The sequence below is a fragment of the Hibiscus syriacus genome, unplaced genomic scaffold (assembly GCF_006381635.1).
Source record: "Hibiscus syriacus cultivar Baekdansim isolate YM2019G1 unplaced genomic scaffold, ASM638163v2 tig00110450_pilon, whole genome shotgun sequence".
NCBI classification, from domain to species: Eukaryota; Viridiplantae; Streptophyta; class Magnoliopsida; order Malvales; family Malvaceae; genus Hibiscus; species Hibiscus syriacus.
In genome coordinates, this window is record NW_024062743.1 from 1,904 (window position 1) to 73,992 (window position 72,089).

A 72,089-nucleotide genomic window follows, 5' to 3' on the forward strand; every position below is an offset into this window, starting at 1 on the left:
AAGTCCATGTAACCTTACAACTTCTCGGAAGATAAGTTGGCAACAAATAGCATCATCAGTCTTGTGACATGGTATAAGTGAGCCATTTGGAGAATCGATCAACCACCACAAATATGAATCATTTCCACTCTTTGTTTTTGGTAAACCTAAACAAAGTCCATTGAATATCTATCCATGGCATGGTATGGCAAAGGCATGTATAATCCATGAGGCATGACTCTTGATTTTGCCCTTTTACATACTAAACACCTTTCACATACCTTTTCAACATACCTTTTCATCTTTGGCCAAAAGAGGTGTTCTTTCAGAATGCTAAGAGTCTTTTCAACTCCAAAGTGTCCCATGAGTCCTCCTTCATGTGCTTCTTTGGTTAACACTTTTCTTATGGAACCTTGTGGAATACATAATCGTCCTTCTTTGAAAAGATATCCATCATGCTGATAATACTTATCATGAGCACCTGTTTCACATAACTTATACCTTTCTCCAAAGTCCAAATCAGTAGCATAATGTTCCTTAATGAATGAAAACCAAGAAGTTGGAATCCAAAGTGTTAAGTAAGACATACCTGCGTGAAAGAGCATCTGCCACGACATTATCCTTTCCTCTCTATAGTGGATGACATAGGGAAAACGACTCAAGAAATTCAACCCATTTGGCATGTCTCTGTTGAGTTTGTGTTGTCCTTGATATGCTTTAATGCTTCATGGTCAGTGTGTATCACGAATTCCTTTGGCAATAAATAGTGCTGCCAAGTTTCCAATGCTCGAATGAGTGCATACATCTCTTTGTCATATGTTGGATAGTTCAGAGTTGCACCCATTTAGTTTTTCACTAAAATAGGCAATGGTTTTCCTTCTTGACTTAAAACAGCACCAATTCCAATTCCGGAAGCATCACATTCAACTTCAAATGTTTTCTCAAAGTTTGGCAAGGCTAGTAATGGGGGCCTTTGTCAAACAATCTGTGAGTTCGTTGAAAGATTTGTCTTGTTCATTGCCCCAAGAGAAGTTTGAATTCTTCTTAATAATCCCTGTTAAGGGTGCAACAATGGAACTAAAGTTTGGTACAACCTTCTGTAAAAACTGGCTAATCCATGGAAACTTCGAGCTTGACTGACATTAACCGGTTTTGGCCATTCTTGTATTGCCTTAATCTCTCTGGATCCACTGATAATCCCTGTGAACTTACAATAAAGCCTAAGAAAGTAACTTGATTAGTACAAAATCACACTTCTTGAGATTAGCATATAAATGCTCTTCTCTCAAAGTGCTAAGAATAGATCGTAGTGTTCAACATGATCTTCAATAACTTACTGTATATCAGATATCATCAAAGTAAACAACACAAAACTTACCAATATAAGGCCGAAGGACATGATTCATTAAACGCATAAATGTACTAGGGGCATTAGTCAAGCCAAAAGGCATGACTAACATTCATACAAACCTTGTTTGGTCTTGAACGCAGATTTCCACTCATCACCTTCCTTCATTCTTATCTGTGGTAGCCACTTTTCAAATCAATTTTGGAGAAGATATTGGCCCCGCTAAGTTCATCAAGCATATCATCCAACCGAGGTATAGGGTGCCTATATTTGATAGTGATTTGATTCACTACTCTACAATCCACGCACATTCTCCAAGTTCCATCTTTCTTTGGTACCAACAAAACGGGGACAGCACATGGACTTAAGCTTTCTCGAATGTAACCTTTGTTTAGGAGTTCTTTGACTTGTCTTTGCAATTCCTTTGTTTCTTCAGGATTGCTCCTATATGCTGGTCTATTAGGAATGGTAGCTCCAGGAATGAAATCAATTTGATGTTCAATTCCTCTAATCGGTGGCAATCCATCGGGAATTTCCTCAGGAAACATATCCTCAAATTCCTGCAAAAGATTAGAAATAGAAGAAGGCAAACCTTTAGAGGGTTAGTAAGAGAAAACTTTCCTTATACATAAGTATAAGTAGAGCTTTCTTATAAATGTTTCTGAATATCTCCTCTGTTGGCATAGATATTCATCTTTGGAGTATGGATTTCTTTGGCCTTCTTTTCTTTCTCCCATTCTTCTATGCGTGATTTGAGGGTCACTTGACATTCCTGAACTTGGCTTGGTAACAAAGGTGCAAATATGATTTTCTTTCCCTGATGTTGGAATGAGTACTTGTTAGAGAATCCGTCATGGGTGGCTTTCTTATCATATTGCCAAGGACGTCCTAGTATAAGGTGACTTGCACTCATGGGCACCACGTCACAAAGGACTTCATCATTGTATCTTCCAATTGAGAAAGGTACAATCACTTGCTTGGTTACCTTGGCTTCTCCCACATCGTTGAGCCATTGGAGTTTGTAAGGATGAGGATGTTTGGAAGTCTTGAGACCCAACTTTTCCACCATGTGAGTACTTGCTACATTGGTACAACTTCCTCCATCAATGATCACCATACAAATTTTATCTCCCACTTGACATTTGGTATGGAAGATGTTTTCTCTTTGTTCATCATCTTGACTTTGAATGTTCAAAGTCCTTTTGACTACAAAAATGTTGGATGGAAGAGACATGTTAGCAAAAGGAAAATATTGAAATGTGTGTAGGACCTTACCAGAATATTCTCTCACAAAGCCTCACGAGTCACTCCAAGAAAACTTGATGTCACTCAATCCGCTCGTGTTTGCACTCTATGACTTTAATGGCTTTTACTTGTCCTCTTCTGATCTCACACACGCTCCAGCCTTTTTCCCTCAATTCTCTTGTCTCAAGTTCTAATGAACTTTTACTCAAGACTATATCGAGTAATTTCACTTGTTTGGCGTCGGCTGCAAATGGTTAGTAGGAATGGAAAGCAAATATAATTGAAAAGGTGGCTTAGAAATTAGAAAGAAGAGAATGAAAGGGTTACTTACACAAGTCACTTCACAACCTTCTATCATCACAATCAATTTTAAAGGCTTACTTGAAAATGCTTGGTGATGAGAATTGTTGATGAGTGCTTCCAACTTTTCTTTCTTTTCTTTGCTTTTTCTTCTTTTTGAGTGCTTTGACTTTTGAGTCCTTCAATTTTCTTTGCTGATTTTTTTTTTCTTTTTCTTTGACTTTGCACTTCACTTTTGCACTTCTTTTTGTTGTTGTTGCACGTTGCTTCTTCCACCAAAGCTCTGATTACCGCTTGATGTAAGGTACTTGTACCTTTTCAAATGATTGTGGATCTAGGAAGGAAGCAAACAACCTGCAAAGTGAATGGCTCAAATAGAATGGTTAAGGGTGGTAGACGTATGGGTGAATTGGTAGGCTATTTAAATAATGAGTAATGGAAGCGGAAGATAGTTAATAAGGCTATGGTTATGGTGATGAAATAAAAGGATGGTTGTGAGGATAGTATCTTGAAGAGATCTCAAAGAAGAACCAATGCTATATAGAGCAGAGATCCAATCTTTATATTGTTTCTTCAAGGGATAGTGTTAAGTACTTTGACCCACTAGTTATATGAACTAGGAACCAGAAGTATCAAGATGAAAGGAAGGGGTTGATGCCACAAGTATAAAATACTTGATAAGTCGATAAAAAGTCACCAGGACTTAAGAAGAGAATAATCTCACTTTAATTGAATAAAAAGGTGTAGTTACAAATGATGGAATTTTTCCTATTTATAGGAAATGGAGAGACATGGCCGAATAAATACAAGATGATTCGGCCAGCCTATGTATCTCCCTATAAAGACATAATTTTAATGTTAAAAGAGAGGATGGTTCGGCCCTAGATGGAGGGAAATGATCCTTGGCCGAATAGTTCTTGTGTCTCCTCAAGTTGGCGCCAATTTGAATGGGAGATGATGCTTGGCCGAATAGGGAGAGGGCTCTTCATCTTGGCGCCTAAATGAGTTCACATACAAGGCACATGGGGCTGGTCATATGCACGGCACATGGGTGTTCTAGGAAGCCTTGTGGTGCACCCATGTGCATTGGATGATGGCTGGTCATGTGCTTCTTCTTAGGCGTGCATGTGTCTCCTCCAAGCTAGCTTGAGTGTTGAGCTAGCTAGCAAGCATGGGCTGTTTGTGAATGATCTTCCTAGCCGAGTCCTTTGAGCTCCATAACAGCATGTTCAGCTACATTCAGCTACCTTTGTCATCACTTTTAGCAACTCAGCTTCAAATAGTCCAACTAGCTAAGTTTAGCTAGCCTGAAGCTTCTCCAGCTGAATCGAGCTTCCCTTAGCATTCCATGAGCTGCCTTGTACTTTGTGAGTTGTTTGTGCGCTATATATGACGTCCAAATCATTCACTAAGCTACCTCAACGTGCATCACACTCCATTGTACCTATATGTGCAAGGAAACAAGGTAAGTTCATGATATTGAGCTAAAACGAGCTAAATACCTTGCTGTCATGTTTGTTTATGGTAATGTGAGCTAAATATGATGGTCATGAGCTAAGTACATCATCTCCTAATATGTGTAAGATAATGTATAAAGCCTAAGAGTTAATATGAATGCAAATAAACTAATGAAATGCATTACAAGTATGCTGCCTTGATGTATATATAATCATGCTTAATATAAATAAAACTATCCTAACATGCTTAACATATTAAAATTAACAATGTGTAAGATGTGTTCATACTAAGTTATTCTTTAGCTATTAAAACATTATATAACATATAAGAGAGTGTTAAGTTATCAAATGAATCAAAAGCTTCAAGACACTTAGTTAAGAGAACTTCCCTGAATTGTTTGGCCCTTGACCTAGTAATGGGCCCGTGTGGCATGACCTCCAGATCTGGTGTAGACGTGACTATATCATTGGGCTTGAAAATGTTGAAGCATCCAAATCCCTATAAATTACAATGGCTAAACGAACGAGGAGAACTTAATGTCAACAAACAGGTGATGGTTCCTTTCTCATTTAGTAAGTACAAGGATGAGGTTATGTGCGATGTTCCTAGGCATGCTAGCCATTTGCTCATTGGAAGACCATGGCAATATGACCGAAGGACCATCCATGATTATTTTACCAATCAGTATTCGTTCAACCATGGAGGAAAGAAGATTATCCTAACACCCTTAACGCTTAAACAAGTCCAAATTGATCAAATCAAGATGAAACAAAGTGTTGAGGCTATGAGGAAAGGAAAATCAAAGTCAAGCCATGAGGAAACTAGTCCAAAAACAAGTGCTTATATATCTAAGTGCTTGTTACAAAGATGTTTATTGATGAAACGCAAGGACGATGAAGATTTTTCTAAACTTAACAATGCAGGAGTTTACTTTGACTTGCAGGATGATCCAAGCGACACAATCCATCAATTTGGGGAATTAAAGGACGTGACCTTTCAAGAGCCAAGAGGTGCGACTGTTGTAAAGCAAAGAGTGGTAATTCTTCATCCAAAGGATGTAACCCTTCAAGAATCAAGAGTTATGCCTAATACAAGGCAAAGGGAGGGGATTATTCAACCAAATGGCGTGACTTATGAAGATATCACCATTCCAAAAGTCATCACCTTTCATGAATCCATTCATACATCTATGGAAGAACAAAGGGACATGATTTTTGGATTGCAAAAGGGCACAAACGTTCAAGACCAAATGTCTTCAATAGACATGAACTTTTAACATTCATTTAACAGCAAGTATTTCTTAACCTTAATTATGTTAGATCACATTTTTACTAATGAAAGTTTTCTTTCTTTTTAGATCAAGAACTTCCAAGGAATTCTTTCAAAGGATATGAACCTTTTTATAAAGGTACTTATCGAGTGGAAGAACTCAAGGAAAAGAAGATCTTTCAATTTAAGGACAAATCAATTAAAATAAGGGGATGATGATGTGATCCAATTCAGCATCATGATTACAATGTCTATTTCAACCTTACAAGGAAAGAAACTTTATAACTTTGCTTATTTCATATGTTATACTATAGTTATTATCATATATATATATATTATATATATAGTTATTATGATAATAACTTATTCATTAATATGTGAGATATAAGTTATTATTATACACTATAGTCACATTCTTATAATATACACATTATATAAGTTTATATACTTAGTTTATTTCCTTATGTTATGCATGTAGGCTTATTCGGCCAACACTTGAGAGCTACATTAGAGCTAAATGGAGCATGTAACAACAAGGAAACTCACATAGGGATGTTTAGGAGAGCATAACGACTCATTGGTGAAAAGTTGTCTGGAGGCCCGTGAGCTCATAGCTGGATTGAACTGAAGATTTGAGCTACAAGATGACCTTATTTTAGCTGGGGAGCTGCACCGTCATCATCACCACTTAGGACACTTCAAATATGTCCTATGTCAAAATTTGTGAAATCGTACATTTTAGCGAATAGTTGCCACCTCAGGAGGTACCTTTTCACAAGGAGCTTCCCAAACGTTCACCATGTTACAAGTCATCTAAGTCCAGCTCATTTCCAACTCATTCACACTTGAAGTAGCTCAAACATGAAGGATTACCTTTTCCAAACATTGTAACCTTTCATGATCGATGCTGCCCATGAAGATGCCTTTTCATCTAAGAGAACGTTGGTCAATAAATTACAACCATTAGAGGCTTATATCACCAAGAGACATGATATAGAGCTTCATACATATTCAGCCACAACACATTCCATGCACATGAAAGCCTTTGGCGCCAACATGAGGAGACACATCACCATTCGACCTAAGAGAAAAACAATAGTGCCAATATGAACAAGCATGCCCATTCGGCCAAGGAAGATGTCTTCCCATCCTTAACCGAACCATCAAACCCCTTCATGAAGGGTTAGTCGAACCATCACAAGCCCAAAGGACTCATCCATTCATTTTAAACATTATGTACTTCCATCTAGAGTCATGTATCAACCGAATAGCTATGTAACCATTCAGCCAAGCCCTCTCATTTCCTATAAATAGAGAGGCTTGCCATCATTTGTACTTATCTCATCTCATATATTAAAATTACTCTTGTGAGTTAATTTCTCTTCAAAGTTCGTTGTGAACTTTATCGATTAAGCAAATATAGTTCATATACTTGTGGCGTCATACCTTCCATCATGATTCTAAAATTCCTAGATTAATATCTAGTGGGTTTAAGACACTATTACCACCCCTCAAGCAAGTTTGTGAAGATCGGGATTGTGCTCCTTAGCATTGTTTAATATTTGGCGAGTTTGAGATATAATATCACCACCATTGTCATTTCATCATCAACCATTATCAACATCCTTCATCAAGACCATACCAACTTCATTCTTTCGCAACAATCTCTTTTCTATCTTTATTTCATTTCTTTCTATTTCTATTATTTTTTATTACCCATTTCTTAAGTCCACCATTAATATTATTTCTTTCTTATTTTTATTGCAGTCTAAGCTTATAATTCAAGGGTATTAGTACTTGTCAATCCTAGATCGGGACACAATAAGGCTATCTACACTCTTCACTAAAGCGTGTAGATCAACCTAAATCAAGTGGTATCAGAGCATAGTTGGATTGACAACAAAAGTGTCATTGGAGTGAAAAGCAAACGAAAAAGACTCCTTAAACAAAATTAGAGTACAAAAAGAAAAGAAAATACAAAAAGAAGAAAAATTCAAAAAAAAAAGAAAAGAAAAAAAAAGAAGAAAAAGTCAAAAATAGAAAGCAAGCCAAGGAATGTGCTCTACCATTACAAGAACATCAAAGAGGCCATCTACACTAAGAGAAGATACCCTTATTGTTTCTTGAGAAAGGATTCAGTAAGTGTTGTTTCTTGAATTGTAAGTCACCTCTTTCTTTTCTATCCTTTCATTTTCCTTGTCTTCAACCATTTCCTTCTTTTAATACCCTAATTTTTTTCTTCTACCTTTTCATTTCTTCTATTCTTTCTACCCTAACCTTATTTGCAGCCGATGCACACAAGGAAATAATTGACTTGTTCTAATATTGAGTAAGTTCCTTAAAGGACTTAGCAAGAGAAATTGAGTGGAAAAAGGCGAATTGAGAGAGTGAGATTAGAAGGGGAATTATTAAAAGCCGAAATTATATTCCCGAGAGTAAACACGAGTGTTGAGTGGAGTGATCTTATCATTTTTTGGAGTGAACTTGAGAGGTTTTGTGAGTGTGTTGGTAAGGTTTATTTTTTTATCTACTAACCAAGTCTCAAAGTCCTAAAGGAAATACAGGTCAACCAAACTTGCAAATGCAAGCACTAATTGGAGAAATGTTGAGAATGTTTCGAACAAAATTTGATTTTATTCATGAAAAACTAGACAAAATACAAGATCAACCATAAACTCATAACAATGATACTCCTCGGAGGTAACAATCTCTTCCAGAAGATGATGTCCTAAACAATTATAATGAAGAAGAACCAGCATTGATATAAGGACCTAGGCGTGCCTATGTTGATGATAATATGAGCAACATCAAAATCAAAATTCATCAATTCCAAGGGAAAACTGATCTTGAACCCTATCTTGAATGGGAAAGCAAACTGGAACATGTTTTCAGTTGCCACAACTATTTCGAACTCAAGAAAGTAAGATTGGCAGCCATGGAGTTTGTCGATTATGCTTTGATATGGTGGGATCAACTTACTATTACCAGAATGAGGAATTGAGATAGACCAATCACAACATGGCTTGAAATGAAAGGTATCATGCGTAAACGTTTCATTCCTACTCATTATCACTGGGACATGTTTCAGAAATTGCAAAACCTTAAACAAGGCCAACGAAGTGTGGAGGATTACTATAAGGAAATGGAAGTAGCAATGATTCGAGTCAATATTAAGGAGGATCGTAAAGCAACCATGGCTAGATTTCTTGCCGGACTTAATCCCGAGATTGCCAACACACTAGAGTTGTACCATTACATAGAACTTGATGAAATGGTGCAAATGGATATGAAAATAGAGAGGCAATTACGAAGAAGATCTATATAGCGCACTACCATGCCTACACCATCAAGATGGAGTCCCAACAATTTGAAGAAGTCTACTCCTACTCCTACAAAGGAAAAGGCCGAATCATCAAGTACTCCCCAAATCAACAAGGATATTCGAGGAAAAGAGACCACTGATCGATCAAGAGACATTCGATGCTTCAATTGTCTTGGGAGGGGACACATTTCTACACAATGTCCTAACCGAAACACCATGTTACTACATGGAAATGGTGAAATTGAGTCTAACCATAGGGAGAAAGAAACAACACCAACTGATGTCGAGGAAGAAGCACAAATTGGTGCTCCAGTGGAAGGTGAAGCCCTAGTGGTCAAGAGAAGCCTAACTGCTCAAGTGGTAGAGGACAATGCACAACGAGAAAACATCTTTCATACCCGCTGCCATGTGAATGAAAAGGTGTGTTTCATGATCATAGACGGTGGAAGTTGTACCAATATGGCAAGTACCATCATGGTGGAGAAATTGGGCTTGAAAACGTTGAAGCATCCAAATCCCTATAAATTACAATGGCTAAATGAACGAGGAGAACTTAATGTCAACAAACAGGTGATGGTTCCTTTCTCAATTAGTAAGTACAAGGACGAGGTTATGTGCGATGTTCCTATGCATGCTAGCCATTTGCTCATTGGAAGACCATGGCAATATGACCGAAGGACCATCCATGATTATTTTACCAATCAGTATTCGTTCAACCATGGAGGAAAGAAGATTATCCTAACACCCTTAACGCCTAAACAAGTCCAAATTGATCAAATCAAGACGAAACAAAGTGTTGAGGCTATGAGGAAAGGAAAATCGAAGTCAAGCCATGAGGAAACTAGTCCAAAAACAAGTGCTTATATATCTAAGTGCTTGTTACAAAGATGTTTATTGACAAAACGCAAGGACGATGAATATTTTTCTAACCTTAACAATGCAGGAGTTTATTTTGACTTGCAGGATGATCCAAACGACACAATCCATCAGTTTGGGGAATTAAAGGACGTGACCTTTCAAGAGCCAAGAGGTGCGACTATTGTAAAGAAAAGAGTGGTAATTCTTCATCCAAAGGATGTAACCCTTCAAGAATCAAGAGTTATTCCTAATAAAAGGCAAAGGGAGGGGATTATTCAACCAAATGGCGTGACTTATAAAGATATCACCATTCTAAAAGTCATCACCTTTCATGAATCCATTCATACATCTATGAAAAGAACAAAGGGACATGATTTTTGGATTGCAAAAGGGCACAAACGTTCAAGACCAAATGTCTTCAATAGACATGAACTTTGAACATTCATTTAACAGCAAGTATTTCTTAACCTTAATTATGTTAGATCACATTTTTACTAATGAAAGTTTTCTTTCTTTTCAGATCAAGAACTTCCAAGGAATTCTTTCAAAGGATATGAACCTTTTTATAAAGGTACTTATCGAGTGGAAGAACTCAAGGAAAAGAAGATCTTTCAATTTAAGGACAAATCGATTAAAATAAGGGGATGATGATGTGATCCAATTCAGCATCAGGATTATAATGTCTATTTCAACCTTACAAGGAAAGAAACTTTCTAACTTTGCTTATTTCATATGTTATACTATAGTTATTATCATATATATATATATATATATTATATATATAGTTATTATGATAATAACTTATTCATTAATATGTTAGATATAAGTTATTATTATCTACTATAGTCACATTATTATAATATACACATTATATAAGTTTATATACTTAGTTTATTTCCTTATGTTATGCATGTAGGCATATTCGGCCAACACTTGGGAGCTAGATTAGAGCTAAATAGAGCATGTAACAACAAGGAAACTCACATAGGGATGTTTAGGAGAGCATAACGACTCATTGGTGAAAAGTTGTATGGAGGCCCATGAGCTCATAGCTAGATTGAACTGAAGATTTGAGCTACAAGATGACCTTATTATAACTGGGTAGCTGCACCATCATCATCACCACTTAGGACACTTCAAATATGTCCTATGTCAAAATTTGTGAAATCGTACATTTTAGCGAATAGTTGCCACCTCAGGAGGTACCTTTTCACAAGGAGCTTCCCAAACGTTCACCATGTTAAAAGTCATCTAAGTCTAGCTCATTTCCAACTCATTCACACTTGAAGTAGCTCAAACATGAAGGATTACCTTTTCCAAACATTGTGACCTTTCATGAATGATGCTGCCCATGAAGATGCCTTTTCATCTAAGAGAACGTTGGTCAATAAATTACAACCATTAGAGGCTTAAATCACCAAGAGACATGATATAGAGCTTCATACCTATTTGGCCATAACACATTCCACGAACATGAGAGCTTTTGGCGCCAACATGAGGAGGCACATCACCATTCGACCTAAGAGAAAAAAAATAGCGCCAAGATGAACAAGCATGCCCATTCGACCAAGGAAGATGTCTTCCCAACCTTATCCGAACCATCAAGCCCCTTCATGAAGGGTTAGCCGAACCATCACAAGCCCAAAGGACTCATCCATTTATTTTAAACATTATGTACTTCCATCTAGAGTCATGTATCAACCGAATAGCTATGTAACCATTCAGCCAAGCCCTCTCATTTCCTATAAATAGAGAGGCTTGCCATCATTTGTACTTATCTCATCTCATATATTAAAATTACTCTTGTGAGTTAATTTCTCTTCAAAGTTCGTTGTGAACTTTATCGATTAAGCAAATATAATTCATATACTTGTGGCGTCATACCTTCCATCATGATTCCAAAATTCCTAGATTAATATCTAGTGGGTTTAAGACACTATTACCACCCCTCAAGCAAGTTTGTGAATATCGGGATTGTGCTCCTTAGCATTATTTCATCTTTGGCGAGTTTGAGATATAATATCACCACCATTGTCATTTCATCATCAACCATTATCAACATCCTTCATCAAGACCATACCAACTTCATTCTTTCGCAACCATCTCTTTTCTATCTTTATTTCATTTCTTTCTATTTCCATTATTTTTTATTATCCATTTCTTAAGTCCACCATTAATATTATTTCTTTCTTATTTTTATTGCAGTCCAAGCTTATAATTCAAGGGCATCAGTACTTGTCAATCCTAGATCGGGACACAATAAGGCTATCTACACTCTTCACCAAAGCGTGTAGATCAACCTACATCAATTGGTATCAGAGCATAGTTGGATTGACAACAAAAGTGTCATTAGAGTGAAAAGCAAAAGAAAAGGCTCCTTAAACAAATTAGAGTACATAAGAAAAGAAAATACAAAAAGAAGAAAAATTCAGAAAAAAAGAAAAGAAAAAAAGAAGAAAAAGTCAAAAATAGAAAGCAAGCCAAGGAATTTGCTCTATCATTACAAGAACATCAAAGAGGCCATCTACACTAAGAGAAGATACCCTTATTGTTTCTTGAGAAAGGATTCAGTAAGTGTTGTTTCTTGAATTGTAAGTCACCTCTTTCTTTTCTATCCTTTTATTTTCCTTGTCTTCAACCATTTCCTTCTTTTAATACCCTAAATTTTTTCTTCTACCTTTTCATTTCTTCTATTCTTTCTACCCTAACCTTATTTGCAGCCGATGCATACAAGGAAAGAATTGACTTGTTCTAATCTTGAGTGTAAGTTCCTCAAAGGACTAAGCAAGAGAAATTGAGTGGAAAAAGGCTAATTGAGAGAGTGAGATTATAAGGGGAATTATTAAAAGCCGAAATTATATTCCCAAGAGTAAACACGAGTGTTGAGTGGAGTGATCTTATCATTTTTTTTAGAGTGAACTTGAGAGGTTTTGTGAGTGTGTTGGTAAGGTTTATTTTTTATCTACTAACCATGTCTCAAAGTCCTAAAGGAAATACAGGTCAACCAAACTTGCAAATGCAAGCACTAATTGGAGAAATAATGAGAATGTTTCGAACAAAATTTGATTTTCTTCAAGAAAAACTAGGCAAAATACAAGATCAACCACAAACTCATAACAATGATACTCCTTGGAGGTAACAACCTCTTCCAGAAGATGATGTCCTAAACAATTATGATGAAGAAGAACCAGCATTGATACAAGGACCCAGGCGTGCCTATGTTGATGATAATATGAGCAACATCAAAATCAAAATTCCTCAATTCCAAGGGAAAACTGATCTTGAACCCTATCTTGAATGGGAAAGTAAACTGGAACATGTTTTCAGTTGCCACAACTATTTCAAACTCAAGAAAGTAAGATTGGCAGCCATGGAGTTTGTCGATTATGCTTTGATATGGTGGGATCAACTTACTATTACCAGAATGAGGAATGGAGATAGACTAATCACAACATGGCTTGAAATGAAAGGTATCATGCGTAAACGTTTCATTCCTACTCATTATCACCGGGACATGTTTCAGTAATTGCAAAACCTTAAACAAGGCCAACGAAGTGTGGAGGATTACTATAAGGAAATGGAAGTAGCAATGATCCGAGTCAATATTGAGGAGGATCGTAAAGAAACCATGGTTAGATTTCTTGCCAGACTCAATCCCGAGATCACCAACACACTAGAGTTGTACCATTACATAGAACTTGATGAAATGGTGCAAATGGATAAGAAAATAGAGAGGCAATTACGGAGAAGATCTATATAGCGCACCACCATGCCTACACCATCAAGATGGAGTCCCAACAATTTGAAGAAGTCTACTCCTACTCCTACCAAGGAAAAGGTCGAATCATCAAGTACTCCCCAACTCAACAAGGATATTCGAGGAAAAGAGACCTCTGAACGATCAAGAGACATTCGATGCTTCAATTGTCTTGGGAGGGGACACGTCTCTACACAATGTCCTAACTGAAACACCATGTTACTACATGGAAATGGTGAAATTGAGTCTAACCATGAGGAGGAAGAAACAACACCAACTGAAGTCAAGGAAGAAGCACAAATTGGTGCTCCAGTGGAAGGTGAAGCCCTAGTGGTCAAGAGAAGCCTAAGTGCTCAAGTGGTAGAGGACAATGCACAACGAGAAAACATATTTCATACCCGCTGCCATGTGAATGAAAAGGTGAGTTTCATGATCATAGACGATGGAAGTTGTACCAATATGGAAAGTACCATCATGGTGGAGAAATTGGGCTTGAAAACATTGAAGCATCCAAATCCCTATAAATTACAATGGCTAAATGAACGAGGAGAACTTAATGTCAACAAACAGGTGATGGTTCCTTTCTCAATTAGTAAGTACAAGGACGAGGTTATGTGCGATGTTCCTATGCATGCTATCCATTTGCTCATTGGAAGACCATGGCAATATGACCGAAGGACCATCCATGATTATTTTACCAATCAGTATTCGTTCAACCATGGAGGAAAGAAGATTATCCAACACCCTTAACACCTAAACAAGTCCAAATTGATCAAATCAAGATGAAACAAAGTGTTAAGGCTATGAGGAAAGGAAAATCGAAGTCAAGCCATGAGGAAACTAGTCCAAAAAACAAGTGCTTATATATCTAAGTGCTTGTTACAAAGATGTTTATTGATGAAACGCAAGGACGGTGAAGATTTTTCTAACCTTAACAATGCAGGAGTTTACTTTGACTTACAGGATGATCCAAGCGACACAATCCATCAATTTGGGGAATTAAGGGACGTGACCTTTCAAGAGCCAAGAGGTGCGACTATTGTAAAGCAAAGAGTGGTAATTCTTCATCCAAAGGATGTAACCCTTCAAGAATCAAGAGTTATGTCTAATAAAAGGCAAAGGGAGGGGATTATTCAACCAAATGGCGTGACTTATGAAGATATCACCATTCCAAAAGTCATCACCTTTCATGAATCCATTCATACATCTATGGAAGAACAAAGGGACATGATTTTTGGATTGCAAAAGGGCACAAACGTTCAAGACCAAATGTCTTCAATAGACATGAACTTTGAACATTCATTTAACAGCAAGTATTTCTTAACCTTAATTATGTTAGATCACATTTTTTCTAATGAAAGTTTTCTTTCTTTTCAGATCAAGAACTTCCAAGGAATTCTTTCAAAGGATATGAACCTTTTTATAAAGGTACTTATCGAGTGGAAGAACTCAAGGAAAAGAAGATCTTTCAATTTAAGAACAAATCGATTAAAATAAGGGGAGGATGATGTGATCTAATTCAACATCATGATTACAATGTCTATTTCAAACTTACAAGGAAAGAAACTTTCTAACTTTGCTTATTTCATATGTTATACTATAGTTATTATCATCATATATATATATATATATATAGTTATTATGTTAATAACTTTTTCATTAATATGTGAGATATAAGTTAATATTATATACTATAGTCACATTCTTCTAATATACACATTATATAAGTTTATATACTTAGTTTATTTCCTTATGTTATGTATGTAGGCATATTCGGCCAACACTTGGGAGCTACATTAGAGCTAAATGGGAGCATGTAACAACAAGGAAACTCACATAGGGATGTTTATGAGAGCATAACGACTCATTGGTGAAAAGTTATCCGGAGGCCCGTGAGCTCATAGCTGGATTGAATTGAAGATTTGAGCTATACGATGACCTCATTTTAGCTGGGGAGCTGCACCATCATCATCACCACTTAGGACACTTCAAATATGTAAGTAAGTTAAAATACATTTTCGAAGTCATACATTTTCGCGCCATAGTTCAGGACCTCAGGAGGTACCTTTTCACAAGGAGCTGCCCAAATGTTCACCATGTTACAAGTTATCTAAGGCAAGCTCATTTCCAGCTCATTCACACTCGAAGTAGCTCAAACATGAAGGGTTACCTTTTCCAAACATTGTGACCTTTTATGAATGATGCTACCCATGAAGATGCCTTTTCATCTAAGTGCACATTGGTAAAGCAATTATAACCATTAGAGGTTTAAATCACCACAACACATGCCATGCACATGAGAGCTTTTGGCGCCAACATGAGGAGGCACATCACCATTTGGCCAAAGAGAAAAAAATGGAGCCAAGATGCATAAGCATGCCCATTCGGCCAAGGAAGATGTCTTCCCATCCTTAGTCGAACCATCAAACCCCTTAGTGAAGGGTTAGTTGAACCATCTCAAGCCCAAAGAACTCATCAATTCATTTTAAACATTATGTACTTCCATCTAGAGTCATGTATCAACCGAATAGCTATGTAACCATTCGAACAAGCCCTCTCATTTTCTATAAATAGAGAGGCTTGCCATCATTTGTACTTATTTCATCTCATATATTAAAATTACTCTTGTGAGTTAATTTCTCTTCAAAGTTCTTTGTGAACTTTATCGATTAAGCAAGTATAATTCATATACTTGTGGCGTCATACCTTCCATCATGATTCCAAAATTCCTAGATTGATATATATAGTGGGTTAAAGACACTATCACCACCCCTCAAGCAAGTTTATGAAGATCGGGATTGTGCTCCTTAGCATTGTTTCATCTTTGGCGAGTTTGAGATACAACATCATCACTACCACTGCCATTTCATCATCAACATCCTTCATCAAGACCATACCAACTTCATTCTTCCGTAACCATCTCTTTTCTATCTTTATTTCATTTCTTTCTATTTCTATTATTTTATTATTACCCATTTCTTAAGTCCACCATTAATATTATTTCTTGCTTATTTTTATTGCATCCCAAGCTTATAATTCAAGGGCATCAGTACTCGTCAATCCTAGATCGAGACACAATAAGACTATCTACTCTCTTCCCCAAAGCGTGTAGATCAGCATACATCACTTATCTTCATTCTCTATAAACTTAAGTAAGCGGTGTTATATTAGGACTTGAACCCTCTAGTTATGGAAACTAGGAACTCAAAGTATCAAAGGAATGACGCCAAAAATTAGAAAAGTTTGCTTAATCGATAAAGTTCTTAAAGAACTTACAAGAGATAATTCTCACAAGGAATTTTTTATATTCATTGGGTGTGTCTACAAATAAAATAAGCCTTCCTATTTATAGATTTAGGAAGGGCTTGCAGAATAATTATATGCCTATTTGGCTAAGTACATAACTTTAAATGAATATGCATGATGCTTGGATGAATAGAGATGTCCCTTGGCCTTGTGTTGGTTCGGCTACTTCGTCATGTAAGAGCATGACTATCCAGCTTGAATTTAAAGTGCATCTACCTTGGCCGAAAGGTTATATGCTTCTTCACTTTGGCTCCAAGCCTTGTGCATGTGCTAGGTGTGTGCTAAGAGTGTGGCTGAATGATTGTTAGGGCTGCCTCATGTCTCCTTGTAATTTAGGCTCCATTTAGCTACAACAAGCTCACCAACATGCACCTAGGTGTCATGGCACCCAATGGGTAGCAACTTGTCATGAAAGGTCACGTTGTGTGTAAGGTAACCTTTCATCATTTGATCTACTTCCCACGTGTATGAGCTGAAGATGAGCTGGTCATAGGTGAGTTACATTTAGATGAGTCATTGGACAACTCTTTGTGTAAATGCACCTCTTGGAATGGCAACTATTCACAAAAAGGCACGATTTCACAAAAATTGATTTAGGCCACATTTGAAGTACTCTATGTGGTGGTGATGGTGCAAGTCCCCAGCTTAAATGAGTTGTCTAGCTAGCTCAAAAGTTCAGCTCAAGTCAGCTATGAGCTCGGAGTGTAATTGACAACTTTGTACTAAAATGATCTTGAGTTGTCCTAGAGTTGTTCTAGTCATGTTTCCATAGCTCATGGACTCTAATACTAGCTTAAGTTAGCTCCCATCATGTGGCTACCTATGTACCTGCAAAAGAAAACATAATATAAGCTAAGTATTTAAAGTAAATAACTTATAATATAAAGATGTGGTACATAGATTATATTATATATTAATATGAAACATAATATATAATCTATTACTTGGGGATGCATTTTTAAAAGATTCAAAGGTTTTAATGCATTTAGATGTAAGAGCTTCCCTGAATAATTTAGCTCTTGATCGAGTGATTGGTCCTTGTAGCATCACTTCTATGTCCCTTGAAGTAGGCATTTGATGTAATCCTACCGACCACCAAGTTCAAACAAAACATGCTCACAACTTTGAAGTTCTTCCAATGATTCTAAGGGAGTTCTTCCATATTTTATTATTTATTTACTCATTTATGCTCTATATGTGTTATTAACACGCTTTTACATTCTAAACTATGCTTGAATATTCATATACTGTCCTATGAAATTCATGCATGTAACATCTTTAATTAGCTGATTTCATGTATATGTTACACATTCCTTCCTTACGTTATCATATCAAACACATTTTTATTTTAGCCATGGAATCATGTGTTACATTATAATGTTACTTATTACTTATTCATTACCTTGAAGTATATATGATGTGACACACCAACACCATCTTCAAAGGATATGGAAGTAATGCCACATGGACCAATAACTCGATCAAGAGCCAAACTACTCAGGGAAGCTCTTACTACCAAATGCATTAAAACCTTTGAATCATTTAAGAATACATCCCCAAACAATAGATTATATAATATATTTTATGTTGACATATAATATAATCTATGAACCACATATTTATACATTTATACATTATATTACTTAGCTTATAAAAGTTTTCTTTTGTAGGTACATGTTCGCCCACATATTAGGAGCTGATTTAAAGTTAGCATGGGAGTCAATGAGCTAGGAAAACTTCCATAAGATGACTCGGGAGATCATGAAGAACAAATGATGAAAAGTTATCAGCTGACCTCCGAGCTCATAGCTCACTTGAGCTAGCTAGAGACTTCTTTTCTGCTGGAGAGTTACACCATCATCTTCACCACATAGAGCACTACATATATGGTCTAGGTCGAATTTTGTGAATTCGTACCTTTTCGCGAAAAGTTTCCAATCCGAGAAGTGCCCTTTCACAAGGAGCTGTCCTAAGACTCATTGACATGTATTGCATCTATGGCCAGCTCATCTTCAGCTCAAACACATGGGAAGTAGCTCAAATGATGAAAGGTTGCCTTCCACAAATGTGACATTTCATAAATAGTTGCTGCCCCATTGATGCCATGCCACCTAGATGCAAGTTTGATGCCAAGTCATGCCTAAGTTGCTGCTCAAATTCACGCTAAGAAGAAGCCACACCATAAGCCCCTATGCCACCCATATGAGTGCCTCATGAACAGCCCACACATGTGCCATGCATGTGGATGAAATGGGCGCCAAAATGAAGAGGCTTCTAACCATTCGGCCAAAGCAACATCTTGTTTCAAATTGGCGCCAAGATGAAGAGACAAGGGAACCATTCGGCCAAAGACATCTCCCCTCATCCAAGCATCATTTATTTTCGTTTTAAGCATGTACTTTTCCGAAAAGGCATATATCTATTCGGTCAAGCCTTTACAAATCTATAAATAGGCTTTGGCATTCATTTGAAAACAGAACCTTTTTGATAATTAAAATCCTTTTGTGAGATTATTCTCTTTAAGTTCTTTTTAGAACTATATCGATTAAGCAAGCCTTTCTAAAGCTTGTGGCGTCATTCCTTCACCTTTATACTTATGATTCCTAGTTTTTATAACTAGCGGGTCAAAGTCCTTACTACCATCCCTTATAAAACTTATAAGAAACGGGTCTTTGCTCTTTTATAGCATTGGTTCCTTCTTAGTTTTATAAGATACAATCTGTCCATCACCATTATCACGCCTATATCATCACTATATTCCATCACCATTTCACTCCTATATTATCACCAACTTCTAAATTTCCATTCCTTCATCTTTGAATTATCCTTCATCCTCAACAAGGCATTCGCCCATCACCACCATTGGAGGCCGAATCCATCATCACTTGAAGGATCATTCTACAACACTTTCGCAGCCCTTCTTTGATAACTATTATATCCATTTCAATTATTTCCATTTCCTTTCTTAATTACTCATTTACTTAACCAATCATTCTTCTTTGTGCAGATTACTTTTCAATTCAAGGTGTAGCATTTGGTGTCTCTCCTAGATCGGGAAATAACAAGGTTGACATCTTCTCCATTATTGAAGAAGCCTGGTTATCCTTACATCAAACGGTAATCAGAGCTTTGGTGGATTGACATTCAAAGTACTACAACAAAAAGCAACAAGAAAGAAAAAAATAAAAAGAAAAGAAAAAGACTCCTACATCAAATTTGGAGTGCAAAAGAAAGAAAAGAAAAAGAAGAATCAAAAAGCAAAGAAAAAGTGAAGCAAAATTGCAAATACACTCAAAGAGAAGAAAAATACAATCTGCCCCAACATCAAACTTGAAGGAGGTATCCTTGTTGTTTCTTGTGAAGGAAGATAGTAAGTGTTGCAACTTGAGTTGTAAGTTATCTTCACTTTCTTTCTTTCTATTTCATTTCATTTTCTTTCATCTTTTCTTATTTCATTACTTTATCCTTTTCTTAACATTTTCTATCCTACCTTTACCATAACCATTTCTATACCCTAACCATATTGTTTTAAACCGACGCACAAACTAAAGAAACTTGTTCAATCTTGAGTTATTTCTTAAAAAGGACCCACAAGAGAGAATCGAGCGGTAAAAGGTAAACGAGAGGGTGAGATCAAAAGGGGGATCAAGAAAAAGCCAAGGAACATATCCCCGAGTGCAAACACGAGAGTGAGTGGAGTGCAATCTGAAATTTTCTTTGGAGTGATCAAGTGAGGTTTTGTGAGTGTGCTGGTAAGGTTTTCAATTCATTTTATTTTACTAACCATGTCACAAGAATTGTTTGATTTCCATTTAGTTTCAAGACAAGCTTTTGTCATTAAAAAGGCTTTGAACACTCAAATCATAGAAGATTATCAAAGAGAAAACATATTCCATACTCGTTTTCATGTAAACAACAAAGTTTGTTTTATGATCATCGATGGAGGAAGTTGTACGAATGTTGCATGCACTCTTATGGTGGAAAAACTTGGCCTAAAGACTTCCAAGCATCCAAATCCATATAAACTTCGATGGTTAAATGACAGAGAAGAAGTAAGAATCACAAAGCAAGTTGTCATTCCATTTTCAATTGGTAAATATCAAGATGAAGTTCTATGTGATGTTGTACCAATGGATGCTGGACATATACTTTTGGCAAGACCATGGCAATTCGACCGAAGAGCAATCCATGATGGTTTTACCAACAGATATACTATCATTCATAATGATAAAAAATTCACTTTGACGCCACTATCTCCTAGTCAAGTGAATGAAGATCAGATTCATTTGAAGAAAAGCATGGATTCATTCAAAAACAATGAAAAAAAGACTACTAAAGCATTGAACATCTATGCTGGAAGAAAGGAGATTCGGAAACACTTGTTGTCACATAAGGCTTTAATTGTACTAATGTACAAGGAAAGTCTATTTTTAACTAATCTCCAAGAAGGTTTGCCTTCTTCTGTTGTTTCTCTTTTACAGGAATTTGAAGCCATGTTTCCAGAAGATATACAAAGAGGACTTCCACCCCTTCGAGGAATTGAACACCAAATCGATTTTATTTCCGGTACAACCATCTCAAACAAACCAGCCTATAGAAGTAATCCGGAGGAAACAAAGGAACTTCAAAAATAGGTTTGTGAGTTAATGGAAAAGGGGTATATTCGAGAAAGCCTAAGTCCATGCGCTGTTCCCGATTTGCTTGTACCAAAGAAAGATGGTTCATGGAGAATGTGTATAGATTGCCGAGCAGTTAATCAGATCACTGTCAAATATCGACACCCAATTCCAAGGCTATACGATATGCTGGATGAACTAAGTGGTGCCACCATCTTCTCCAAAATTGATCTTAAAAGTGGATATCATCAGATTAGGATGCGAGAAGGAGATGAATGGAAAACCGCTTTCAAAACAAAACAAGTATTGTATGAATGGTTGGTTATGCCCTTTGGACTAACCAATGCACCTAGTACTTTCATGAGGTTGATGAACCATATACTCCGGGCTTTTATTGGTAAGTTTTATGTGGTATATTTTGATGATATTTTGATTTATAGCCATACTTTGGATGATCATGTGCAACATTTGAGGTCAGTACTTGAAACTCTCCAAAAAGAGAAACTTTATGCCAACCTTCAAAAATGTTCTTTTTGCACTAACAAGCTTATATTCTTAGGATTTATTGTAAGTTCACAGGGACTTGAAGTAGATCCGGAAAAGATCAAAGCAATTCAAGACTAGTCGAGACCTACATCAATAAGTCAAGTCAGAAGTTTCCATGGACTTGCAAGTTTTTACCAAAGATTTGTGCCCAACTTTAGTTCTATTGCCTCTCCCTTAACTGGGGTAATTAAAAAGAATTCCACCTTTGAATGGGGCAAAGAACAAGAAGAAGCATTCACGGCCATTAAGGAATGCTTGACTAAAGCACCACTTCTGGTACTTTTCTAATTTTGATAAAACTTTTGAAATAGAATGTGATGCTTCTGGAATTGGTATAGGTGCCTTTTGACTTAAGAGGGACGACCAGTTGCATATTTTAGTGAAACGTTAAGTGGTGCTTCACTAAACTACCCCATTTATGACAAAGAGATGTATTCTCTTATAAGGGCTTTAGAAACGTGGCAACACTATCTATGGCCCAGGGAGTTTGTCATCCATACTGATCATGAAGCATTGAAGCATATTAAAGGCCAAAACAAACTCAACAAACGAAATGCCAAGTGGGTAGAATTTCTTGAATCCTTTCCATACGTCATTCATTACAAGAAAGGAAAAGAGAATGTTGTTGCAGATGCCCTTTCGCGAAGGTATGTTCTTCTTAACACCTTGAACTCTAAATTACTTTGTTTTTCTTTCCTTAAAGATTGTTATGCTAATGACCATGATTTTTTAGAGAAATACAAGTCTTGTGAAAAAGGTGCAGTGGAGAAATTCTATAGACATGATGGGTACCTATTCAAGGAAGAAAGGTTGTGTATTCCACAAGGTTCCTTTTGAGAAGTATTGGTACGAGAAGCACATGAAGGAGGACTCATGGGACATTTTGGAATCGGTAAGACATTGGAAATCTTAAAAGAGCATCTCTATTGGCCTAAGATGAAAAGGGATGTTGAACGGGTTTGTGATAGATGCATCGTTTGCAAAAAGGCTAAGTCAAAGGTCATGCCTCATGGACTTTACACACCTCTTCCCATTCCTATAGCACCATGGGTTGATATTTCCATGACAAGAAATGGGCGAGATTCTATATTTGTGGTGGGTGATCGGTTCTCCAAAATGGCCCATTTTATACCATGTCACAAAACCGATGATGCAACCTATGTGGCTAATCTATTCTTCAAAGAAGTTATGAGATTACACGGTATACCAAGGACCATTGTTTCTAATCGAGATGTTAAGTTCCTTAGCCATTTCTGGAGGACATTATGGAACAAACTTGGAACTAAATTGTTGTTTTCAACAACCTGTCCCCCAAACTGATGGGCAAACGGAGGTAGTCAATAGAGTACTATCAACATTGTTGGGAGCCATCATTAAGAAAAACATAAAGACTTGGGAAGACTGCCTACCACATGTTGAATTTGCTTACAATCGGTCAGTTCATTCAGCCACAAAAACTTCACCATTCGAGGTAGTGTATGGATTCAATCCCTTAACTCCTTTGGACCTTCTCCCTCTACCCCAAGAACAAATGGTTAACAAGGATGGCAAGAACAAGGCTGAGTTCATCAAGAAATTACATGAACAAGTTCGGCACAATATTGAGAGAAGAAAAAAACAGCATGAGCAACAAGCCAATAAGGGACGTAAACCACTCCATTTGGAAGTTGGAGATTGGGTATGGGTGCATCTGCGAAAAGAAAGGTTTCCTGCTAAAAGGAAATCTAAGCTTTTACCAAGAGGAGACGGTCCCTTTCAAATCATTGAGAAAATTAATGACAATGCATACAAGTTGGATCTTCCCGGAGAATACAATGTAAGTGCCACCTTCAATATAGCAAATCTATCTCCAATCAAGGATGATGACAATTTGGGGATAAATCGCATAAAAAAGGGGGGATGATGTGAGCACACCAACACCATCTTCAAAGGATATGGAAGTAATGCCACATGGACCAATAACTCGATCAAGAGCCAAACTGTTCAGGGAAACTCTTACTACCAAATGCCTTAAAACCTTTGAATCATTTAAGAATGCATCCCCAAATAATAGATTATATAATATGTTTTATGTTGACATATAATATAATCTATGAACCACATATTTATACATTTATACATTATATTACTTAGCTTATAAAAGTTTTCTTTTGTCGGTACATGTTTGGCCACATGATAGGAGTTGATTTAAAGCTAGCATGGGAGTCAATGAACTAGGAAAACTTCCATAAGATGACTCAGGAGATCATGAAGAACAAATGATGAGAAGTTGTCAGCTGACCTCCGAGCTCATAGCTCACTTGAGCTAGCTAGAGACTTCTTTTCAGCTGGAGAGTTGCACCATCATCTTCACCACATAGAGCACTACAAATATGGTCTAGGTCGAATTTTGTGAATTCGTACCTTTTCGCGAAAAGTTTCCAATCCAAGAAGTACCCTTTCACAAGGAGCTGTCCTAAGACTCATTGACATGTATTGCATCTATGGCCAGCTCATCTTCAGTTCAAACACATGGGAAGTAGCTCAAATGATGAAAGGTTGCCTTCCACAAATGTGACCTTTCATAAATAGTTGCTGCCCCATTGATGCCATTTCACCTAGATGCAAGTTTGATGCCATGTCATGCCTAAGTTGCTGCTCAAATTCACGCCAAGAAAAAGCCACACCATAAGCCCCTATGCCACCCATGTGAGTGCCTCATGAACAGCCCACACATGTGCCATGCATATGGATGAAATGGGCGCCAAAATGAAGAGGCTTCTAACCATTCGGCCAAAGCAACATCTTATTTCAAATTGGCGCCAAGATGAAGAGACAAGGGAACCATTCGGCCAAAGACATCTCCCCTCATCCAAGCATCATTTATTTTCGTTTTAAGCATGTACTTTTCCGAAAAGGCATATATCTATTCGGTCAAGCCTTTACAAATCTATAAATAGGCTTTGGCATTCATTTGAAAACAGAACCTTTTTGATAATTAAAATCCTTTTATGATATTATTCTCTTCAAGTTCTTTTTAGAACTATGTCGATTAAGCAAGCCTTTCTAAAGCTTGTGGCGTCATTCCTTCACCTTGATACTTCTGGTTCCTAGTTTTTATAACTAGCGGGTCAAAGTCCTTACTACCATCCCTTATAAAACTTATAAGAAACGGGTCTTTGCTCTTTTATAGCATTGGTTCCTTCTTAGTTTTATAAGATACAATCTGTCCATCACCATTATCACGCCTATATCATCACTATATTCCATCACCATTTCACTCCTATATTATCACCAACTTCTAAATTTCCATTCCTTCATCTTTGAATTATCCTTCATCCTCAACAAGGCATTCGTCCATCACCACCATTGGAGGCCGAATCCATCATCACTTGAAGGATCATTCTACAACACTTTCGCAGCCCTTCTTTGATAACTATTCTATCCATTTCAATTATTTCCATTTCCTTTCTTAATTACTCATTTACTTAACTAATCATTCTTCTTTGTGCAGATAGATTACTTTCAATTCAAGGTGTAATATTTAGTGTCTCTCCTAGATCGGGAAATAACAAGGTTGCCATCTTCTCCATTATTGAAGAAGTTTGGTTAGCCTTACATCAATATAATTCATATACTTGTGGCGTCATTCCTTCCATTTTGATTCTTAAATTCATAGATTGATATCTACTGGGTTGAAGACACTTATACCACCCCTAAAGCAAGTTTGTGAAGATCGGGATTGTGCTTCCTAGCATCGTTTCCTCTTTGGCGTGCTTGAGATACAACAACACCACCATCTCTATTTCATCATCAGCATCATCAACTTCATCCATCAAGACCATCAATTCCGCAACCATCTCTATCCCTATTCTTTCATTTCATCATTTATCTTATTATTCCAATATTATTTGTATTTCTTTCTTATCTTATTTGCAGCCCCAAGCTTATAATTCAAGGATATCAGTACTTGTTAATCCTAGATCGGGACACAATAAGGCTATCTATTCTTTTCCACCAAAGTGTGTAGATCAACCTACATCAAGCGGTAATCAGAGCATAGTTGGATTGACAACAATAGTGTCATTGGCAAGCAAAGCAAAAGATAAATACTCCTACATCAAAATTAGAGTACATAAAGAAAGAAAAGACAAAAAGAAGAAAAAAATCAGGAAAGAAGAAATTCAAAAAGAAAGCAAAGCCAAGGAAAGTGTTCTACCATTGCAAGCACATCAAATAGGCCTGTCTACACAAAGGGGCTATTTGTTTGGCTATGAATGGAACCATTCAATGCTGAATGCTGAACCGTTCGACATTCAGCGTGTTTGTTTCTCACCTCTGAATGATTCAGTGCTGACTGATTTAGTAAAACAGTGTTGAATGATTCAGCATCAAAGTACATTCTGAATGATTCAGAGCCATTATCAAACAGCATGTCACATTCAGAGCTAATTCATACAGAGCCTCTGAATCATTCAGCATTTGAATCATTCAGTGCTTAATCATTATGAAGTAAACAAACAACCCCTAAGAGAAGATAACCTTATTGTTTCTTGAGAAAGGTTGCAGTAAGTGTTGTTTCTTGAATTGTAAGTCACCTCTTCCTTTTCCATCCTTTCATTTTCCTTGTCTTCAACCATTTCCTTCTTTTTTAATACCTTAAATACTTTCTTCTACCTTTCCATTTCTTATATTCCTTTCTACCCTAACCTTATTTATAGCCGACGCACACAAGGAAAAATTAACTTGTTCTAATCTTGAGTAAGTTCTTCAAAGGACTTGGCAAGAGAAATTGAGTGGAAAAAGGCTAATTGAGAGAGTGAGATAGCCTTATTGTGTCCCGATCTAGGATTGACAAGTACTAATGTCCTTGAATTTATAAGTTTGGGTGCAAAATAAGATAAGAAAATAATGATTAATAATGGAATTTAATAAAGGGGATAATAATATAAGTAATGAAAATAAATAATAAGAATGAAATGAGATAAATAAAGGATAGAGATGGCTGTGGTATTGATGGAAGAGATGGATGATGTTGATGATGAAATGGCAATGGTGGTGATGTTGTATCTCAAACACGCCAAAGAGGAAACTATACTATGAAGCACAATCCCGGTCTTCACAAACTTGCTTGAGGGGTGGTGATAGTGTCTTCAACCCACTAGATATCAATCTAGGAATTTTGGAATCAAGAAGGAAGGAATGACGCCACAAGTATAGGAACTATACTTGTTTAATCGATAAAGTTCACAAAGAACTTTGAAGAGAAATAACTCACAAGAGTATTTTTTTATATAAGAGATGAGATGCGTACAAATGAAGGCAAGCCACTCTATTTATAGGAAATGAGAGGGCTTGGCCGAATGGTTACATGATGTTTCGGCTAGATACATGACTTTAAGAAGATACATAATGTTTTAAAATGAAAGATCAAGTCATTTGGGCTTGTGATGGTTCGGCTAACCCTTCATAAAGGGACTTGATGATTCGGCTAAGGATGGGAAGACATCTCCCTTGGCCGAATGGTGATGCTGGTTCATCTTGGCGCCATTTCTCTTCTCTTTAGCCGAATGGGTTTGTATCTCCTCAAGTTGGCGCCAAATATTCTCATGTGTATGGCATGTGATGTGGCCGAACAGGCATAGAGCTCTATCTCATGTCTCTTGGTGATTTAAGCCTCCAATGCTAGCAAACTCTTCACCAACGTGCTCCTAGATGAAAAGGCATCTTCATGGGCAGCATCATTCATGAAAGGTCACAATATTTGATAATGGTGTCCCTTCATGTTTGAGCTATTTACGGTGTGAATGAGCTAGTGGTGAGCTGGCCTTAGATGACTTGTAACATGATGAACGTTTGGGCAGCTCCTTGTGGAAAGGTACCTCACGAGGTGGCAACTATTCACGAAAAGGTATGATTTCACAAATTTTGACTTAGGACATATTTGAAGTGTCCTAAGTGGTGATGATGATGGTGCAACTCTGATGTGATCCTGTTTAGCACCAACTTTCTGCATGACATACTCACATCATTGAAGAACCATCAAACTCAATATAAGGGAGTTCTACCATACTTTATATTATATTTACTTATTTATGTACTATATATTATTATGAGCATACATTTGCATATTAGACTATACTTGAATTATCATAGTATGTGCATTCATTCATTATATCCTATGGTTTGCATCATTGATTGATATTCATGTATATAATCTATAGTTATAATATTAATATTCATTCATTATCATATGATGCATGAATTATTATTATAACCTATAGTTCACATCTATATAATATGCACATCATTATATTATATGCATTATATAGTTTATATACTTAGTTTATTTCTTTATGTTATGCATGTAGCCATATTCGGCCAACACTTGGGAGCTACATTTGAGCTTAACTAATGATAAGGAGCTAGGAAAACTTTCATAGGATGACTCGGGAGATCATGAAGAACAAATGATGAAAAGTTGTCAGCTGACCTCCGAGCTCATAGCTCACTTGAGCTGGACTTTTGAGCTAGCTAGAGACATTTCATCTAGAGAGTTACACCATCATCACCACCACACAGAGTACTTCAAATATGGTCTAAGTCAATTTTTGTGGATTCGTACCTTTCCGCGAAGAGTTGCCATTCCAAGAGGTGCCTTTTCACAAGGAGCTGGCCAAAGACTCATCTTCATGTAATTCAACTATGACCAGTTCGTCTTCAGCTCATACACATGGGAAGTAGCTCAAATGATGAAAGGTTACCTTCCACAAATGTGACCTTTCATGACAAGCTTCCCATTGAAGACCATGACACCTAGATGCATGTTAGAAGCCAAGTCACGCCTAGTTGCTGCAATCTTCATTCCATGGACTTCAAGACATTATCCTATGGTTGCAACCTCACCAAAGCCTTGCAAGAAGACCCATGTGCGTTCAAGTAGGCTGCCATGTGCATCATTCAAGCATGTGCACTCCATGTGACATCAAATTGGCGCCAAAACACCAAGGGATGCTTCCTATTCGGCCAAAGACTCTTTCCTCTTCATTTTGGCACCCAAATAACTTCCAATGGCATTCAAAAATCCTTAGGCCGAACCAACACCTTACCATTCGGCCAAGAACATGTATCTTCATTAAAATCATGTATTTTCATTTAAAAATCATATATTTTCAAAGGGGTTTCATCCATAGCCGAACCATCATGTATCTATTCGGCCTAAACCAAATAGGGTAGTGTTATTTCATTTGTAATCATCTTATCTCTTATATAAAACATACTCTTGTGAGTTATTTCTCTTCAAAGTTCTTTGTGAACTTTATCGATTAAGCAAGTATAATTCATATACTTGTGGCATCATTCTTTCCATCTTGATTCCAAAATTCCTAGATTGATATCTAGTGGGTTGAAGACACTATCACCACCCCTCAAGCAAGTTTGTGAAGACCGGGATTGTGCTCCTTAGCACTATTTCATCTTTGGCGTGTTTGAGATACAATATCACCACCATTGCCATTACATCATCAACATCATCCATCAAGACCATCAATTTCCGCAGCCATCTCTATACCATTCTTTTAAATTCATTTCTTATCTTATTATTCCATTTATCCTTCCATTACTAAACATATTTATTTCTTATCTTATTTGCAGCCCATCAGTACTTGTCAATCCTAGATCGGGACACAATAAGGCTATCTACTCTCTTCCATTAAAGCGTGTAGATTCGCCTTACATCAAGCGGTAATCAGAGCATAGTTGGATTGACAACAAAGTGTCATTGGCGTGCAAAACAGAAGAAAAACAAAAGAAAAGACTCCTACATCAAAATTGGAGTGCAAAAAGAAAGAAAAAGACAAAAGAAGAGAAAAAAATCAGAAAAGAAAAAAAGAAGAAAAGAAAAGAAAAAGAGAAAGCAAGCCAAGGAAAGTGCTCTACCATTGCAAAGTACATCAAAGAGGCCATCTACACTAATAGAAGATAACCTTATTGTTCTTGAGAAAGGTTGCAATAAGTGTTGTTTCTTGAATTGTAAGTCACCTCTTTATTTTCTATCCTTTCATTTTCTTGTCTTTAACCATTTCATTCTTTTAAAACCTTTGAATCCTTTCTTCTACCTTTCCATTTTTTTCTACTCTTTCTACCCTAACCTATTTGCAGCTGACGCACACAAGGAAGGAATTCACTTGTTATAATCTTGAGTAAGTTCCTCAAAGGACTTAGCAAGAGAAATTTGAGTAGAAAAAGGCTATTGAGAGAGTAGATCAGAAGGGGAATTGTTAAAAGCCAAATTATTTTCCCGAGAGTAAACACGAGTGTTGAGTGGAGTGATCTCTTAATTTTCTTTGGAGTGAAGATTGTGAGGCTTTGAGAGCGTGCTGGTAAGGTTTTAATTTTTTTTTCTTTCTACTAACAATGTCTTATGATCTTTCATCTTTCCAAACAATGGAGAACGAACAGCAAAGAACAAACACATTTCACACTCGTTGCCATGTAAATGGTAAAGTGTGTCTTGTAGCTATTGACGGAGGAAGTTGTACAAACATTGCAAGTACATACATGGTGAACAAATTGGGGCTTACAACGGTTAAACATTCCAGCCCATATGAATTGGAATGGTTAAACAATGAGGAAGAGATGAAGGTCACTGAACAAATACTTGTTCCATTCTCACTTGGAAGTTACAAAGAAGAGATTCTATGTGACGTGGTACATATGAATACGAGTCATTTACTCTTGGGGAGGCCATGGAAATTTGACAAGCATGTTGTTCATGATGGTTTCACAAACCGATACTCCTTCTTTCACAATGAAAGGAAAATCATCTTGACTCCACTATCTCCTAGCCGAGTAAATGAAGATCAAAACACCTTGAAGAAGAACATTGAAACAATGAAAGAACAACTTAAAGACAATGCAACTGAAGAATGTTTGGAGAAATATTCAAATGAACAAAAGCAGTTTGAAGTTGAACAAAATGATGGAGTTGAAAATGATGAACAGATAGTGGATGTCGAAACCATTGGAATTGAAAAGAGTGAAATTGGATCCAAAGAGGAGAGTAAAGAACAAATTTTATCTAACATTACTCTTTCTCCTATTCTTCCTTTTGTTTTGCAGGACAATTCAAGAGACATATCTTTTCAAGGAGATGATTCAAGAATCATGTCTTTTGGAGGACTAAAAGATGTGACTTTTGAAGAACATATAGTTGTTACTTTTAATCCACAAAACATGTCTCTTGATGTTTCAAAGATGATTCCATTTGAAGTTCCAAAAGAAACGTCATTTGAAGTGCCAAGAGTTGTATTCGTTGACATTCCAAGTGCATTGCCAATCGCGAAAAGAATTCAGCAACCAACTCCTATTAAACATCCACCTTGGTTTGATGTTTCCATTCATCTTGTTAATAATTTCTTATATTTTAACTTTGATTTACTTTGCAGGAATTTGAGTTCTGTACATGGTATTATCTTACCAAACGTTAATGACAAGATCATTTGTCGTTATAAGCTTGATTGGTGCATTGAACTCAAGCATTTCAAGAAGTTTCAAAGGTTAAGACTCTCCACAAACCATCATGATGATTCAAAGAGTGGAGATCATGATATACATATTCTTTTTAACGAATATGATGTGTCGGATCAAGGAGATATTCCAAATGATTCAATTTGTCAAATGGAGGAACCAAAAGGCGTGATCCTTGGAAGCTTAAGAGAATTATCTTCTCAAGTACTAGAAGATATGACTTTTCATTTAAAGGACGTGATCTTTGGGAAACCAAAGAATATGTCTTTTAGAGTGCGAAAAGAACTGATCATTCAAAACAACATGTCTTTTGATGCAAATATTATAACTTTTGGCTATTCAAAACATGAAAACAGGGAGTACAATTTTCACTTGTTCATAATTAACCATTCTCTTACTTATGAAAGTTTCTTATCTTTTCAGGTCATGGACATTCAAGGAACCTATTCAAGGGATATGACTCTTGATAAGAATCCTTTCATAAAGATGATCTATGGAAGCAAACCAGCAACGATTGAATGGGCGTACAATTTGGAGAAGTCATCTTTCGATTTGAAGACAAATCGTCCAAAAGAAGGGGAGGATGATGTGATCCTGTTTAGCACCAACTTTCTGCATGACATACTCACATCATTGAAGAACCATCAAACTCAATATAAGGGAGTTCTACCATACTTTATATTATATTTACTTATTTATGCACTATATATATTATTATGAGCATACATTTGCATATTAGACTATACTTGAATTATCATAGTATGTGCATTCATTCATTATATCCTATGGTTTGCATCATTGATTGATATTCATGTATATAATCTATAGTTATAATATTAATATTCATTCATTATCATATGATGCATGAATTATTATTATAACCTATAGTTCACATCTATATAATATGCACATCATTATATTATATGCATTATATAGTTTATATACTTAGTTTATTTCTTTATGTTATGCATGTAGGCATATTCGGCCAACACTTGGGAGCTACATTTGAGCTTAACTAATGATAAGGAGCTAGGAAAACTTTCATAGGATGACTCGGGAGATCATGAAGAACAAATGATGAAAAGTTGTCAGCTGACCCCCGAGCTCATAGCTCACTTGAGCTGGACTTTTGAGCTAGCTAGAGACCTCATTTCAGCTGGAGAGTTGCACCATCATCACCACCACACAGAGTACTTCAAATATGGTCTAAGTCAATTTTTGTGGATTCGTATCTTTCCACGAAGAGTTGCCATTCCAAGAGGTGCCTTTTCACAAGGAGCTGGCCAAAGACTCATCTTCATGTAATTCACCTATGACCAGCTCGTCTTCAGCTCATACACATGGGAAGTAGCTCAAATGATGAAAGGTTACCTTCCACAAATGTGACCTTTCATGACAAGTTGCTTCCCATTGAAGACCATGACACCTAGATGCATGTTGGAAGCCAAGTCACGCCTAGTTGCTACAATCTTCATTCCATGGACTTCAAGACATTATCCTATGGTTGCAACCTCACCAAAGCCTTGCAAGAAGACCCATGTGCGTTCAAGTAGGCTGCCATGTGCATCATTCAAGCATGTGCACTACATGTGACATCAAATTGGTGCCAAAACACCAAGGGATGCTTCCTATTCGGCCAAAGACTCTTTCCTCTTCATTTTGGCACCCAAATAACTTCCAATGGCATTCAAAACATCCTTAGGCCGAACCAACACCTTACCATTCGGCCAAGAGCATGTATCTTCATTAAAATCATGTATTTTCATTTAAAAATCATGTATTTTCAAAGGGGTTTCATCCATAGCCGAACCATGATGTATCTATTCGGCCTAAACCCTTTGAAAAACTATAAATAGGCTAGTGCATTTCATTTGTAATCATCTCATCTCTTATATAAAACATACTCTTGTGAGTTATTTCTCTTCAAAGTTCTTTGTGAACTTTATCGATTAAGCAAGTATAATTCATATACTTGTGGCGTCATTCTTCCATCTTGATTCCAAAATTCCTAGATTGATATCTAGTGGGTTGAAGACACTATCACCACCCCTCAAGCAAGTTTGTGAAGACCGGGATTGTGCTCCTTAGCACTATTTCATCTTTGGCGTGTTTGAGATACAATATCACCACCATTTCCATTACATCATCAACATCATCCATCAAGACCATCAATTTCCGCAGCCATCTCTATACCATTCTTTTAAATTCATTTCTTATCTTATTATTCCATTTATCCTTCCATTACTAAACATATTTATTTCTTATCTTATTTGCAGCCCAAACTTATAATTTAAGGACATCAGTTCTTGCCAATCCTAGATCGGGACACAATAAGGCTATCTACTCTCTTCCATTAAAGCGTGTAGATTCACCTTACATCAAACTCCCCAGCTAAAATGAGTTCATCTTGTAGCTCAAATCTTCAGCTCAATCCAGCTATGAGCTCACGGCCTCAAAACAACTTTTCATCAATGATTCCTTATAATCTCCTAAGCATCCTTATGTGAGTTTCCTTGCTATTTCATGCTCCATTTGGCTCCAATGTAGCTCCCAAGTGTTGGCCGAATGTGCCCACATGCTTAACATAAAGAAATAAACTAAGTAAATGAACTTATGCAATGTAGTATATAATAATGTGGACTATAGGTTATTTAATATTCAATATGTAACATATTAAACAACTTATTATCTAATGGTTCTTTCTCATTTAAAGATTTTAAAACATTAAGGCACTTATGAGAAAGTACTTCCCTGAATTGTTTTGCCTTTGCACGAGTGATAGGTCCAATGGGCATGACTTCAGGATCTATTTGTGTAGTTGTGATCACATCAGAATGATTTGTCTTCTTATCTTCAAGGTTGGCTGAATATTCTAGATCATTTTGGGGATGAATTTAGACAATTTAAAGCTGAATTTGGCCTTAATTTCATCCAAGGGGTGGAAGACTCTTGCTATTCCATGCTGAAAATTGTCTTAACAAGTTAATCAAATCACCCTTCATTGCATGATCCCTTGAAGAATATGAACAGCCCTTGAACATAGATGATAACAATCAGCTTTGAATGCCTTGAATGGGTGAATTAAGAGTCCTTCAATGGCTTGTCACTTGGCTGAAGTTGAAAAGACTCTCCCTTGGCTCAAACTCATCCAATTCATCCATGCTTAAAATTCCCGTAACAAAATTCCAGCCTGCACTGTCTTCAATAAATTGATCATATCGCAAGCTCCCGATATCGGATTAAGGTGATTCAAAAGGTGTTGGAAAGCTAAGAGATAGAAGAATAATTTCCAATTGATTTCTAGAACCAAACACATATGTATTGCATCCAGAATTCGAAGACATTCTGACTGACATTCTTGCATATGATGAAACCATTCAACTTCTCTCATGCACCTAGACACAAAGCTGAACTTTATTCAATATTTAATTGAAAACATGCATGAAACAATTAAGAGTTAATTTAATAAATGAACTAGTTTGATGAATGAACTACTTCCCTAAATGAACTAGATGATTTAAATGCAATGCATGCTTGAAATAACATCACACTTATTAAATGCAATGAATGTTATGCAAACTTTAAATGTTATGTAAATTCATGGATAAGGAATGTAAAGTGTTACTCCCTTATTATTTCTCCTTCATCACGTTCCAAACTTGATGTAAACATACTCTCCGTGGCTGCTTGAAACTCCTTAGCCCTTGCTCGTGTGATGGGGCTACTTGGGTATTTCTCCAGGTCTTTGCTATTGGAGATCATATCAAAATAAGATCAGGATCCCATTCAAAAAGTTGACGCAAGTCTGACGATGTTCTGATATTCGTTTCCAAGGCTTGGACAAGTGCATCATTTGGAAGAGTTATTACTTCTTCGTTTGATGTGAGCCTTGCGATGTATGTCTCACCCCCTTCTTTTTGGCTATTTGTCCCCAAATCATTTCCATCTTCAAATGGTGACAAATCAGATACATTGAATGAAACACTTGTACCACTAAACTCACCAGGTAACTCTAGTTTGTATGCATTGTCATTTATCTTTTCCACGATTTGGAAGGGACAGTCTCCTTGGGGTAGAAGTTTGGACTTATGTTGATTTGGGAATCGTTCCTTTCTAAAGTGCACCCAAACTAAATCACCCACTTCAAAGGTTACCTTCTTCCTTCATTTGTTTGCTTGTTGCTCATATTGTCGAGTCATTCTTTCAATATTGTCATTGACTTGTTGATGGAGCCTTTTCATGAATTTTGCCTTTTCCTTTCCGTCTTTGTTCACTAATTGATCATAAGGCAAAGGAAGTAAATCTAAAGGAGTTAAAGGGTTAAAACCGTACACTACCTCAAATGGGGAATACTTCGTTGTTGAATGAATAGTTCAGTTGTATGCAAATTCTACATGTGGCAAACATTATTCCCAAGTATTGATGTTCTTCTTGATAATGGATCTGAGTAGTGTTGACAAAACTCTATTAACTACTTCAGTTTGTCCGTCTGTTTATGGATGGCATGTAGTAGAAAAGTGTAGTTTGGTGCCAAATTTACTCCATAAAGTCCTCCAGAAGTGGCTTAAGAATTTGACATCTCTGTCTGACACAATGGTTCAAGGAAGTCCATGTAACCTTACCACTTCACTAAAGAACAAATTTGTAACATGAATTACACCATTGGTCTTATGGAAGGGTATAAAGTGAGCCATTATAGAGAACCTATCGACCACCATATAGATTGAATCTTTTCCACTCTTGGTCCATAGAGATATCAACCCATAACATATTTGCAATAGGCAAAGGCAGGTATAATCCATGGGGCATAACTCTTGATTTTGCTCTTTTACACACTAAGCATCTTTCACATACCCTATGAGTCCTGATGTGATCATGCTGACCACCATGTTCAAACAAAACATACTCACAACTTTGAAGTTCTTCCAAGATGATTCTAAGGGAGTTCATCCTTATTTTATTACTTATTTACTCATTTATGCTTTATATACGTTATAAGCATGCTTTGACATTATAAACTATGCTTTAATATTCATATATTGTCCTATGTTTGCATCCTATATGATATTCATGCATGTCACATCTTTAATTAGCTTGTTTCATGCATATGTTATATATATTTCTTACTTATATTATCATATCCATTACATTATTATATTAGCCATGGAATCATGTGTTACATTAGAATGTTACTTATTACTTATTCATTACCTTGAGCATTGTAACTTATATACATTTTGTATTTAGTGCAAGGTACATTCAAGGCAATCCAATGGACAGTGTACGTCAGTTAGATTGATCGCAACTTTTGAACATGTTACAAGCATCTTTTGATGATTAAGTCTCTTAACATTTAATCCCCTATCTCTTATATTTCCAACGCACTTTGAATCGAATCAATCCAATATTGTAAGCTTGAGATTTGCCCAGATTACTGAAGATAGTGCAGGCTGAAGATTTATACGGGATTTACAACCAAATGAAGAGCCATGTTCATACCTGATGCATTTCCACCTTCATGGATCCATTTATGGCGTGAAAATTCATACAAGTATGCTAAAAGACTTGCTCACATTCAAGGGATAAGGGTGCATTATTTTTTAACTCATTCACCAAATCCAAGTGCATGAAGGGAGCATATGAGTCACGTTCACACTTGGTGCATGCATTCCAAAGGTGGCCAAACCTACAATGATACATTCCTCCAAATTCATGCAAGGAAATAAACCAACATGTCACACCAAGAGAGGATGAATTTGGTTATAAAGATGCATTCAGTTAAATGGATGAACATTCATTTATTTAATTAGTCCATGAAATTGCATGGGGGTCGTACATTGTATCTACTTAAAGATGAACATTCATCCATGAATGTTCACTCATTAAATGTTTTGTATTCATACCATGCACTCTTAGGCCTATATATAGCTTACCATTTCATTTATAAAAACCAATTCACTTTGTTTAATCAAATATTTGTGAGAGTTTCTCTCTTTAGTTCTTAAGTGAACTTTATCGACTTATCAAGTTTATGCTTGTGGCGTCACCCTTATCTATTTCACCTTGATACTTCTGGTTCCTATCTCTTTATAGATAGTGGGTAAAATTCCTTGTTTATCACCCCTTAAAGAAGCAATATAAAGTCTGGGTCTTTGTTCTTTAACTTTGGTTCTTCTTTGAGTTTTCTTTAAGATACTACCTTTCATATTCATCTCCATCACCTTCATTCTACTTCCATTACCATACTTCATCATTTCCTTTAAACATATCACCAACTTATATATATATATATATCGCTGCCATATTTATCTTTCCATTTCTTTACTCCCATTTAACCATTTTTTGAGCTTTCTTGTTTGTGCAGGATCCTTGTTGCTTTCGTAGATCAAAACAATCAAAGGTATAACCTTAACTTCACCATCCATCCAATGAATGCTAGGTTGAACTGTATCATATGGTAACCAGAGCTAAGGTGAATTGCAAAAAGAACAAGCAAATGCAACATCCTACCATTCAATAAAAAGAAAATCAAAAAAAGAAGTGCCAAAAAATCAGCAAGTTAATCCTAACATCAACAAGGGATTCCAAGTGAAGAAAAAAGTAGAGAAAGGAAACAAATGCAAAGAAGTGCCAAAGGTGACAAGCAACATTATCATTCCAATCGAGCCTAAAGAAGTCTTCAAGACCTTTGATTGTTTCTTCTAGGAATGTGGTGAGTATCTTTGCATAGTAAGTGAACCTTTATTTCTTTTTCTTTCTTTCATAAGACCAACCTTCATTATTTAATCTTTCTACCTTTCTATTTTTACCCTCTACACTAACAAACTTTTTCAGCCGACATCCATAGCACTTGAAAGATCTCGAGTTAGTTTTTTTAAGAACTTTACAAGAGAGGAACGAGTGAAAAAGGCTAATCGAGTGTATGAGATCAGAAAGGAAATTGTAAAAGCCAATTTATATTCCCGAGTGCAAACACGAGCGTTGAGTGGAGCATCATCATTTTTTTTGGAGTGATTGTGAGGATTTGTGAGTGATTATTGGTAAGGTCCCTTCATCTTATTCAATTATTAATTTTTCACTAACAATTCTCCCATCTTTCAAATGGAATACGGACAGCAAAGGAGGAATACATTTCATACTCGTTTTCATGTGAATGATAAAGTATGCCTTGTAGCCATTGATGGTGGAAGTTGCACAAATCTTGCAAGCACATACAAGGTCGAGAAGTTGGGGCTTATAACGTTCAAACATCCCAGTCCATATGTTTTGCAAGGAATAAATGAAGATGAAGAGTTAAAAGTCATAGAGCAAGCACTTGTTTCATTTTTAATTGGGAGATATGAAGATGATGTCTTGTGTGATGTTGTTTCCAAGAATTCTAGTCATCTACTCCTCTGACGTCCTTGGCAGTTTGATAAACGAGCATTGTATGATGGGTTCTCCAACGAGTATTCATTCAAACACCAAGCGAGAAAGATCACATTGGTTTTAATGTGCCCAAATCAAGTCCATGAATGGCAAGTTATCGTCAAATCACATATAGAGGAATAGAAGATAACTAAAGCCATAAAGAAAATTGAAAGAGAAGTTTTACATGAAAAACAAATAACAGTGGAGGGGGATCAGAATGAAAATGAGTATATTGAAAAGATTGAGTGTGAAAAAACATGAGTGTGAGAGTGGAACTAAAAAAGAACTGGAATACAGAAAGAGCATGTTAGAGGAGCATGAAGAAGAGAAATTTCAAAAGGAGCATGAGCATAAGGGAAAAGAATGTGAGGAGAAGGAAGTTTTGCTTTCAACTAATCAATTTTTTTTCTATTCGTTCTTTGAATTTGCAGGTTATTCCAAGGGACATTCAAGATGATTCAAGCATCATTTTTTTTGAAATTCCAAAAGATGTGTCACTTGAAATTATAAAGAACATGTTCATTAACCTTCAAAGTACATTAACCTCATATTCATGATCGAATGAACCTTATGAAACAGAAGATTCAATGAACCTAACCATGGAGAACATTAAGAGTCCAAACGCATTCATTCATGAATTTAATACTTTCTTTTCTTTGATTTTGAATTATCTACTTCTAACATTGCTTTAATTTTTAGAATGACGATTCAAAACTGAAGGACTGAACGTGTGAAGCATTATGAGCACATAGAATGGTGTAAGATGAGAGAATTTCCAATTCGATGGAGATCAAAGTTGTTTCCTTATGTACCAAGCATCGATTTGTGGACAAATCTCCTTAAAGAAGGTGGGATGATGAGCTCCTGCCGACCACCATGTTCAAACAAAACATGCTCGCAACTTTGAAGTTCTTCCAATATGATTCTAAGGGAGTTATTCCTTATTTTATAACTTATTTACTCATTTATGCTTTATATGTGTTATAAGCATGCTTTTACATTCTAAACTATGCTTGAATATTCATATATTGTCCTATGTTTGCAACCTATATGATATTCATGCATGTCACATCTTTAATTAGCTTGTTTCATGCATATGTTACATATTCCTTACTTATGTTATCATATCCATTGCATTATTATTTTAGCCATGGAATCACGTGTTACATTATAATGTTACTTATTACTTTTTCATTACCTTGAGCATTGTAACTTATATACATTTTGTATTTAGTGCAAGGTACATTCAAGGAAATCCAATGGACAGTGTACGTCAGTTAGATTGATCGCAACCTTTAAAGATGTTACAAGAATCTTTCGGTGATTAAGTCTTCTTAACATTTTAATCCCCTATCTCTTATCTTTCCAACTCACTTTTAATCGTATCAATTCGATATTGGGAACTCGAGATATGTCCAGATTACTGAAGATAATGCAAGATGAAGATTTATATGGGATTTACAACCAAATGAAGAGCCATGTTCACACCTGATGCATTTCCACCTTCATGGATCCATTTATGGCGTGAAAATTCATACAAGTATGCTAAAAGACTTGCACACATTCAAGGGATAAGGATGCATTATATTTGAACTCATTCACTAAATCCAAGTGCATGAAGGGAGCCTATGAGTCACGTTCACACTTGGTGCATGCATTCCAAAAGTGGCCAAACCTACAATGATACATTCCTCCAAATTCATGCAAGGAAATAAACCAACATGTCACACCAAGAGAGGATGAATTTGGTTATGAAGATGCATTCAGTTAAATGGATGAACATTCATTTATTTAATTAGTCCATGAAATTGCATAGGGGTCGTACATTGTATCTACTTAAGGATGAACATTCATCCATGAATGTTCACTAATTAAACATTTTGTATTCACACCATGCACTTTTAGGCCTATAAATAGCTTACCATTTTATTTGTAAAAACCAATTCACTCTGTTTAATCAAATATTTGTGAGAGTTTCTCTCTTTAGTTCATAAGTGAACTTTATGGACTTATCAAGCTTATGCTTGTGGCGTCACCCCTATCTATTTCACCCTAATACTTCTGGTTCCTGTCTCTTTATAGATACTGGGTCAAAGTCCTTGTTTATCACCCCTTAAAGAAGCAATATAAAGTCTGGGTCTTTGTTCTTTAACATTGGTTCTTCTTTGAGATACTAGCTTTCATATTCATCTCCATCACCTTCATTCTACTTCCATTACCATACTTCATCATTTCCTTTAAACATATCACCAACTTATATATATATATATCGCTTCCATATTTATCTTTTCATTTCATTACTCCCATTTAACCATTTTTTTAGCTTTCTTGTTTGTGCAGGATCCTTATTGCTTTCGTAGATTGAAACAATCAAAGGTACAACATTGACTTCACCATCCAACCAAGGAATGCTAGGTTGAATTGTATCAAGTCCCCTTTCGTGTTCTTCTTTGGTAAGTACTTCTCGTATGGAGCCTTGTGGAATGCAAAGTCTCATTTATTTGAAAAGATAGCCATCGTACTGGTAGTATTTTTCATGAGCACATGTTTCACATAATTGATACTTTTCTCCAATGTCTAATTCAGTAGCATATTTCTCTTTGATGAATGAAAAACCAAGGAGCTTAGAATTCAAAGTGTTAAGTAAAACATACATGCGTGAAAGAGCATAATCCGTGATATTCTCTTTTCCTTTCTTATAGTGTATAACATAGGGAAAAGACTCAAGAAATTCAACTCATTTGGCGTGCCTCCTGTTAAGCTTGTGTTATCCCTTGACGTGCTTTAATATCTCATGATCAGTGTGGATGACAAATTCCATTGGTAACAGATAGTGTTGCCAACTCTCCAATGCTCGGATGAATGCATACATCTCCTTGTCATAGGTTGGGTAGTTCAAAGTTGCACCATTCAATTTCTCACTAAAATAAGCAATTGGCTTCCCTTCTTGACTCGAAATAACACCTACTCCAATTTTGGAGGCGTCACATTTAACTTCAAAAAGTTTTATAAAAATTTAGCAATGCTGGTAATGGTGCCTTTGTTAAGCAATCCTTGAGTTCGTTGAACGCCATTTATTATTCTTTGCCCCAGGGGAAGATTGAATTTTTCTTAATAACCCCTGTTAAGGGAGCGACAATGGAACTGAAATTTGGTACAAACCTTCGGTAGAAGCTAGCCAACCCATGGATACTCCTGACTTGAGTGATGTTATTAGGTCTTGGCCACTCCTGAATTGCTTTAATATTTTCTGGATCAATCTCTAAGCCCTGTGAACTTACAATGAAGCCTAAGAAGGTAACTTTATCAGTACAAAAAGTACACTTCTTGAGATTAGCATATAAGTGCTCTTATCTTAAACTGCCAAGAATATACCTTAAATGATCAAGATGTTCGTTTAGGGAATTATTGTATATCAAAATGTCATCAAAGTAAACAACACAAAACTTATTGATGTAAGGTCAAAGGACATCATTCATAAAAAGCTTGTTTTGTTTTGAAATCGGTCTTCCACTCGTCTCCTTTCTTCATTCTAATTTGATGGTAGTCAGTATTCAAATCAATTTTGGAGAAGATGTTGTCACCACTGAGTTCATCAAGCATATTATCCAACCGAGGTATGAGATATCTATATTTAATTGGTGATTTGATTCATGACTCGATAATATGATACGATCCAAACTAGCTCCAATTTTCTCCATGACTTAATCACACCATGGATGTTTTTCATTGCTGATTCTAAGGGAGTTCTTTCTTGCCCTATCTTATATTATATCATTTATACATCCTATTCTATCATAAGCATACATTCAAATGTTAGTATAAGTTATCATATTATTATTTCCATCCTATGCTTAGTTGATCAAGTCTTTCATATCATTCAAATATATGCTATGATTACATATCATTTCTTAGGATATTATTATTACATGTTTCCATTTATCATTTATTTATATGATATTCATGCATACAACATATACCAAAATCTTTATGATTGATACATAATGTTATAAGTATGTTAGATTAATCTTACATCCATTTAAGCATGATTCATTACATTCATGAAATGGCAGCATGCTTAATCATTCATTTGTTAGCTCATATGCATTCATTTTCGCTCCTAGGTCCTACACATTAGCTTACATATGTTATATCATTATGTACTTAGCTCATGACATGCATTCATAGCTTATATCACTCAAACACCTCACGACAACATGCATTTTACCTTAAATAAGCTCACACATTGCTTATTTTATTTGTTTGGTGATTCCTATAGGAGAAACACAAAGCAAGGCATATTATGGTAGCTTGGTTAGCTAAAAGGACAAGCATAGCAGCTCACACTAGCTTGTGAACATTATGGTAGCTCATTTCATCACATAAGGAGCTTCAACTTAGCTGGAAGAGCTAGTATTTAGCTGAACTTAGCTGGAGGAGAGCTTTGGACCAAATTGCTGAAAAGTGAACTAGAGGTAGCTGGAAGTAGCTGGGAGAGTAGCTGAGGAGCTGAGAAGACCAAAGCTAACTAGCTTGAGTTCATCAAGCTATAACTCACCTAGTTAGCTACCAAGACACTCATCTAGCTTACCTTGAAGCTAGTTCATCTCTAGGTTGCCCAATGGATGCCATGTCATCTAGATACACGTTGGAAGCTAATTCACGCCTAGTTGTTGCCTATCTTCATTCCATGGACTTCAAGACATCATCCTATGGTTGCAACCTCATGAAAGCATAGCAAGAAGACCCATGTGCATTCATGTAGGCTGCCATGTGCATCATTCAAGCATGTGCACTCCATGTGACATAAAATTGGTGCCAAAACACCAAGGGATGCTTCCTATTCAGCCAAAGACTCTTTCTTCTACATTTTGGCGCCCAAATAACTTCCAAAAGCATTCAAATTATCCTTAGGGCCGAACCAACACATAACCATTCGGCCAAGAGCATGTATTTTCATTAAAGTCCTATTTTTTCATTAAAAATCATGTCATTTTAGGAAGATACAAGGGCTGGCCGAACAAACATGTACCTATTCGGCCAAGTCCCTTCAAAAACTATAAATAGGCTTTCCTATTTCATTTATAATCAGACCTTTTTAATGAATATAAGTGAGATTATTCTCTTCCTTAAGTCCTGGTGACTTTTATCGACTTATCAAGTATTTCATACTTGTGGTGTCAACCCCTTTCTTTTCACTTTGATACTTCTGATTCCTAGTTCATATAACTAGTGGGTCAAAGTACTTAATACCACCCCTTGAAGAAGCAATATAAAGTTTGGGTCTTTGCTCTCTATAGCATTGGTTTTTTTTTAGACTTCTTCAAGATACTATCCTCACTTCCATCCCTATGTTTCATAGCCATAACCCATAGCCATTTTAAATCATCTTCCGCTTTCATCTCTCATTTAAACAGCCCACCTAATCACCCATTCGTTTACCACCCTTAACCATCTCTTTTTGAGCCATTCACTTGTGCAGGTTGATTGCTTCCTTCCTAGATCCATAATCAATTTGTTAAGGTACACATGCCTTACATCAAGTGGCATCAGAAGCCTTACATCAAGTGGTATAAGAGCCATACATCAAGCGGTAATCAGAGCCTTGGTAGAAGAAGCAACGTGCAACAATAACAACAACAAAAATACCATAAAGAAGTACAAGTGAAGTGAATGTGAAAGAAAATAAAAAAATCCGCAAAGAAAATTCAAGCACTCAAAAGTAAAGAAAGAAGTTGAAGTACTCATCAACAATTCTCATCACCAAGCAATTCAAGTAAGCCGTTTAAATTGATTGTGGTGATAGAAGGTTGTGAAGTGACTTGTGTAAGTAACCCCTTTTGTTCTTTTCTTTCTATTTTCTAAGCCACCCTTTCATTATATTTTGTTTTCCATTCATACTAACCCTTTTGCAGCCGACACCAAACAATAAAATTTACTTGATACGATCTTGAGTAAAGTCCTCTAGAACTTGGGACAAGAGAATTGAGAGGAAAAAGGCTGGAGCATGTGTGAGATCAGAAGAGGACAAGTAACTAGAGTGCAAACACGAGCGGATTGAGTGACATTCAAGTTTCCTTGGAGTGACTCGTGAGGCTTTGTGAAAGCAATATTGGTAAGGTCCTACACACATTTCATTTTTTTTTCTTTATTTGCTAACATGTCTCTTCCATCCAACATCTTGGTAGTCAAAAGGACTTTGAACATTCAAAGTCAAGATGATGAACAGAGAGAGAACATCTTTCATACCAAATGTCACGTGGGAGATAAAGTTTGTGTGGTGATCATTTATGGAGGAAGTTGTATAAACGTAGCAAGTACTCATATGGTGGAAAAGTTAGGTCTCAAGACTTCCAAGCATCGTCATCCATACAAACTTCAGTGGATTAACGATGTGGGTGAAGAAAAGGTAACCAACCAAGTTGTTGTACCTTTCTCAATTGGAAGATACAGTGATGAAGTCTTTTGTGACGTGTTGCCCATGAGTGCAAGCCACCTTATACTAGGACGTCCTTGGCAGTTTGACAAGAAGGCTACCCATGATGGATTTTCGAACAAATACTCTTTTTAGCATCAAGGAAAGAAAATCATATTGGCGCCCTTGCTTCCTAGTCAAGTCCATGAATGTCAAGTGACCCTTAAGTCACGCATAGAAGAATGTGAGAAAATGAAGGCCACAAAAAGAAGCTTTGAAGAAAAACGTTTTGAGGAGACAAGAACAATTGGAAATGAATCTGTTGGAGTTGAAAAGGATGTTTTGCAAGTAGTGGAGCAAATTGGTGGCAAATTTGAAAAGGATGAGTATAGAGAAGAGAAGCAGAGTGAAGGACAAATTTTACCTAACAATTCTTCTTCTACTATTTCTTTTTCCTTGCAGGATATTCAAAGAGACATATCTTTTCAAGTAGAAAATTCAAGAAACATGTCTTTTGAAGAACCAATAGGAGTGACCTTTGGTAATCGACAAGACATGTTCTTTGACGTTCCAACAGTTATGCCACTTGAAGTTCAAAAAGATGTGTCACTTGAAGTGCCACAAGTTGTGATCATTGAGGCTCTAAGTACATTACAACTATTGAAGAGATTTCAGCAACCAATGGAATTTTTCATCATCAAGCAACTAACAACCATTAAACATCCTCCATGGTTTGCTATTTCCATTCATATTGTTAATAATTTTTCATTTTCTAACTTTGATTTATTTTGCAGCAACTTGTTTCATCCTTAGGTGAAGAAATCATACCAACCCTCAAGGCAATCATTTGGAGAGGCACAATGGTGAAAGGACACGATGATTTAAATCAGCCTCAAAAGTCATTCAAAGAACACTTATCTTCACCAAGCGACGTGATGACTCCAACCAAGAAAAAAACCTATTCACCAACAAGCATGGTGAATTAAAAGGAAGAAATGAAGATATAGAGGTCCTTTCCAAGCATTGTGATGATTCAAAGAATAAAGAAAAGGGATCAAGTTGGTTCGTGAAGGGCTATGTCTCTCCTGTTCAAAGGACATGTGATGATTCCCAAACACTGTGTCCTCCCATCAAAGGACGTGAAGTTACCAGAATTGAAGCCAAGAGTTTCAAAATTTTGTGTGAAGCATATATTGGAGGAAAACATAAGGATTCAATCCTTACAACATCAAGAAGGTCTTTAATGAGAAATTACTTTGATTTGAGGACAAATCGCCTAAAAGAAGGGGAGGATGATACGATCCAAACTAGCTCCAATTTTCTCTATGACTTAATCACACCATAGATGTTTTTCATTGCTAATTCTAAGGGAGTTCTTTCTTACCCTATCTTATATTATATCATTTAACATATTCTATCATAAGCATGCATTCACATATTAATATAAGTTATCATATTATTATTTCCATCCTATGCTTAGTTGATCAAGTCTTTCATATCATTCAAATATATGCTATGATTATATATCATTTCTTAGGATATTATTATTACATGTTTCCATTTATCATTTATGAATACCATGTTATATGATATTCATGCATACAACATATACCCAAATCTTTATGATTGATACACAATGTTATAAGTATGTTAGATTAATCTTACATCCATTTAAGCATGATTCATTACATTCATGAAATGGCAGCATGCTTAATCATTCATTCGTTAGTTCATATGCATTCATTTTAGCTCCTAGGTCTTACACATTAGCTTACATATGTTATATCATTATGTACTTAGCTCATGACATGCATTCATAGCTTATATCACTCAAACACTTCACGACAGCATGTATTTTACCTTAAATAAGCTCACACATTGCTTATTTTATTTGTTTGGTGATTCCTATAGGTGAAACACAAAGCAAGGCATATTATTGTAGCTTGGTTAGCTAAAAGAAAGCATAGCAGCTCACACTAGCTTGTGAACATTATGGCAACTCATTTCATCACATAAGGAGCTTCAACTTAGCTGGAGAAGCTATCATACAGCTGAACTTAGCTGGAGGAGAGCTTTGGACCAAATTGCTGAAAAGTGGACTAGAGGTAGCTGGAAGTAGCTGGGAGAGTAGTTGAGGAGCTGAGAAGACCAAATCTAACTAGCTTGAGTTCATCAAGCTATAGCTCACCTAGTTAGCTACCAAGACACTCATCTAGCTTACCTTGAAGCTAGTTCATCTCTAGGCTGCCCAATGGATTCCATGTCATCTAGATACACGTTGGAAGCTAATTCACGCTTAGTGGTTACCTATCTTCATTCCATGGACTTCAAGGCATCATCCTATGGTTGCAACCTCATGAAAGCATAGCAAGAAGACCCATGTGCATTCATGTAGGCTGCCATATGCATCATTCAAGCATGTACACTCCATGTGACATCAAATTGGCGCCAAAACACCAAGGGATGCTTCCTATTCGGCCAAAGACTCTTTCCTCTTCATTTTTGCGCCTAAATAACTTCCAAAAGCATTCAAGTTATCCTTAGGGCCGAACCAACACATAACCATTCGGCCAAGAGCATGTATTTTCATTAAAGTCTTGTTTTTTCATTAAAAATCATGTCATTTTAGGAAGATACAAGGGTGGTCGAACCAACATGTACCTATTCGGCCAAGTCCCTCAAAAATAAATAGGCTTTCCTATTTCATTTGTAATCAGACCTTTTTGATGAATATAAGTGAGATTATTCTCTTCCTTAAGTCCTGGTGACTTTTATCGACTTATCAAGTATTTCATACTTGTGGCGTCAACCCCTTTCTTTTCACCTTGATACTTCTGGTTCCTAGTTCATATAACTAGTGGGTCAAAGTACTTAATACCACCCCTTGAAGAAGCAATATAAAGTCTGGGTTGGTTCTTCTTTGAGACTTCTTCAAGATACTATCCTTACTTCCATCCCTTTGTTTCATAGCCATAACCCATAGCCATTTCAAATCATCTTCCGCTTCCATCTCTCATTTAAACAGCCCACCTAATCACCCATTCGTTTACGACCCTTAACCATCTCTTTTTGAGCCATTCACTTGTGCAGGTTGTTTGCTACCTTCCTAGATCCACAATCAATTTGTTAAGGTACAAATGCCTTACATCAAGTGGCATCAGAAGCCTTACATCACAATCTACACATATTCTCCAATTTCCATCTTTGTTTGGTACCAACAAGACCGGTACAATACAATGACTTAAACTCTCTCGAATGTATCCTTTGTCTCATAGTTCTTTGACTAGCTTTTGTAATTCCTTGGTTTCTTCGGGGTTGCTTCGTACGCTGGTCTATTGGGAATGGTGGCTCTGGGAATGAAATCAATATGATGTTCAATTCCCCCAATTGGTTGTAAACCATCGGGAATTTCTTCAGGAAATATGTCTTCAAATTCTTGCAAAAGAGTTGATATGGAAGAAGGTAAACCCTTAGAGGGTTAGTAAGTAGAAAATTTTCCTTGTACATAAGTACAAGTATAGCTCTCTTTGTGGGTAAATGCTTCCAAACATCTCATTTGTTGGCATATATGTTCATGTTTTGAGTATTGCTTTCTTTGGCCTTCTTTGCTTTCTCCCATTCTTCTATACGTTATTTAAGGGTCACCTGGCATTCGTGGACTTGATTTGGAAGCGTAGGTGCAATGTGATCATCCTCCCTTGATGTTGAAAAGAATATTCATTGGAAAATCCATCGTGAGTAGCCTTCTTATCAAATTGCCAAGGATGTCCAAGAATAATGTGGGTTGCACTCATTGGCACACATCACAAAAAACTTCATCCTTATATCTTCCAATAGAGAAAGGAAACTACTTGTTTGGTAACCTTGGCTTCTCCACATCATTTATCCTCTGTAATTTGTAGGGGTGAGGATGCTTGGAAGTCTTTAAGCCCAATTTCTCCACCATGTGGGTGCTTGCTACATTTGTACAACTTCCTCTGTCAATGATCATCATGCATACTTTTTCTTCCACATGACATTTGGTATGTAAGATGTTCTCTCTTTCTACATCTTTTTAACTTTGAACGTTCAAAGTCCTTTTAACTACAAGAATGCTACATGGAAGAGACATGTTAGCAAAATAAGAAAAAGAAAATGTGTTAAAGGACCTTACCAATATATTGCTCTCATAAGGCCTCACGAGTTCACTCCAAGGAAAAAACTTGAATGACACTCAATCCGCTCATGTTTACACATTAGGACTTCGAGGCTTTTAATTGACCTCTTATAATCTCTCACGCTCAAGCCTTTTTCCTCTTAGTATCTTTGTCTCGAGTTCTAACTAGACTTTACTCAAAACTATATCAAGTAATTCTTACTTGTTGTGCATCAGCTGCAAATGGTTAGTGGGTATGGAAAAGAAATAATACTATAATAAGTTCGCTTAGAAATAAGAAAGAAAATAACAAAAAGGGTAACTTACAGCAAAGTCACTTTACAACCTTTCTATCACCACAATCAATTATAAATGCTTACTTGACTTGCCTGGTGATGAAAACTTGTTGTTGTGCTTTCAGCTTCTTTTTCCTTGCAATTTCTTTTTCTTTTTCTTTTGTTTTCTTATTGAGTTCTTGCAATTTATTTGTAGATTTTTGAACTTTCTTCACCTATATTTTTTTTATTTTGATTTGTTGTTGTTGCACGTTGCTTCTTCCACCAAATCTCTAAATACCGCTTGATGTAAGGTACTCGTACCTTAATTAATTGTGGATATAGGAAAGAAGAAAAACAACCTGCAATAAGTGAATGGCTCAAATAGAATGGCTTGGTAGTTGATGTAAAAGTGAAATGGTAGACTTTTATAATGATTCAGAGTTACGGAAGATAGTGAATGTATTTGGCTATGGTGTAGGTTTTGAAAGAAAGGATGGTAACATAGTATCTTATAAATACCAAGGAAGAACTATTGCTATAATGAGAAAAGACCCAACCTTAAAAATCTCTCTAAGGGGTGGTATTAAAGGACTTGGACCCACTATCTATAATTGAGATATGAACCACAAGTATCAATAAAAGGGATTGATGCCACAAGTATAAATATAGTTGATAAGTCGATAAAAGTCTCCAAGGACTTGAGAAAAAGAGAGAAATCTCACTTGATTAAATTATATGAAAGGTGTACAATTGAAATGCAATAGCCTATTTATAAGGCATGAAAGGGCAAGGTCGAATGGTTACAAGAGGATTCTCCCAACCTTGTATCCCCTTGAAAAGTCATAACTAATTAATTACATGATGAATATAAGGGTGTGATGATTTGGTTGGATGAGGAGACATAATCCTTGGCCGAATGATGCTTGAACCTCTTCAAGTTGGTGCCAAAGTGAAGTAACATGTGCTTTGGCCAAATGGTGAGGTTATCTTTCATCTTGGCACCTAAAAGAGATCATGCAAGGCATGGTTGCTGGTCATATCACGCACATGGGGGTTCTAGGGAGCCTTATGGTGTAGCCTTGAGCATAGGATGGAAGCTGGTCATGTGCATCATCTTGGGCGTGCATGAGTCTCCTCCAAGCTTAAGTATAAGCATAGTAGCTCACACTAGCTCATGAACGTTATGACATCTCATTTCATCACTTTAGGTGATGTGATCCTATCCAGCACCAACTTTTGCATGACATACTCACATCATTGAAATTCCATCAAGCTCAACATAAGGGAGTCCTACCTTACTTTATATTATATTTACTCATTTATGCACTATATTATTATGAGCATACATTTTCATATTATACTATGCTTGAATAATCATAACATGAGCATTCATTCATTATGTCCTATGGTTTGCATCATTGATTGATATTCATGCATATAATCTATAATTGTAATAATAATATTCATTCATTATCATATGATGCATGAATTATTATTATAACCTATAGTTCACATCTTTATAATATGCACATTCTTATTACTTTTTAATAATTCATATAGCTGATATTATGCTTTCTTTTGTAGATGCATGTTCGACCACATGATGGGAGCTGACTTAAAGCTAGCATTAGAGTCCAAGAGCTATGGAAACTTAACTAGGACAACTCCGGGACAGCTCAAGAATATTTTGGGACAAAGTTTCCAGCTGACCCCCTAGCTTATAGCTAACTTGAGCTGGACTTTTGAGCTAGCTAGATGTTTCATTTCAGCTGGAGAGTTGCACCATCACCACCACCACATAGAGTACTTCAAATATGGTCTATGTCAATTTTTGTGGATTCGTACCTTTTCGCGAATAGTTGCTATTCCAAGAGGTGCCTTTTCACAAAGAGATGTCCTATGACTCATCTTCATGTAATTCATCTATGGCCAGCTCATCGTCAGCTTAAACACATGGAAAGTAGCTCAAATGATGAAAGGTTACCTTCCACAAATGTGAACTTTCATGATAAGTTGCTGCCCATTGAAGACCATGACACCTAGATGCACGTTGGGAGCTACGTCACGCCTAGTTGCTACCTATCTTCATTCCATGGACTTCAAGACATCATCCTATGGTTGCAACCTCACCAAAGCCTGTAAGAAGACCCATGTGCATTCAAGTAGGCTGCCATGTGCATCATTCAAGCGTGTGCACTCCATGTGACATCAAATTGGCGCCAAAACACCAAGGGATGCTTCCTATTCGGCCAAAGACTCTTTCCTCTTCATTTTGGCACCCAAATAACTTCCAAAGGCATTCAAAACATCCTTAGGCCGAACCAACACCTTATCATTCGGCCAAGAGCATGTATCTTCATTAAAATCATGTATTTTCATTTAAAAATCATGTATTTTCAAAGGGTTTCATCCATAGTCGAACCATCATGTATCTATTCAGCCTAAACCCTTTGAAAAACTATAAATAGGCTAGTGCAATTCATTTGTAGGCATCTCATCTCATATATAAAAATTACTCTTGTGAGTTATTTCTCTTCAAAGTTCTTTATGAACTTTATCGATTAAACAAGTATAGTTCCTATACTTGTGGCGTCATTCCTTCCATCTTGATTCCAAAATTCCTAGATTGATATCTAGTGGGTTGAAGACACTATCACCACCCCTCAAACAAGTTTGTGAAGACCGGGATTGTGCTCGTTAGCATTATTTCATCTTTGGCGAGTTTGAGATACAAATCAACACCATCTCCATTTCATCATTGCCATCATCAACAACATCCATCAATACCATCAATTCTGCAGCATCTCCATCCTATCTTTATTTCATTTCATTACTTATATTATTATTCCTTTATTTAAGTCCATTATTAATCATATTTTTTTATCTTATTTTGCAGCCCAAACTTATAAATTCAAGGACATCAGTACTTGTCAATCCTAGATCGGGACACAATAAGGCTATCTACTCTCTTCCATCAAAGCGTGTAGATTCGCCTTACATCAAGCGGTAATCATAGCATAGTTGGATTGACAACAAAAGTGTCATTGGCGTGCAAAACAGAAGAAAAACAAAAGAAAAAGACTACATCAAAATTGGAGTGCAAAAAGAAAGAAAAAGACAAAAGAAGAGAAAAATTAGAAAAGAAGAAAAGAAGAAAAGAAAAGAAAAGAAAAAGAGAAAGCAAGCCAAGGAAAGTGCTCTACCATTGCAAAGTACATCAAAGAGGCCATCTACACTAAGAGAAGATAACCTTATTGTTCTTGAGAAAGGTTGCAGTAAGTGTTGTTTCTTGAATTATAAGTCACCTCTTCATTTTCTATCCTTTCATTTTCCTTGTCTTCAACCATTTCCTTCTTTTAATACCTTTGAATCCTTTCTTCTACTTTCCATTTTTTTCTACTTCTACCCTAACCTATTTGCAGCCGATGCACAAGGAAGGAATTAACTTGTTATAATCTTGAGTAAGTTCCTCAAAGGATTTAACAAGAGAAATTGAGTGGAAAAAGGCTAATTGAGAGTGAGAGATCAGAAGGGGAATTGTTAAAAGCCAAGTTTATTCCCGAGAGTAAACACGAGTGTTGAGTGGAGTGATCTTATATATTTTTGGAGTGAAGATGTGAGGCTTTGTGAGTGTGCTGGGAAGGTTTTAATTTTCTTTATTTTATACTAACAATGTCTTGATCTTTCATCTTTCCAAACAATGGAGAACGAACAACAAAGAATAAACACATTTCACACTCGTTGCCATGTAAATGGTAAAGTGTGTCTTGTAGCTATTGACGGAGGAAGTTGTACAAATTGCAAGCAATACATGGTGAACAAATTGGGGCTTACAACGATTAAACATTCCAGCCAATATGAATTGCAATGGTTGCATGGCAATGAAGAATTGAAGGTTACTGAACAAGTACTTGTTCCATTCTCACTTGGAAGTTACAAAGAAGAGATTCTATGTGACGTGGTACATATAAATAGAGTCATTTACTCTTGGGGAGGCCATGGCAATTTGAAAAGCGTGCTATTCATGATGGTTTCACAAACTGATACTCTTTCTTTCACAATGAAAGGAAAATCATCTTGACTCCACTATCTCCTAGTCAAGTGAATGAAGAGCAGCACCATTTGAAGAAAAGAATGGAATCATTCAAAAACGTTGAAAATGAGAGAGTTGAAAGTGATGAATTTGGAGATAAAGAGGAGAATGAAGAACATATTTTAACTAACCTTACTCTTTCATCTATTCTTCCTATTATTTTGCAGGATAATCCAAGAGACATATCACTTCGAGTTGATAATTCAAGAAACATGTCTTTTGAAAAAACCAATAGGTGTGACCTTTGGTGTTCCACAAGACATGCTTTGACGTTCAACAGTTATGCCGCTTGAAGTTCCAAAAGAAGCATCACTTGAAGTGCCAAGAGTTGTGTTCGTTGACACTCCAAGTACATTGCACATATTGAAGGGAATTCAGAAACAAATGGAGTTTTCCATCATTAAGAAACCAACGCCCATTAAACATCCACATTGGTTTGATGTTTCCATTCATGTTGTTAATAATTCTTATATTTTAACTTGATTTACTTTGCAGGAATTTGAGTTATGTACATGGTATTATCTTACCAAACGTTAATGACAAGATCATTTGTCGTATAAGCTTGATGGTGCATTGAAGTCAAGCATTTCAAGAAGTTTCAAAGGTAAGACTCTCCACAAACCATCATGATGATTCAAAGAGTGGAGATGAAATATACATATTCTTTTAACGAATATGATGTGTCAGATCAAGGAGATATTCCAAATGATTCAATTTGTCAAATGGAGGAACCAAGAGGCATGATCCATGGAAGCTTAAGAGAATTATCTTTTCAAGTGCCAAAAGCTATAACTTTTCATTCAATGGACATGACGTTTGAAGAACCAAACATATATCTTTTGGGGTACCAAGAGATATGATCATTAAAGACAATATGTCTTCAAAAGACATGACACTTGACCATCCAGCAAACATAGACAGGGAGTACTTCTTTCACTTATTTATCATTAATTATTCTCTTACATATGAGATTCCTTTCCTTTTTTAGGTCATGGACATTCAAGGAACTTATTCAAGGGATGAGTTTTTTTGATAAAGATCATTTCATAAAGATGACCGATGAATGGGTGAATGATTTGGAGAAGTCACCTTTCGATTTGAGGACAAATCTCCCAAAAGAAGGGGAGGATGATGTGATCCTATCCAGCACCAACTTTTTGCAGACATACTCACATCATTGAAATTCCATCAAGCTCAACATAAGGGAGTCCTAACTTACTTTATATTATTTACATTTATGCACTATATATTATGCATACATTTTATATTATACTATGCTTGAATTATCATAACATGAGCATTCATTCATTATGTCCTATGGTTGCATCATTGATTGATATTCATGCATATAATCTATAGTTGTAATAATAATATTCATTCATTATCATATGATGCATGAACACATCTTTATAATATGCACATTCTTATTACTTTATAATAATTCATATACTTAGATGATATTATGCTTTCTTTTATAGATGCATGTTTGACCACATGATGGGAGATGACTTAAAGCTAGCATTAGAGTCCAAGAGCTATGGAAACTTAACTAGGACAACTCTGGGACAGCTCAAGAATATTTTGGGACAAAGTTTCCAGCTGACACCCGAGCTCATAGCTGATTTGAGCTGGACTTTTGAGCTAGCTAGATGTTTCATTTCAGCTGGAGAGTTGCACCATCCACCACCACATAGAGTACTTCAAATATGGTCTATGTTAATTTTTGTGGATTCGTACCTTTTCGCGAATAGTTTCCATTCCAAGAGGTGCCTTTTCACAATGAGTTGCTTCTTCCATCATGTATCTATTCGGCCTAAACCCTTTGAAAAACTATAAATAGGCTAGTGCAATTCATTTGTAGGCATCTCATCTCATATATAAAAATTACTCTTGTGAGTTATTTCTTTTCAAAGTTCTTTGTGAACTTTATCGATTAAACAAGTATAGTTCCTATACTTGTGGCATCATTCCTTCCATCTTGATTCCAAAATTCCTAGATTGATATCTAGTGGGTTGAAGACACTATCACTACCCCTCAAACAAGTTTGTGAAGAATGGGTTGTGCTCGTTAGCATTATTTCATCTTTGGCGAGTTTGAGATACAAATCAACACCATTTCCATTTCATCATTGCCATCATCAACAACATCCATCAATACCATCAATTCTGCAGCCATCTCTATCCTATCTTTATTTCATTTCATTACTTATTATTCCTTTATTTAAGTCCATTATTAATCATATTTTCTTATCTTATTTTGCAGCCCAAACTTATAAATTAAAGGACATCAGTACTTGTCAATCCTAGATCGGGACACAATAAGGCTATCTACTCTCTTCCATCAAAGCGTGTAGATTCGCCTTACATCATTAGGAGCTTCAACTTAGCTGGAGGAGCTAGCATGTAGCTGAACTTAGCTGGAGGAGAGCTTTGGACCAAATTACTGAAAAGTGGACTAAAGGTAGCTGGGAAGTAGCTGGGAGAGTAGCTGAGGAGCTGAGGAGCTGAGAAGACCAAAGCTAACTATCTTGAGTTCATCAAGTTATAACTCAGCTAGTTAGCTACCAAGATACTCATCTATCTTACCTTGAAGCTAGTTCATCTCTAGGCTGCCCAAGGACTTCAAAACATCATCCTATGAATGATACCACACCACAAGCATCCTATGACCCCATGTGAGTGCCTCATGACCATCCCACCCATGTGACATACGTGTAGATCAATTAGGCGCCAATGTGAATGGTTGGATAACCATTTGGCCAAAGCAAGTTAACTCTTCAAAATGGCGCCAAGATGAAATATCAAGAAGACCATTCGAACAAGGGGCATATTCATTAATTGTGGCCAAATATTTAAATCCATTCATCTATATTTGCTTATTTAAATTATGCCTTTTAATTAAAAGGAATGTACCTAGCCGAATAGCCACCTATCTCTTGTCTATTTCCTTTTCATTTCCTATAAATAGGCTAGGCTCTTTCCATTGTAAAACACCTTTGATATAATTTAAGTGAGATTATTCTCTTTCCTCAAGTCCTTATGACTTTTATCAACTTATCAAGTAAGTTAATTACTTGTGGCATCAACCTCTATTCCTTAATACTTGTGGTTTCTATCTCCTTATAGATAGTGGGTCCAAGTCCTTTGTTACCACCCCTTAAAGAGATTTGTAAGGTTGGGTATTTGCTCATTGTAGCACTGGTTCTTCCTTGGTCTTTCTAAGATACTATCCTCACCAAACATTCTTTCTTTCATAAGCCATACCATAGCTATATCCACATACTACTGCTACCAATCTTATAACATAAATAGCCCTCCATTTCACCTTTACATCAACTACCAAGCCATCTATTTGAGCCATTGACTTATGCAGGTTATTTTGCTTTCTTCCTATATCCACAATCAATTTGAGGTAGGAGTACTTTACATCAAGCGATATTCAGAGCTTTGGTGGAAGAAGCAACGTGGAACAACAACAAAATACAAAAAGAAGTGCAAGTGAAGGAATAAAAAACCAGCAAAGAAATTGCAAGCACTCAAAGAAGAAAAATAAATAAATTTGCAAATAAAAGTTGAAAGAACACAATAACAAGTCTCATTACCAAGCCATTCAAGTAAGCATCTAAAATAGATTGTAGGGATGAAAGGTTGTGAAGTGACTTTGTATAAGTAACCCCTTTATTCTTTTCTTTCTTATTTCTAAGCCACCCTTTACATTATATTTGCTTTTTCATACCTACAAACCCTTTTACAGCCGATGCACAAAAAATAAACTTTACTGGAGGAAAGCAAAGGATTCAATCCTTTCTATATCAAGAAGGTCTTCAATGTGAAACTACTTCGATTTGAGGACAAATCGCCTAAAAGAAGGGGAGTGATGTGGTCAGGCCTACCTTGGATCTGGAAGTCATGCCTCAAGGTCTCATTACTAGATCAAGGGCCAAACAATTTAGGGAAGTACTCTTAACTAAGTGTCTTGAAGCCTTCAATTCATTAAACAACTTAACACCATCCAATGTTAAGTTGTATAATATTTTAATAGCTAAAGAATAACTTAGCATATACACATCTTTATAATTATTGTACATTGATAATTTAAGTATGTTAAACATGTTAGAATAGTCTTGCATTCATTTAAGCATGATTCATTACATTCATGACATGGCAGCATGCTTATTCATTCATTTGTTAGCTCATGTACATTTAGTTTAGCTCTTAGACCTTATACATTAGTTTACATATGTTATATAATGATATACTTAGCTCATGTCAAGCATTCATAGCTCACAAGGTCATAATCATGCACGACAGCAAGGTAATTAGATCATACAAGCTCAATGCCTTTGACTTACCTTGTTTTCTTTGCATATGTAGGAACATTGGAGCATAGCACACATTGGGACAACTTGGTAGAGTATTTGGGATCCATATGCAGCTCACAATCAGCTCACAAACATCATGGCAGCTCATGGAACACAATGGGAAGCCCAACTCAACTAGAGAAGTTCAAGGCTAGCTAGTTGGACTATTTGAAGACAAGTTGCTAAAAGTGACATCAATTGTAGTTGAACATACTGAATGTGTTGCTATGAAGCTTGGGAGACCACAGATAAGAGGATCATTAACCACCAGCCCTTGCATTGCTAGCTAGCTAAACACATGCAAGCTTGAAGATAGCTCAACTCACGCCCAAGGCTATTGCATATGCTTAGTCTTCATCCCATGCATTAGGCTACACCACAAGCCTCCAAGAGAACCATGTGGAAGCCTTGTGACCAGCCAAGCCATGTGATATGCGTGTGACCTTATTTAGGCGCCAAGATGAATGACCACATAACCATTCGGCCAAGCATCATTTCTCCTCCAAATTGGCACCAACTTGAAGGGATTCAAGTACTATTCGGGCAAGGATTAAGACTCCCCATGCCAACCAAACCAGTACATATGTTTCATATTATTTATTAATTAATTATGTCATTTTAGAGGGACACAAGGGCTGGCCGAACCACCATGTATCCATTCGGCCAAGTCCCTTCAAAATATATAAATAGGCTAGTCTTATTCAATTATAAACATACCTTTTATTTAATATAAGTGAGATTATTCTCTTTTCTCAAGTTCTTGTAACTTTTATCGATTTATCAAGTAATTTAATTACTTGTGGCATCAACCCTTCTTCCTTGATACTTGTGGTTCATATCTCCCTATAGATGTGGGTTCAAGTCCTTTGTTACCACCCCTTAGAAAGATTTGTAAGGCTGTGTCTTTGCTCATTATAGCACTGGTTCTTCCTTGGTCATTCTAAGATACTATCCTCACCAGCCATCCTTTGTTTCAACAACCATACCATAGCCATATCAACATACTTCCGCTATTATTTCTCATAACATAAATAACCCTCTATTTCACTTTTACATCTACCACCAAGCCATCTCTTTGAGCCATTCACTTATGCAGGTTGTTTTGCTTTCTTCCTAGATCCAGAATCAATTAAAGGTAGGAGTACCTTATATCAAGTGGTATTCAAAGCTTTGGTGAAAGAAGCAACGTGCAACAACAACCATAAAAATACAAAAGAAAAAAGTGTAAGCACTCAAAAAAAGAAAAAAAAAGAAAAAAAAGAAAAGAAAGAAAAGTTGAAGCACTCAAAAACAAGTCTCATCACCAAACCATTCAAGTAAGCCTTTAAACTTTATTGTGGTGATAGAAGGGTTATAAAGTGACTTTGTATAAGTAACCCCTTTATTCTCTTCTTATTTCTAAGACACCTTTTCATTATATTTTGCTTTCCATTCCTACTAACCCTTTCGCAGCCGACGCACAACAAGTTAACTTTACTTGGTACAGTTTTGAGCAAATTTACTTAGAACTTGAGATAAATAAATTGAGAGGAAAAAGGCTTGAGTGTGGGAGACTAGAAGAGGACTAGTAAAAGCCTTAAAGTCATAAAGTGCAAACACGAGCGGATTGAGTGACAATCAAGTTTCCTTGGAGTGTACTTGTGAGACTTTGTGAGAGCATTATTGGTAAGGTCCTATACACATTTCCTTTATTTTATTTGCTAAAATGTCTCTTCCATACAACATCTTTGTAGTTAAAAGAACTTTGAACATTCAAAGTCAAGAAGATGAACAAAGAGAAAATATCATCCATACAAAATGTCACGTGGGAGATAAAGTTTGTGTGGTGATCATTGATGGAGGAATTTGTACAAATGTAGCAAGCACTCACATGGTGGAAAAGTTAGGCCTAAAGACTTCCAAACATCCTCATCCTTATAAACTGCAGTGGCTCAATGATGTGGGGGAAGCAAATGTAACCAAACAAGTTGTTATCCCTTTTTCAATTGGAAGATACAAGGATGAAGTTCTTTGTGATGTGGTGTCCGTGAGTGTGAGCCGCATTATATTAGGACGACCTTGGCAATTTGACAATAAGGCTACTTGTGATGGGTTTTCCAATGAGTATTCCTTCCAACATCAAAGAAAGAAAATCATATTGGCGCCTATGATTCCAATTCAAGTTCATTAATGTCAAGTGACCCTTAAGTCATGCATAGAAGAATGGGATAAGAAAAAGAAGGCCAAAGAAATTCACACTCAGAAGATGAACATATGTGCCAGCTAATGACGTAGACATAACTACCATTGTCAATGATGATGGAAAACGGTTGTTCCTTGATTAGGCAGCATGTGTGGAAGATGTTGGAACGTTGTATGTCAGACTCATCGGATGCTTGGATGTTCAAGGTATGATGGATCACCAGGATTATGCCATTGTACTCATCACTTCCATAGTCTTCACTATCTTTTTTGGCTTCAGCATGTGCTGGAATATTGGGGATGTCGTCATCGGAGTCAGAATTGTAAGATCCACACCTAGTATGGTTAGGGTCCTCGTGTTTGGACAATTTCGACTGATATGTCCTATTCCTAAGCATTTAAAACACTTGATGTCTCTTGATTGGGTTTCGTGTTTAGGGGCTGGAAGTGTGTCATTCTTTGCTGGTTGTTGTTTCTCCTTGTCGGGTTTGTCATCTCTCGACTTTTTTTTAGAAGATGAAGTAGAAGATGAGGAAGGATTTGAAAGATTACCTTGGTAATAGAATGAAGTACCTTGGTAATGTTCTCTGAATCAGAATCTCCTTTGGGTTTGTGCTTCGATTGTCATTACTTTTTTTAGTGTATTTTCAAGGTTTTCGTACCCATGGAGATAAGAAGATCAGTGATGTTTGAGTTTAATCCGATGACGAATCTTGACTAGTGTCCTCTTCTTCTTCGGTTATGTTAGCCTATTGAGTAAGGACTGCATCTCCTTGTAATAATCTTCAATTGAATTTCTACCTTGTCGAAGTCAGTGTAGTCGTTGTTTAACTTCTCGTGAATATGTGTCGGTAGAAATCGATCCTCATGACATGTTTGAGTTTGGTCCAAGAAGTGATTGGTTGAATTTGGAAGTTGTCGATCTTTTTCCATCCACCAAGTGTGAGCATATCCTTCAAATTCCAAGGTGATGAGGGGAACTTGTTCAACTTGGGGGAAGTCATGGTATGCGAACACAAGATCTAATTTTCCTTCCCATTCGTTGTACTTCTCTGGATCGTCTTCTTTAAAAGATAGGATCATGAACTTTGGTTTTACAAAGAGTTTGGGTGCTTGAAAACATGGTTGTGCTCGCCTGGGGGCCAAAAGTTTCGCGTTGTTTGGCTTTGGATTCTGGTTTGATAGATCCAATTTCCATTCTTGTCGTTCTCTCCCGGCATTATTAAGTTGATCAAATTGAGTTGTGAGTCGTTCAAGTGCGGCTAAGATAGCCGTAAGTGTCTCGTTGTTATTGTCGCCCATCCTGCATTATAACACTAAAAAAAGATTTTAAAGTAGAATAAAAATAAAATAAGGTAAATTCAAGAAAGCAAGAAACCTCGCAAGTCACTCCAGAAAGTAACACAACGAGAGGCAAAAACCAATTTGTACTCTTTAAACTAACTTTACCAAGTAGTCTTCCAAAATTCATATCGGAGTTTGATTACTAGCAAAGGCGATAAGAAAACCTAAAAGCTCTAAGAGACCAAACAAGGGTTAGACTCTAAGAGAACGAGAATGCAAAGAATGAAGAAGTATGCAAACTCTTTAGTCCTACAACACAATAAAGATAAGTGTTAGATAATTCAAAATAACAATAAAAAGGAAAAACAAAAGAACCTAAAGCACTAAGAGTCAAGAAAAAAGAACCAAACCAGAAACCTAGAAAACGCAAGATCAACTTGAGCAACATTTTTGAGGGGGTTACCGATGACCAAAAATTTTGGAAAAATTCTTGAATGTCTTTCGATGCATCGAGAAATCACCTGTATAATTTCAGAACCGAATACATTCAGTAGTATCTAGTAGACACTGTTTAACAGTGAGCCTAAACAATCTATTTTCGTGATCACTTTTTTCGAAGGTGCTCTTGATCTCCAAAAATTCTGATCTTTTTTAATGATATTCAATATATTCAGTTTTAATCTGGGAATTTTCACCATGAAATTACTACTGTAGAGTTTTCAAGAAATTCAACAATATTCTAGACCGAATCTGCCAATGAAAATTGAATGATGTATTTGAAGGCTCTAATGAACTCTGATTGGGGTGAATTTTGGACTAGCGATTACTATTAGGATGAATATAAGATCTGGAGAAAATCAGCCCTAAATTCCTTCGTTTGCAATTTATTTTGAAATTTTGACTTTTTTGACCTTTTTCATTTTTTGTTGTTGAAAAACAGCAAACTAACAAGAAGGATTTTAATCTAAATTAAAATTAAATAAAAAAACCTGAAAACGATGATCTTTTGTGAACTAGCTCCGTGGGGTACCTTGACGATTTTGTGTGCAAACACAAGCAAGATTGCTTGCTTCTTTCCAAGAATCAGCCCAACTCTGATACCAATTGATAGGGAAGCAGTGGCGAATTAATGAACGTTGCTCTTGTTGAAGAATCAAATCTAGAAAGATCTAGACTCGATGAAGAACAAAGGGGGTGAATAGGGGAATGTGGCAGAAGCACTAGGATTTTTTAGGGTTTCTTTGAGGTGCTGGAATCAAGGCAATAAGAATAGAACAAAATAAACAAAAGATAAAGAAATTGAAAAATAATATAAGATAAAAAAGAAATCAAAAGATCTCCCTTATGAAGGTGGACGGTAAAGATAATTGATGGTGCAGATGGATTTGTGGAAAATAGATGGATAAGTATCCTATCGAATCCTCCTAGTTGCAATGAAAAGGAAAACTCGATAAATGGCTCTAACCAACCCTCCTAGTCGCAATGAAAAGGCAAATTAGAGTGTGAAGATTAATCTCCCTAACAAGAACTTGAAAGAACTCCAAGAGAATAAGCTTCGAAGGCACAAGGCAATCAACACTTGCAAAAACAAACTCTCGTTGTATTATTAATCAAAGAAATCTTATTTACAAAGTTGAGTGAAGCCTCCTTTATATAGGGGTGAGTTCTAAAGATCTTAAATAACTAATGAATAAAATAATTACAAACTAAATATATCTTAACTCTAATTCCTAATAAAATAAGAATAACTAAAAATAATGTTTTAACTCAACTTTAATTCCTAATAAAATAATAACTCTAATTATAAAAGGTAATGAATCATCCTATTGAGTTATATTTCAAATAATCAAATAAATATTGAAATTGTGCAATATTACAAAAATCACGTTTAATCTCATATAGGAATTTCTGTTGGCGTTGTCTTCAGTAAAATGAATGTATCTTGAGTCTCGATATTGGATTAATGTGATTCAAGAACCATTAGAAAGATAAGCCAGACGGTTGTATCTCTAGAAGACATGTTGACGGATAACAAATGAATCCCTTCAAAATTGTTGTAAATCTGCTACTATTAGACCCTTACAGAGAATGCTTTAACTGCGATTTGAAGCTTGTCTTTAAGAAGTTGGTTGACCTCAAGTGATAGGGCCATGTTGTATAGTAAATTCATCATCCATAGCTTTAGGAATATGGTGCATGTATCAGTTTGTTTCAGGTATTATGTTATTGATGTTAATTTGTCAACATCTACTTGTGGGTATTAGATTCTAATTATGGTTCATATTTGTACTTCCGTACAGGGACTGCAAAGAGAATGAATCTGGCTAAAGGAGACGTAGACGAGTTAGAAATGGAGCAAGAGTTGATGCATTAGCAATAGGGACATATGTTTAATCTTTACCTAGTGGATTTTATTTAAATTTAGAGGATTGTTATTTTGTGCCTAGTTTGACTAAAAACATTATTTCCATTTCTTGTTTGGACAAGATTGGTTTTGATATTATTATTAAGAATAAGTATTGTTCTTTTTATCTCGATAATGATTTTTATAGTTCGGAACAATGGTTAATGGTCTCTATATTTTTTATCAAGAAAACACCATTTATAACATAAATACTAAAAGATAAAAAACAAATGACTCGAATCATACTTATCTTTGGCATTGTCGTTTAGGCCATATAAGTGAGAAACACATATCAAAACACTATAAAGATGGATTCTTATATTCATTTGTTTTCGAACAATATGATGTATGTGAATCTTGATTGTTAGGAAAAATGACTAAAGCTCCTTTTAATAGTAAAGGTGAGCGAGCAAGTGATTTATTAGGGTTAATAATAGTGATGATGTGGACCGATGAATACACAAGCCAGAGGTGGATTCCATACTTCATTACTTTCACCGATGACTTCAGTCGGTATGGGTATTTTTATGCACCATAAATCTGAAGCCCTTGAAAAGTTTAAGAATTTAAAATGAAGTACAGAATCAACTAGGCAAGAGTATTAAGGCACTTCGATCAGATCGAGGTGCAGATACTTATGCATAGAGTTTGATGAACTCTTGAAAGAATGTGGGATTGTCTCACAACTTACACACCTGGTAACCACAGTGGAATGGGTTTCTGAAAGAAGGAATCGAACACTGTTAGATGGTTCGATCGATGATACTCATAGTGATCTTCTGACTTTTTTTGGGGACATGCACTTGAAACAACCATTTTCACACTAAATCGGTTCCATCTAAATCGGTTCAAAAGACGCCATATGAGATATGGATTGGGAAGCATCCTTGTATGTCTTTTATGAAGATTTGGGGTTGTGAATCTTATGTAAAACATCAGATGTCTACAAAGCTCGAACCTAAATCTCATAAGTGTATTTGCTAGATATCCTAAAGAAACTAAGGGATAATATTTCTTCAACCCTAATGAGAAAAAAGTGTTTGTTACTTGAACATGAGTTTTTCTCGAAAGAGAATTTCTCTCAAAGAAAGGGAAGAGTAGAAACACTGAACTTGGAGAAGTTCAAGAATAAAAAATCAATGAACCTGAAGTTGAGCGTGTTTCCCAAGTGTTGAGGAACAATTAACAGATTTAGAAACACAATCACTGCGCATATCCACAAGAGAATGCCTGCACCTCTGAGATTGGATTTCTTGTTACTACCATGGAGATGTTCTTCTTATGAACCAAGATGAGCCTAGGACTTATCAAGAGGCAGTGTTTAACCCAAACTATGAGAAATGGGTTGAATCAATGAGATCTGAGATGGATTCTATGTCAGTAAACCAAGTGTGGACTTTGGTTGAACCACCTGAAGGGGTCAAACCAATAGGGTGTGAATGTGTTTTCAAGAAGAAAACCGACATGGATGGTAATGTACAAACATAAAAAGGGCGATTAGTCACTAAAGGTTTTCGATAAGTTCATCGTGTAGACTATGACGAAACATTCTCCCCTGTAGCTATGTTTAAGTCCATCCGGATCTTGCTCGCAATAGTTGCATTCCATGATTATGAAATCTGGAAAATGGACGTCAAAATCACTTTCCTTAATGTAAAACTTGAAGAGGATGTGTATATGACACAACCAGAAGGTTTTGTCACTCCAGGAAATGCTATGAAGGTTTGTAAGCTATAGAGGTCTATTTATGGACTAAAGCAAGCTTCTCAAAGCTGGAATCTTTGTTTCAATGATGCAATCAAAGAAGTTGGTTTTATCAGAAATGAAGATGAGCCTTGTGTTTATAAGAAGGCTAGTGAGAGCATTGTTTCTTTCCTAATCTTGTATGTAGCCGACATACTCATCATAGGAAATGATATACCTACTTTACAGTCTGATAAGACTTGGTTAGGTAGTTATTTCTCTATGAAAGATTTGGGTGAGGCAACGTATATCTTAGGAGTTAAGATCTATAGATAGATCAAGACGACTTCTAGGTATGAGTCAAAGTACATATATAGACAAAGTTCTGAAAAAGGTTCAATATGGAAAATCCAAGAAAGGATTTTGTCTATGAGATATGACATTTTCTTTCTAAAATGTATCCTTCAACTCCACAAGAAAGAGAACGGATGAATAGGATTCTATATGCTTTGACTATTGGTTCTATAATGTATGCCATGATATGTACTCGACCAAATTCATCGTATGCTTTAAGCATGACTAGTCGGTATCAAGCAAACCCTGGTGAAAATCACTGGGTTGCGGTGAAAAATATCCTTAAGTACTTAAGAAGAACTAAGGATAAATTTCTTGTCTATGGAGGGGAGGAAGAGCTTAGTATAAAAGGTTATACTGATTCCAGCTTCCAAACTGACAAGGATGACTCGCGATCATAATCGGGTTTTGTGTTTTGTCTTAATGGAGGTGCTGTGAGCTGGAAAAGTTTGAAGCAAGACACAGTAGCTGATTCTACAACAGAGGCTGAATACAATACAGCCAGTGAAGCAACAAAAGTAGTTGTTTGGATCAATAAGTTCATATTAGAATTAGGGGTTGTTCCCACGTATCAGATGCAGTAGAACTCCGTTGTGATAATAATGGAGCCATTGCACAAGCAAAGGAACCCAGATCTCATCAACGATCCAAACATATTCCTAGGTGCTTTCATCTCATTCGAGAGATCATAGATAGTGGATATGTGGAAATATGCGAGTACACATGGATGACAAATTGTTGATACCTTGACGAAGCCTCTTACACAGCAGAGGCATGATCGTCACACTAAGTCACTCGGTATTAGATATGTAAGTGATTGGTCTTAGTGCTAGTGGGAGATTGTTAGAATATGCCCAAAGACCAATCATATGATTATTGTAATAATACATTTATTTATCGATTTTATTGAATAAAGGCATTGTCGCTATTATTTTCAGTTATATATATGTGTGTGTTTAACATAAACTAGAAGATAATAAAGTCCATATAATTACATAATTGTTATTATTAAAAGATCCCTAGTCAAGTATTATTATGGGCATAGATAATAATAATAATACACTAAAGACTAACATGTTATTGATTGATGACAACGAGTTGTGATTGACATAGAGATGTCAGAATTGATACATGATTATATTGCTAGAGAAAAATGTATTGGATTGACCCACATGAGAATATGTCTTGGATTATTATGTGACAGTCATAACATTACTAATGGTGATGATTATATATGATTCTCAGACTTCAGATCAATATTACCCCAACATATATTGTTGTATATTTCGATGCGGTAAACAAGCTCCGTAACTGATTGTTCTATAAAGACTGTTATTGAATATATCTCAATATATGCAGTGGGTGTGTATGATTAAGATAGGATTTGTCCTTCCTACATAATAGGAAATATATCACAAGCCACTTGATTGAGTGAGACTAGAAACGCATGGCCATGATCGAATAAATTGATATGAGATATCATAAAATATTCGTTAACTAAAGTCTACTCTAGATATCAAGAAACAATAGATGGGCTATACAAGTGTGACTATTCCAAGACTTCTTCCTATTCTAGATATAAAGGACACAAGGATGTAATACATAAAAGACTTAATCACCAAGATGATATGTCGAATCATATTTTCTTGTAACTTAGGTGACAATGATATATTGCTAGATGTCACTCATTGTATGTAATATAAGAATTGTTCTAATAATTACTACTAACGTTACAAGAACCTACATGGTTACACCCTAGGATTAAAACGAGCAAAGATGTACAATTTGTTGTACGTTACTAAAATATATCTAGAGTTAATATATGTATGTTTGATATACATATGTTTTAATAAACCTGAACGATGTGATCCTACCGACCATCAAAATCAAACAAAACATGCTCACAACTTTGAAGTTCTTCCAAGATGATTCTAAGGGAGTTCTTCCATATTTTATTACTTATTTACTCATATATGATTATGTGTTATAAGCATGCTTTGACATTCTAAACTATGCTTGAATATTCATTTAGTGTCCTATGTTTTCATCATATATATATGCATGCACATCTTTAATTAGATTGTTTCATGCATATGTTACACATTCCTTACTTATGTTATCATATAAATTGCATTATTATATTAGCCATGGAATCATGTGTTACATTAGAATGTTATTTAATACTTATTCATTACCTTGAGAATTGTAACTTATATACTTTTTGTATTTAGTACAAGGTACATTCAAGGCAATCCAATGGAAAGATTCACGTAACTCATAGAGATCACCATTTTTTGACCATGTTACAAGCATCTTTGGGTAATGAAGTCTTAACATTTAATCATCCATCTCTTAGTTTTCCAACGCACTTTGAATTGTATCAATCCGATATTTGGAGCTCAAGATATGCCCAGATTAATGAAGACAGTGCAGGCTAGAAATAAGTACGGGATTTACAACCAAATGAAGAGCCATGTTCACACCTGATGCATTTCCACCTTCATGAACCCATTTATGGCGTGTACAATCATACAAGAAGTCTAAAGGACTTGTTCACATTCAAGGGAGATGGATGCATTATTTTCAAACTCATTCACCAAATCCAAGTGCATGAAGGGAGCCTATGAGTCAAATTCACACTTGGTGCATGCATTCCAAAGGGGGCCGAACATACAATGAAACATTCCTCCAAATTCATGTAAGGAAATGAAGCAACATGTTCACATCAAGAGAGGATGAATTCGGCTATGAAGATGTATTCACTTAAATGGATGAACATTCATTTATTTTATTAGTCCATAAACTTGCATAGGGGTCGTACATTGTATCTACTTAAGGATGAACATTCATCAATGAAGGTTCACTCATTAAATGTTTTGTATTCACACCATGCACTCTTAGGTCTATAACTAGCTTTCCATTTAATTTGTAAAACCCAATTGACTTTGTTTAATCAAATATTTGTGAGAGTTTCTCTCTTTAGTTCTTAAGTGATCTTTATTGACTTATCAAGCTTATGCTTGTGGAGTCACCCCTATCTATTTCACCCTGATACTTCTGGTTCCCATCTCTTTAAAGATAGTGGGTCAAAGTCCTTGTTTACCACCCCTTAAAGAAGCAATATAAAGCATGGGCCTTTGTTATTTAACATTGGTTCTTCTTTGAGTCTTCTTTGAGATACTACCTTTCATATTCATCTCCATCACATTCATTCTACTACCATTACCATACTTCATCATTTCCTTTAAACATATCACCAACTTATATATATATTCTGCTAACATATTTATCTTTCCATTTCATTACTTCTATTTAACCATTTTATTTTGAGCTTTCCTTTTTGTGCAGGATCCTTTTTGCTTTCCTAGATCGAAACAATCAAAGGTACAACCTTGACTTCGCCATCCATCAGCTAGGTTGAATTGTATCATATGGTAATCAGGGCTAAGGTGGATTGCAACAAGAACAAGAAACATTCTACCATTCAATAAAAAGAAAATCAAAAAGAGAAGTGCCAAAAAAATCAGCAAGTTAATCCCAACATCAATAAGGGATTCCAAGTGAAGAAAAACTAAAGAAAGGAAATAAAGAAATCAAAATGCATAGAAGTGCCAAATGTGACAAGCAACATCATCATTCCAACCAATCCTAAAGAAGTCTTCAAGACCTTTGATTGTTTCTTCTAGGTAGGTGGTGAGTATCTTTGCATAGTAAGTGAACCTTTCTTTCTTTTTTCTTCTTTTTATAAGACCGCCCTTCATTATTTAATCTTTTTATCTTTCTATTTTTTCCTCTACACTAATGGACTTTTCAGTCAACGCCCATAACACTTGAAAGGTCTCGAGTTAGTTATTTTAAGAGCTTTACAAGAGAGGAACGAGTGGAAAAAGGCTAATCGAGTGTGTGATATCATAAGGGAATTACAAAAGTCAAATACATATTCCCGAGTGAAATACGAGTGCTTGAGTGGAGTGACATTAGAATTTTTTTGGAGTGACCGTGAGGTTTTGTTGTGTGAAATTGGTAAGGTCCTAATTTCACATTTCAAATTTTTACTAGCAATGTTATTTGATCTTTCCTCTTCCCAAGCAATGGACAACATTCAGCAGAGAGAGAATGCATTTCATACTCATTGTCATGTAAACAGTAAAGATGGCAAATTATGTCTTGTAGCCATTGATAGTGGAAGTTGTACAAACCTTGCTAGCACATATATGGTATAGAAGTTGGGACTTACAAAGATGAAGTATTGTGTGATGTTGTTTTCATAAAGTCAAGCCATCTTCTTTTCGGACGACCTTGGCAATTTGACAAGGAGGCTACTCATGATGGATTTTCGATGAGTATTCATTCTAACATCAAGGAAGAAGAATCGCGTTGGTACCAATGTTGACAAATCAAGTGCATGAAGACTAAACTCAGCTGAAGAAAAACATTGAAGAACATCATGAGAAAAACAAGACATTTGGAGTTGAAAATGAGTGTGATTTTTCGTGAGAAAGCCATTAGAGTAATTGAAGATGAAGAGTAATAGCATTGAGAGTGAAGATGAGTGTGTTGAAAAATATGAGCATGAGAGAAAAGAATGTGAGGAGAAGGAAGTTTTGCTTTATATTGATCAATTTCTTTCTTCTGTTTGTTCTTTGAATTTACAGGTTATTCCAAGGGACATTCAAGATGATTCAAGCATTATTTCTTTTGAAATTCCAAAATATGTGTCACTTGAAATTTATAAAGAACATGTTCATTAACCTTCAAAGTACATTCACCTCATACTCAAGATCGAATGAACCTTCAATGAACCTAACCATGGAGAACATTAAGAGTCCAAACTCATTCATTAATGAATTTAATCCTTTCATTTCCTTTGATTCTAAATTATCTACTAAATTTGTTTTATTTTTCAGATTGTTGATTCAAAAGCAAAGACTTGAACATGTGAAGCATTTTGAGCAAAAAAACGATGCAAGATGAGAATGAAAGAATTTCCATTCAAACGAAGATCAAAGTTGTTCCCTTATGTACCAAGCATAGATTTGGGGACAAATCGCCTTAAAGAAGGGGGGATGATGTGATCCTACCGACCATCAAAATCAAACAAAACATGCTCACAACTTTGAAGTTCTTCCAAGATGATTCTAAGGGAGTTCTTCCGTGTTTTATTACTTATTTACTCATATATGCTTTATATGTGTTATAAGCATGCTTTGACATTCTAAACTATGCTTGAATATTCATATATTGTCCTATTTTTGCATCCTATATGATATTCATGCATGTCACATCTTTAATTAGATTGTTTCATGCATATGTTACACATTCCTTACTTATGTTATCATATAAATTGCATCGTTATATTAGCCATGGAATCATGTGTTACATTAGAATGTTATTTAATATTTATTCATTACCTTGAGAATTGTAACTTATATACTTTTTGTATTTAGTACAAGGTACATTCAAGGCAATCCAATGGACAGATTCACATCACTCATAGAGATCGCCATTTTTTGAACATGTTCCAAGCATCTTTGGGTGATGAAGTCTTCTTAACATGTAATCCTCTATCTCTTAGCTTTCCAAAGAATGTTGAATCGTATCAATCCGATATTGGGAGATCAAAATTTTCCAGATTAATGAAGATAGTGCAGGCTGGAAATAAGTACGGGATTTACAACCAAATGAAGAGCCATGTTCACACCTGATGCATTTCCACCTTTATGAATCCATTTATGGCGTGTACAATCATACAAGGCGTCTAAAGGACTTGTTCACATTCAAGGGAGATGGATGAATTATTTTCAAACTTATTCACCAAATCCAAGTGCATGAAGGGAGCCTATGAGTCACGTTCACACTTGATGCATGCATTCCAAAGGGGTCGAACATACAATGAAACATTCCTCCAAATTCATGCAAGGAAATGAACAAACATGTTCACATCAATAGAGGATGAATTCGGTTATGAATATGTATTCAC